Genomic DNA, 60,948 nt, shown 5'->3' on the forward strand with positions numbered 1-60,948 from the left:
TATTATTATATAATATGTTCATTTTGTCTTATTGGCGGTGATTTTTGATAAGTTAGCGTGGTATAGTTACAATTTGGTATTTTGGATTCGAATTGGATTCGGGGTCTAAAATTATTTAATTATGTAGTTATGGTAAATAATTGGGATATGTTTGAAATTATAAAATTTGGTTGTGATGTGAAATATTAGAAATACCCTTTTAGGACTCGTTTGGAATGCTGTATTAGGTCGTATTGTATTGTATTGTATTATATTAAATTGTATTTTATACAATATTTTTATGTAAAACTATATGTGGTATTAACTTTTATGGACACATAAATATATAATATTTTAGTATAAATTAAAGTTTAACATAGTATTATATAAAAATATGATATATAATCCAATGCAATACAATACAATACAATACAATACAATACGACCTAATACGACATTCCAAACGAGCCCTTATTGTATTGATTTATAGGCCCTATGGTCAAAATAGTCATTTGACCAACTTTTACATAAAACAAGTATAAGTTTATTTCTCTTTAATTAAATGAATATATATATATATATATATATATATATTTTCTGATTTTGGAACCCTTCACCTCTGACCCCCCTTCTATCCCTTTTACTCCACTTGGGTTTCTTTGATTGGTTTTATTTTGGTGAGAAAGCTAGTGTTTGGAGTTAATTCTTTAGAGAAATTGTTGGTGCTTGCTTAAAAAACACTTGAGGTAGTTTTAATTCTTTCTTCTTGCTGTTTTGATTTCAGAAAAGATTGGAATGGCTTAGATTTTTATGTTGTGCTTTTGTTGAGTGTGAGTTAGAAGTTTAGGATTAAGCTAGGTGTTTTTATGTTGAATTTTGCTTGAATTTAAAAGTTCTAACCTTGTTGTTTGTTTGGATATAATATGAATGTTAAGTCAAGTTTTATAAATGAACTTTGCTGCTAATTTTATGAGCTTGAGCAAGAAAGTTCATTTGGTTTTCCTGAGAGTATTTTTAATATATTTCCACAAATTGGGTAATTTATCAATCATAATAGCAATTTGAAATTATTCATCAATAGTCATACCTTCAGATAGAATTTCGTGAGCTATTTTCTGGAGCTTGTGAGACTGGGCTTCAACTGATTCATCATCGGTCATTTGAAACTTCAAGTAGCGGCTCATAGCATATTTCTTTGTTCCTGCCTCCTCGGTATCATATTTTTTTCCATAATGCTTTCCATATTTCCTTGGCAATTTTTTTTTTCAAAATTATAGTAATCATACAAATCATCAGACATACCATTCCAAATAAAATTCTTACACAGAAAATCATTCTCTACTCAGGAGTCTCTTTCCTTAACCTGCAATTCATACTTCTTGACTTCATCATTCTTCTCGGCAAGAGGTGAAATCTCAGACACAATTGGTTTCAAAATAGTCAACATAAATGCAACTTTTTTCATAATAAAAAAAAACAACATCTTCTTTCTTCAACGTTTAAAATACAAACCCTCAAAATGAAAAAGCTTATTGATGTCAGCAGTATAACCAGAAAAAATCATCGTTAATATTCATAACAGAGTGAATGTCTTAAAATTGTTATACAAGCTGCTACTGAAAGATAAAGCAAGAACAATATTACCGAATGAAATTTTTTGAGTTAAGTCACGGACTAGTTTGCTCTTTTTAACACATCCGCGACACTTCCCAAGAATGTGCAACCAAACATAAATTATCAGTCATCCCCAAGATAAAACAGTCCGATCAAAATACCACTGTATCGGAGCTTTTTTACACTATAGAGAATCGTCAAAACACTACACTCAAAAACTACTATTCAAAATACTTATATAATATAATCGTAAATATAAATTTAATTATTTTTTTATGTGAGAAAGATGTATTCTCCTGTTGATTTTGATGCATTATATAAGGAATGCATAGAAAGTAATAACGGGAAGAAAGACGTTGATCATGGAAACAATAAGTGGGATCATGGGAACGATGTTTAAAATAAGGAGGAGAACACGTATCTCTTTACCCATTAATTAAACACATTTAAAAACTATTTTAATTAATTGAATAAAATAATAATTTAATAAATAAATTTTTTTCAAAAAATAAAGTGTCATACCATACTAGCTCAACTTGACACGGTCGGACGGTGCATATGCGTGTAGTGGATCAAGTGTGCGTGTCCTTAGCCATTCGCACAATAAGAGAAATGCATAGAAGGTAGTAACGAGAAGAAAGACATTGATTATAAGAATTTTAAGTGGACTTTAGAGGTAGGTTTTAAGGGCTTTTAGCATCGCCTTTAGCAAAATTCTCTACTGACGCTATTCCAGGTGACACTGCAGGAGTAAAACAACCGACGACATAGGGGCCATATGGCGTCGGTTATTTCATAATAACCGACGCCATAGGGCCCCTATTGCGTCAGTTATTATAAAATAACCGATGACATAGGGATCTTATGGCGTCAGTTATTATGAAATAATCGACGCCATTTGGTCTTCAACTTTACAATTTTGTGTTTTAGCATAATTTTTTTTACATATATATTATATTATTTTATTATTAATATAATTAAATTAAGTATAAATTATATATAATAAGCATAAATAAAATTAAATTGAAAAGTTAAATAAATACACATCAACATTAGGTATTGATTTGAGATGGTGTAGATTTTAGTTCGAGTATGTGATGGAGTGCAGAAAGTGAGGTGAGTTAAGAGCACTTAGTAGCTTTCGAATGGCATAACTTTCTCACTGCTTAACTAATTTAGCAATGTGATCACTTGTTTTTAATAATTTTTCAAGACCAATAAAATGAAACAATAATTTAAGGACCAGAATAAATGAAAAAAAAAAAATCAGAAAAAGGGCTAAACTTTGCGTGAATTTTTTTTTTAAAAAAATTTGAAATTAATAACTTTTGATTCAGTTGTCCGTTTGAAGTGATTTTTTTCAACTTGGATATTTTTTCGCGTTTGACGCATCCCAAATAATTTTGTCCAAAAAAATGTTCTTTTGTAGACTAAAATCATGTTATGCACCCCTATCACCCAATTTTTTGTGTTTTATTTTACTATTTTACTTAAAATAAACTAATAGAATTCTTATGTTAAGTATTAGAATCAATGTTTATGATTTATTTGTTAATTCAACTACAATAAAATGTACAATACTAATTTTCTTTTATATTTTTTTTTTCTAATATTTAAATAAAATCATAGTAGCTAATTTATAAATAGATTATGTATTTGTATATTGGTAAAGATTTATCAATGTATTCTTTTGGTCACAAGTTCGAATTGCCAATAGACTTTTTTTTGTATTTTTTTAGCTTACTATATCTATCCTTAGCACTTAATAATGTATATCCTATGTATTATATCAATATTATTCTAAAATTACTCTAAGTATTTAAGTGTTACCTAAATATATATAAAAAAATATTCTTATAAAAGTAGATCAAAGAAAGCATACCTTATACCAAAAATTATGTACTTGACTTCTGATAAAGTCAAGTACATAATTTGAATTTAATTCAACCTGTCAGATCCTATTACGATGAGTATACTAATACTAATCTTGATTTGTATATCAAGGTGTTGAGATTATTTGAAATGCACATTTTGTTTTATATTAGTGCAAGTGGGAGTTTGTTGGGTTTTGTGTCCTAAATAAAACTCATTTCAATATAATCAGATTTACTTATTAATAAAGATCAGAAATAACATTTTATGTTGCATGGTTCACATGATTTATTTCATGATTATATATAATGTATAAATTCTATTTAAGTCCAGAACATATGAATTTGTTAATGATTATAATGTTGTCAGCACAGTGGAATATAATCTTAATTATATGTTCGAAAGTTTATACCCTGATTTGTCAGTTCACTGGATTTAGACTGGCATGATATAATCAGCGATAGGTATTCTTACACCTTGGATAAGTGTTATATCCTTTCCAGGGCATTGGCAAAATTTACCAGTATCGGATGTATGGAGTATACATCGGAAGGGACCGAACTTTGATTAGATATATTAAAATTTACCGTAATATCTATTCAATTCAATATCACCTGTTGATCCTAGATCAAATGACCTTAATCCTGATATGGTTAGGTTCGATCTCAAGAGTATTAACATGTTCTTTGATTTGTTAATTAAGCCTACTTTTGAGTCAGGGTAATACGTACATTTTGGGAACATGATAGTATAATTGAGTGGGAGCGCTAACATAAATATGGAGTCTATAACTTCTATAGGAATTTAGAAGTGAAACGATGATATACTTCGAGCTTGGCTAAACAGAGATAAATGGTGGAGATCTCATTTCACTTCGCTGAAATATCATTTATACGGAGCTAAGTGTTTTAAGGATAAAATACATTGAAGGTGTAACGATAATTTAGTTCCTATTCGATGTAGATCATCTATTAGAGGGTCATTGATCAAATTAGGATTATAACAATGGATAACTAATAGCGTATCTATATCGTGGAACATATAGAGCGTTCTATATGACTGAGAGTGCAATTCCAAGTTCTAAGTGTGGATTCAATAAGGGATTTATAAGTTAGGAAATTTACTTGGTAAATTCGGTTCGACTTATTAGAAGCTCGGTTATATAGGCCCATGATCCCCATACTAGTTGAGACCATACTACTTGTAAGACTCAGTTAACTGATTTTAATTAATCAATTATAATTCTAAAAGTTTGACCATGTCTACTTTATGAATTTTCACTAAGCAAGGGCGAAATTGTAAAGAAAAGAGATTCTAGGTTTTATTTGTTAATTAAGAGACTTTATATGTCTAATTAATAAATATATTAAATGACAATATTATTTAATAATTAATTTTTAGTTATTAAATAATTAGAATTGGCATTTAAATGGTTGAATTGGAAAATTGGTATTTTTGAGAAAATGGGATTGAGAAATGACAAAATGGCAAAATTACAAAGTGAGGCCCATTATCCTTATATGGCCGGCCACTATGATTAAATTTTATCATTTATATTTTTCATTATTTTAATGCCATACAATTCTAATCTAAACCTAGATGGCATTCTGTAAATAGAAATTGATGGCTTCAGGAAACTATGACATGCATATTATTCCTTCAGAGAAAATAGCCTAGCCGCCACTTTCCCTTCTCTTTTCTTCTTCATATTGTTCAACCTTGAGTGAATGAGTGAGTGCCCACACACATCAAGTGGTATCTCAATCATAGTGTGGAAGATTGTGTAGAATCCAACCAACAAGAAGGAGAATCAGCATCAAGGAAGGAGAGAAAGAGATCCAGGTTCAGATCTTGATTATGTTCTGCTACAGAAAGGAATCAAGGGCTAGAGATCTGAACGGAAGGAGTCATTATATTCCACTGCACCCAATAAAAGGTTTTCTAACTTTATGTGTTTATTTCATTGTTTTAGAATTCATATTAGGATGTTAATGAAACATACATGGTAGTAAATCTAGATCCTGGTAAAATATTTCCAACACCACCAACCCCCTTCGACCACCGTCCACAGTCCCCTGCCATTCAACCTAGCCCTTCGACTAGTTCCCAATCAACCCAGAGCCCTTCTTCTTCTTCGTCTTTTTTTTCTTCTTCTTCACACGAAACCCCACCCACTATCATTGTGATCCACATCTGAGCGGAAGAAAAGGAGAAAGACAGAGAGGCAAGGGCTCGAGGGTGGAAGGTCAAAGTTTGGGTCTCAATTTTTCTGGGTTCATTTTGAGCTTGGAGGACCGAGAATGGCCAGGGTCGAGCTTGGGCGTGGCTGTTCGACGAGAAGAGAGAAAGACGAGAGAGATAGAGAGAGATGGAGGGTGAGCTCGATTTTCTGGGTTCATTTAGATGATGAATGAATGTTGGTAAAAGTTAGGGTTTTTTTTAATTTTAGGTTTTTATTTTATTTTTAAAAAATTATTTTGGGTTGGTTTTTGGTGGCCGATTGACAACATCGGGGCTGGAGTGGGGTTAGGGCTGGCCGGAGTTAGCAGTCGGGATGTGGTTGTGGTTGGGGTCGTGGTGGTGCTCCTTTTGGCGTCAGTTATTTTGAAATAACTGACGGGGGCACACCCTATGTCCTTGGTTATTTCTAAATAACCGACGCCATAAGAGGCGTACAATTCCCGTCAACAGATTTCTAACTCTATGTCGTTAGTTATTTATTATTAAGCTAAAAATAAACGCCTCTAAAGACTTGTTTTGTAGTAGTGTGTCACACCACACCAACTCGACACGGTCGGACAATAACAAGAATGCATAGAAGGTAGTAACGAGAAGAAAAACATTGATCATGGAATTGTGTGTCCTCACTCATTCACACAAAATTAAATACCCTTAAGTTGAATGCTAAAATCATATTTTATATACCCTTATAAATAAGGACTCGTGTATCTCATGTGAGACTGATTCTTTAGACACACTAAAACTGTCTCATTTTGTGAAAATGTTCTAACAATAGAACAATTATTTAATGAAATTTATAACAAAAATATGATTAATAAGCACAAACCAAACTGAAAAAAAAAATAATAATAAAAATAAGAAATTTGTTATTAACACAGCATGTATTTTTTTTAAAAAAAAAATAATTAATAATATTAATCTCGTTTATTTAATTATGAACAGATCACAATAACACAGCATTTCTTATGAAAAAGAGCAAACTAGCGTAAACAAAAAATAACGCATCAAAAACCTGTACATATAATTACACACATGAGTTATTCAACTCATTCTTTGCGATAATCTTCTTCTGCTGCTCCAACCACAATTTTTGTTCAAAGACGAAATTTAGCTCATTCACTGACCCATTTCTCAAATCAGTAGTAGTGAGCTGAGGATTTGTTGATTCAAATGGATCGTTGCAAAATAAACTGAGACCCCCATTTGGATTGTGTGCACAAAAAGTTGGAGGAATCCAACTCGAAATCTCTTCTTCCCCAAACGTTGCAGCTGTTAATGTCGTTTTCTCAGGATTACGGTTAATATCGTTACTAAGGGGACTAGGAACGACAGGCACTACGTCTGTCGTTTCAACAAGAAACGGATTGTATTGTCGTTTATCGAATAAAATATCAAAACCCGTTGTCGTTTGATCAGACTCTTTCGCGGTATTCACCAGCACAAGCTCCCAACAATCTTTTTCTCTTGAATCGATTCCCAATTCTTCATCTTGATTCTCCAGTGAAGGTGTGTAATTGAAGGAGAATTCGTTCGAATCTGTGTTTGATTCCTGATTATCTTCAGCGTCGAAACAATCTTCCTCTGTTTCATCTGAATTTGTAGCACTCATCGGTTCCTGATAACGATCAATTGAAGAGCGAATAGATACAGATTCCGATTCCCCATGGGAGGACCTATCTGAAGTTGTGGAGATTGAAGTATGCTCGTTGGTTGGCGGTGGCGCTAGGAGCAATTGAGATGGGGGCGATCTACCGGTAAATGAAGCTTGATCTTTCAGAAATTCTTGCAATGTCTCAACCAACTCGCCGGAGATTTTCTGTACGCTCGGGTACTCAGAGGTTCTTCCGACGCCGATGCTCTTACAGAGGCCATAAAATTCAGAGAGCTCTTCGAATTGCTTCGAAGCCCTTACAGAAGCTTGGAAAGCGTTGACGCAGGATTGGTACTGTAAATGGAAGAAACTATCGAGAAGAAGAGCTAATCCATCAGACATATTTCTGTAAATATCAAAGCTCTCTTGAACAATTGCATGAAGCGAGCTCTGAACCAAGCGGTTCGTCTTGGCATCGCCGGTCGGTTTAGTGGCGATCACCCGGTCCAGTAATCTCTGCCAGTTCGAAATGCGGTCGATCAGAGTCGCTGGGGACATATCCCGGATGAGCTCAACCTTCGGATGCCGACCTCCACGGCTGCTTCCATCGGAGAGGTTCCGGCGGAGATGAAGCTTCCCGGAGAGAAAGCAAGCCAACCTCTCGTCAAGGTAAAGAGCGAACGTCCGTACGAAAGCAGTGTAATCCCAGGGGCTGGAATTCGAATCATCACGGAAATTAGAAAGGTTAAGGATCTTGGCGCCATTTTTCATGGCGTGAGAAACTTCCTTGGGGAAATATGGATCGCCGTGTTGGAAGATTCGAAGAACAAGCATGAGAGATTTGAGAGCGACGATCCAGTTTTTGGTCCTGCCGACTCTTTTGGCAATGGCCTGAGCACAAGCGGCGGCGTAGAGTTTATCGGTGGAGATAACTTGGAGAATATCGTTAAGGTAACGAGTTTCGTCCAAGGGTATCTCATCATGAGAAGTGGCTTTCAAGATGGGAACCTCAAGGTTGAGTGCATTGCCATTGCCATTGGCTTTGAATTTAGATTTGGATTTGGATTTGGAACCACTCGAGACCTTAGCTAGGCTAATGCTCGTTTGGTCCTTCACTGCCCCGAGTGCCTTCCTGAGCTTGCTTGGCATTTGTGCTTTTCTATTTTTTTTATAATCAAAATTTGTTTATGTCTTGTAAGCTAGAGAGATAGATCATAAATTATTAGGTGGGATTTGATTTTCCTGGAAAATTTGGGTGTAGAAGAGAAAATGGTGGAATGGGTGGTGATAGCGGAGGATTTAGGGAGGTAATATCATATTTTGGACGGTTGCGAAGAAAATGGCCGTTGGGATTCTCTAGCGGGTTTTGCGGTTGCGGAGCTATAACAAATATAACAAACTTTTTAGTGAGACGTAGTCTGTTTACCAAATTAATTATCATGCAAAATTTAGTATAACATTACATGACAACTACTGATACCCCTTGATATATTTATGTATGCATGCATGCCTTAATATTATTGCTACCTTCTAACTAAATATGTATATACATAAGTAAATCAATACGGCATTTATTATATATTACAAATTTAGTCACTTCAACTTAGTATAACTAACTACTAATCACAACTACTGATGAAAAAATATTATACTATTTTTTTTTTTGTGAAAAGGATCGTCTATTACAAAATAAGTTTTTTGGAAGACAAGAAATATGCAAGATCTCCATAAGTGACTGGCAAAGTCACACAACAAGAATAGATGCTCTATTGATTCCTACTCCATACCACATAACTGGCATATCACATCATCAACATGGAATCTCTTCATAATGATGGGCCTAAGATGAAGGGCATTAGACAGAATGTCATATCACAAGGAGGAACTCTCTGTAAAACTTGAATAAGATAGGCTGACTTGCACGAGAACCAGCTATTACGCCCTTTAGCCCAAACCCACTTATCAGAACCTTGTCAAGAAAGATTGCCCCCATTCAAGATAGCAGAAATGGTATCTTTATCAAATATGCTAGTCAGCTTCTGAATGTCCCATTTCCTATCATAAGTCAAAAGATCGACCACCTTATGTAATCCACTCACGGGACGACCATTCGACTTGGGAAAGAAGGATTACCATGAGACACCCACAAATCCTCCCAAATTCTTGTATTTCTGCCATTAATAACCACTTTACAAGCTCCTTTTTGAATGATATCATTTGCTTTCACCACATTCTTCCAGAACCAAGAATTTGAATCTTTATATTTTCAATGTATGAACTCCTTCCCTTTCAAATACTTGGCTTCCAAGATCCTGCAACAAAGAGACTGGCTACCTGTAAGTAAGTTCCATCCCCACTTAGTCAGGAAAGCAAGATTCATCTCTTTCGATTTCCTAAAGGCAAGGCCTCCTCTAGATTTGGGAAGACAGAGCTTATCCCAAGCCTTCAGGTGCAACCCATAGTTTCCTTTCTCAAAACCCCACCAAAAATCACGGACCATGCCATCAATCCTAGTGACAAAACAGTTAGAAATCTTAGTAGTTTTCATGGCATACATAGGCAAAGAAAGACCCACGAACTTAATAAGCGTCGCTCGGCCAGCTTTCGAAAGCAACTTTGCTTTCGACCCTTGCAACTTAGAGCAAAGATTTTCCAAAATAAAATTGAAATAAGCATCTTTTGTTTTGACCGAAAAAGAGGGAGTCCCAAATACTTAACATTACCTTCCGACCCACCAATTCCCAAGGCTTCCTCAATCTCATTTTTCATATCAACCGGAGTGTTATTACTAAAGAAAAAGGAACTTTTGAGTTTATTGACCTGTTGACCAGACCAATCGCAAAACTTCTCAAGGGAGTGCCAAAAACTACAAGCTTGTTTTGGAGAGGCTCTACCAACCAGAATCAAATCATCCGCAAAGAATACACGGGAAAGAGTAGGGCCTCCGCAGGAGAGACAGATTCCTTTAATGTTACCCCTCCCGAAAGCCTCTTCTGGCAGTCTTGATAAGACCTAGGCCGCCCAAATAAAAAGGTTAGGAGGAAAAGGATCCCTTTGACGAAGTTCGCACGACTGGGAGATCTGCCCAACCTCACCTCCTTGAAGATACACACTCAGGGAAGTGGTCAAAATACATAGAGAAACCCAATTCCTAAATACAACGGGCGCATCAAAGCAACAAAGCACATGATCAATGAACTGCCATCTGATCTTGTCATAAGCTTTCACCAGATCAATCTTGATAGAAAAAATCTTTTTTTTTTTCCTTTTTTCATTTTGAATGAGTGAACGATTTCTTGTACAATGACATTATTGTCATGGATATTCCTACCCGGCACAAAGGCAGACTGGGTTGGATAAATTATTCTCAGCAGAATAGGCTAAATTTTGTTGGCAATAATTTTGAAAATCACTTTGTATGACACATTACAAAGGGAAATCAGTCTATAGTGGTTGTCCCTGTTTGGATTCTGAATTTTGGTAATGAGCATTAAGTTAGTAGCATTCACCCCCTTATGCATAACTCATGAGGAAAAGAAATTTGAGACAGCCTTATAAAAGTCTACCCCAACTGCCTCCCAGTAGTGCTTAAAGAAAAGAACTGACATTTCATCCGGCCTAGAAGCTTTATTAGTACCCATGGCGAAAAGAGTTCTTCGAATTTCATCATGATCAAGGACATTTACTAAATCCTCCTGCTCGGGGAGAGTTTATCAAGTATAAGGTTAGAACAATTAAGATCCATCCCAGATCCAATATCTATGAATATTTCCTTTAAGAAACCCGTAAACTCTTTGCCAATCGCACTACGCCTATTAAGCGAAACTATTATTCAAAATACTCTCAATAGTGTTGCACCTACCTCTAATAGGGGCAGAGAGAAAGAAGAATTTGGAGCATTTATCCCCCTATTTAAGCCACGAAACCCAGGCTCTTTGTTTCCAATAGATTTCTCTCTTTCCTAAGGCCTCATTGAGGGTTTTGCGGACCTCATACTCCACTTTCCAGTCTCTAGAGCCAATAAGCAGCCTTTGCACATGATTAAGCTTACACTCCAACTCTTTAATAGTAGCATCAACTTTACCATATTGAGTATAATGCTAGTGTAACAGCGCAACCCAATGGCACCAATCTTTTTAAACATCCTAGTTGAGGCCAAATTGTGCACAACTGAATTCCAAGCATTGGTGACCACCAGTTTGCTCCTTTCATCTCGGGTCCACCCTTCTTTAAATTTAAAGCTTCTTCTAAATTTTTCTACATCTCCCCTAAAGAATAGGAACATCAACAGGGGTCTGTGATGCGAATTACAAGTTTGAGTAGAGCGCAAAATGGCCTTTGGGAATAACTTGATCCACTCACCATTCACAATCCCCTTATCTAGAGCAGATTAACATGTCCCTCACCCGAATAGTAGTTATCCCAAGTTAATTGGTCCTGTTGGATATGTAGACTGATGAGTCCCTTCGAGTTCACCAAATTCGAGATAAACTGATCTCTCCCTTTCGATCCTTTTCTTTCGAACTCCTTTAGCAGAAAGTTGGTGTCATTAACAATCAACCAAGGCCCTCCGAACCGATCCCCAATATTATACATTGTTTATATAAAAAATATTGGAATTTTCTAAAAATTGTGGTTATTTTTATATTTTTACTGTCATACTCTTTTTTTTAACTTTTTTACTATACTAAGTTTTTAAAAAATATTGTGTTTCAGTAAAATAAAAAAAAATAACTAAAAAAACAACTCTAAAACAACATGAAAATAACTATAAAACAACAAAAGATAACTACAAAGTAACGAAAAATAACAAACCAATGACCTAATTGCAATATGCCAAACAATATCAACTCAAAATGATAATTTATTATTTTAAAGTCAAATAAATAATTACATTAATAATAGAAATAATAAAATTAATTTCAAAATAGGGTATTTAATATAATGGGTAATATATAATTAATATGTCAGTATCTACTAGACATTGTGTCTATTAAAAAATATATAAAAAAAAAATCTTATCATTGGATGTTAAAAAAATGTGTTTAAAAATAAACTAAATATATGTATCTAAACTACAAAGCAACACACATACAACTAAAAAAAATTATCAGGAAGAAACTAAAAATATACACCATATTGTCAAAAAAATTATATACCATAAAAAAACACATGAATAAAAAAAAAACTAAAAAATAACTGTTGAACCAAAAAAATATTCTGAAAACTACCTAAAAATAATTAAAAAAAATAAAAAATAAATGTACATATATACAATAAAAAAAGTATGTGGAATAAACTAAAAATATACATAAACTAAACAACAACTTTTTTAAAAAAAAATATAAAAATAACAGAAAAATAACTATAAAATACTTAAACAACAATATAAAAAATAATTATAAATAATAAAAAGAGAACTATAAATCAATAGAAAAATAATAAAACATCAACCTTATTAAAATATGTTAGTTATTCATAAATCAACTCCGAATAAACTATAAAACATACAAAAAATTAATATTGTTATTAATCATGTAAAATAGAAAAAAAATATAGGAGGAGTGCTCTTAATTCTTTTCTAAGATAGAGAAAAAGTGTTAAAAAAATACGAGAAAAGTGTGAAAGTAAAATAATCACATTTTAATAAAGGTTAAAAGAAATTAATTAAGATTTTTTTAAATAAAATATGAATAATTAAAGAAAAATAGTGTAAAATAATTTGAGTGTGAATCGTAAAAAAAAATGTAAAAGGAAGAAAAATAAGTACAATAATTGTTTGTATTTTTTAAGAAAAAATAATAAAATAAAATTTTGTAAAAGAGTGAAAAAGTGTTAGAAAAAAAGATATAAAAATAAATATTTATTATATGTACTTTTATATATAGAAAGATAAAAAAAATTAGCATGGAAAAAAAAAAAAAAAAATATATATATATATAGAGAGAGAGAGAGAGAGAGAGAGAGAGAGAGAGAGAGAGAGAGAGAGAGAGAGAGAGAGAGAGAGAGAGAGAGAGAGAGAGAGAGAAGAAAAAAATAAATAATGAGATAAGAGAAAGAAAAAAAAAAGTGATGTAAATTTAGATAAAGAAAAAAATCATCCAAGAAAAAAAAAAGTTAATGAAAAAAAAAAATACAAAGACATATAAGATAGAAAAAAAAAATTATAGAAGATTTAATAAATAAAAAAAATAAAACAAAAATATAAGTAAAAAAGTATAAATGTAAAAATGTAAAAATTATGTTTAGATAAACATTAATATAAGTAAATAAAATTTTCAATTGAGGTTCATTTTCGAGCATTACATCCAGCCCAAATTCCTTTATTCTATATGGTTGGGAAACTAGGCCCGACATTTGACATTTAGTATCCCCTTTCATATTGGGGTAAATTGAAAAATACATTTTTTTATTAACCAATTAATCAAATTTACCTTTAATTTTATATTTAATTGAAACATACCTCTTTTTATATGTATTGTTCCAAAATACCCTCACATATGAGAATCACATGGAGAGTATCTTGAAGTGACAGGGACAAAATTGGTATAATATTTAAAAAAAGAGATAAAAATGATAGAATTTAAAAAAGAGGGTAAAAATAAAAGAGGATAATATAAAAAAGATATAGAGTGTAATTTCCTCTTTCTTTCTTCTTTCTCTTTTGTATTTACCTATTATTTACACATGGGCCGCTATTCGGCATGGTACAAGCCCAAGAGATGCCAGCACACCATGGTTTAAAAAATAGGATTATTTCACAAAAACATAAAAACACCAAAAAAAATTACAAAATACGGTTTTACGGAATTTTAAATATCTTTTACGATTTTTTTATTTTTACATAAAATACAGTTTTTTTATGTTGTAATCTTGTTAATTTGTTGTTGATTTTTTGTTATCTGTATGTTATTTATTGTTGTTATTTTCATATTACTTTTATGTAGTTTTCTTGTTGATTTTATGTTGTTTACGTGTTATTTATTGGAAACCGTAAAAATGTAAAAAAATATTCTTTGAACGTAAAAATATAATTATTTTACAAAAAAAAAAAAAATGGTGTCTTATGTAATTATTCCTTAAAAAATATAAATTTAAAAAGAATATAAGGAATTATTTCACAAATATACAAAAACAACAAAAAAATTATAAAAATACGGTTTTACGAAATTTTAAATACTTTTACAATTTTTTTGGTTTTATTTACAGAAGATACGGTCTTTTGATGTTGTACTCTTTTTAATTTATTGTTGATTTTTAGTTATTAGTATGTTATTTTTTGTTTTTTTTTTTATGTTATTTGGATATTATTTTCATGTTACTTTTATGTAGTTTTCTTTTTTAATTTTTTTTTTGTTTTCGTTTGTTTCTATAGAAAATCGTAAAAATGTAAAAAAAATTCTTTAAACGTAAAAATGCCATTTTTTTACAAAAAAAAATAGTGCCTTATGTAATTATCACTACAATAAATATGGACTTACGGATTATATAAAAGAATTTACTCAACATATTAATTTTTCTTTCAATTTTATGTTTATACTTTAATTTTTATTTTTACATTTATAATTTTTTTCCATTTAACAAAACTTCTTTTTTTCCATTATTATATTCCTACAATAAATATGACCAAAAGTGAAGTCAACATATATATAATTAAAAAAATATTTAGAAAAAAAAATTTAAACAAAATTCAAATTATATTATATATTATATCAATCAAATATTATATATAAAAAAATATATATTTATATTATTTAGAGATATTTACTACGTAACAACTTAAAACTTTAAAGTTTATAACCAGCAGGTACCTAATAACTTTTTTTTAGTAGTAAGATTCCAAAGTTACTAAAAAATTGTCATTTGGTCACTTATTAATACAATTTGGAGAGAGAAGATGAAACTTTATTTGAATTCATGAATACAATGGATGAGACTTTTATATAGCTAAACGTTATCACCTATTCAACTAACAGTTTCAATAACAGAAACAAATCGACTAACTAAACTAATTATAACAAATTGAACCTAACTTAATAGGTCCTCTCAAGATAGAGTATAAAATTTTTTTGACACCCATCTTATATACAATCTCGTGAGTAGGAAATAAATGTTTAGTTAGTATGTCAACTAGATTGGCTTTAGAAGAGAGATGATTTATCTTCAAACTACTATTGGTGATCTTCTCACAAAGAATGTGGCAGTTGATCTCAACATGTTTTGTTCTTTAGTGAGAAATTAGGTTCTCGAAGATATGTATAACAGCACTGTTATCACATAAGAGAATGAATGGAAGTATGATATTGATGTTGAAGTCTTGGAGAAGAGAGGTGAGCCAAGTTAATTCACATATAGCACTTTCCATGGCATAGTATTCTGCCTAGTTGATTAACGTGGCACTGTCTGCTTCTTTTTCGATATTCAGGAAGTGAGAGATTGGCCTAAAAAGACACAGTATCAAGATATTGAAGGCCAATCTGCATTTGCGAAGGCTTGAAGCTAGAGTTTAGATGGAGATGAAGCATAGAAGAATAGACCTTGACTTAGGACCCACGGATTGAGGCCCAACCCGTGGGACTGTGTTATTTAGTACAACTGAGGATCATTTGATGCCGATAGTAGGGGTGCTCATCCGATCCAATCTGCACTTTTTTGGTCAAACAACATTCAATCCGCACTAAGTGCAGATTTCATATTTTGGATCCAATCCGATCCGCATAATAATATCCAATCTGCAATAGTGCGGATTGGATCGGTTGTTTTTTTTAATAATAAATTATTTAATATTTCATAGAAAAAAAATTAAAAAAAAAACACTATTATTTTTTAATCTCCAATAATAATCTATTTCTATCTCTATTTATATATAAATCAAACCAATATTGACATATATGTACTCATCTTTAGATTTACACTAATATATATATATATATTCATTACTAAAATAAATAAGTTAGTATATATATTTAAATTTATGTGTATGTGTCTATGTGAATAAGAATAATTTTTCTGGTGTTTTTTATTATAAAACAAATAAAATACACCAATTCAATATATTACTAAAAAAGATTAAGAAATTAAAAGTTTGTGTGTCTTTTTTTTTTTAATATTACTAAAAAATTAATATAAATTATATATTATAATTTTTTTAAAATATATATAATTAAGTGTGGATTGGATTAGATCGGTTACTTTTTGAGGTCAAACAACATCCAATTCGCACAAGTGCGGGTTTTAGATTTTTCAATCCAATCTAATCCGCGCAAGTACGGATATCTGATAGGTGGCATCCATGTGTTGCCTCTGTGTACGGATTAGATTAGATCGAATACTTAGTGAACACCTCTAGCCGATAGGTGGCATCCATGTGTTGCCTGTGTACTTTAGATGTCAGATTAGTGGTCGTCGGACAAAGGGTATGTTTCCCTTAGTGGTGTGTGCGCACTCTTATGGTCTGACGCAAGGGACAAAGTCCTAATATTGTAGGATTCGGTATCAGAGGATCGCCACATCAGCTTTGGCTTTCACGACGTCTCTTGGGTGCCCTTAACTAGAAGTATCCCAATAGCTCATCCAGAGGATTTTTGTTATTCCTTCTTCTCTGTCCTGGATGTCTTCTTGGGTTCGGAGTAGTCCGAATCAGGATGTAATAATCAACTTATAGTCCGGATGGACTGCGGCCCATCTCTCCATATGGATCCAACCTGTTACCTTATCCGAGCCTATCTTCGAACTTTAGTTGGCTATCTTTAACTTGAATATACCACATGTCCTCTTTCTGAAAATACGAATAACATATATTAAGCATTAAATTTTGTATAACTTTTAGAAATGTGCGTATTGAAGTATAATACTAAAAATTAATACAAATATATCACAAAATTATTTTTATTGTGCCAAATAGAGCACACTTTCAACATCTCTCATTATAAATTTTCAACATTTTTATTAAGACACAACTATTTCTTTTCTTCTATTCTCCATAATGTTTCTTTTCTTTTCCGTTCATATTCATAACCATATTTTCATTATCCATTCTTATATTCTGCAGTGCATACTGGATTAAAAAAACGTGTTGTTTTAGATTTTTTTCTTTCGAATATAAAGATTAATAGTTTTAATAAAATAAAGAGGATAATAGAATGAATGGAAATAGGTCTCTTTCCACAAAATATTCTCTTTAGTGTGTCAACCTCACAATAAGGAGTCAATTATTTATCTTCTCATAAGCTTAAATCTGCCCACTCTATGTGGTTTTGAACTTATTGAAATGGACAATGAGAAAAACCATATTGTAACCATTGAAATGGAAGTAAGAGGCTCAATAATTCACCATGTGACTGCCACAGTAAATGCCATTAGAGGAGGCAAGGAGAATCTCTTCTGAAACATAAAGTGGTACACTCACAAATAGAGACAGACATTATGTCATACATATTGCTTCTTATTATTTATTTATTTTATTTATTGTTGTATTCTCTTACAAATCTTTTGTTGAAGAATGTCACATTCCAAGTAATTATTTATAAATTATTATTACAAAGTACTAATTACATGTTCGCAATTTGTTTCTTTCAATACAATTCAATTAGGTTAGTTGGAAAAGTCACTCGGTTTAAGAACATGGACAAATTAAGTAGGTTTACAATAAATCTTCTCATCTTTCGGTGACAATGGCACCTAATACACCTTCATTAAATTGCATTATTTCCCATAATAATATTTTTTAGCTAGTTTGCATGCCGCAGTCCCTAAAAATAAAAAAACATATGTAACATTAATTAGTTTTAATTAATTACAAGTAGTATATGTCACTTTCAAAATTACGTGTCTTGTAAAGAAAAAGATGTACTTGAGTAGGTGGTCCCGTATTCACATGGGGATCAACAGTACACAATACTGAGTAATTGAAAGAACAAAAGGAAAGGGTGTCAAAACCCACTTTCATTTGGAACCAAAAAACAAAAATTATTGGCAGCCTTTCATGTTATGCCTTAAAAAATTGTTACTATCTACCATCCTCCATGCCAATGCTTCACTTGAAAATCTGGAACAGACCAATTCCACTGTACTCTTTTCTTTTTTATCCGAAGCATTGAATAATTCTGAGGATCCAATGGAACTTTTAGGCAGCAGTTAGGCTATAAAATAATGGCTCTTTTTATTATATGCAGGACCTACCATTCATTGCCTTTTACTAATCCTCTTTTCTTTTTATTATGAATGATAATTGTGAAATTGGTTTTTGATTTGGACCTTTTGGTCTTAATAATCCTTAGAAAATATGACCTAGCTATGGGGGTTCCATTTCAGATTTGGAGATCCATTGATTGTTACATGTTACGCTGTGATATATAGTAGAGTTGTTGTATGGCGCAATTATTAGAGAAACACTTGGGACTATTTGTACACACAGATTTTTCTGTTACCTTTCCTTTTCTGTATTTTATTCTTATAAACACAAAATCTGATAGTAGAAATGAAAATTGCAATAATAAAACGATTGAACATTAGTAAGTGAAATAAATCGTCTAATTATATATAAACATAATGGGTTAAGTTAAAATCGTTAAAATAACCAACAAAATACATACAAAGCCAGCGGCCCCCAAAAATTTTAAGCATCTCATAATAACATGTCCAAACTACAAACATACATAAAAGCCTAATACTAATCGAAACCATTCATCCCTGTTTCGTCCTCCATTTTCTTTTTCTTCAGTAACCCGTGGGAAACTCGCACTTTCCATACCCTGCAAAAACAAATATACTGTTTCAGAAAAATAAAATAAAATAAAACAAAAGCAGAAAAACAGTACACACAGCAAACAAGTTGTAATGTTTGACCACCACTTTTATCAATGCAAAAACTATTACCCGATTTTCAACGTTCAATTATTCTCCTAATTACCCTTTTGGTTTTATCAATGTATATCATTCGGTATCGTCCCTATTATATTAAACCCCTCCTCACCCAATCAAAATTACTTTATAGCTAACAAAAAGTGGCACGTGACCAACATCACTGCCACTATAAAATAGGCACGTGATGACCTGGCGTAGACGATGCACAACTCCATTCCACACGTTCCGTGGACCAGCGTTAAGCTTTTAACTTACCAAGTGCATGTTAGCCGTGCAGTCTTACTGCTAACATGAACACCGTAACTTACGCATTATGCATTGAAACGGTGAAACCTAGCTACCATACGCCGCAAGTATGCTTAACGTGCGCAGCAAAAGTAAAATTATAATTAAGAGAGAGTGTTAAAATACGCACTGGGTGGTTGAGTAACGACGTAAGCCGCCCCGCCAAAATAGCAAGACCCCATCTGACGGCTCTGCTTCTGATAATAACTATTGAAGGCGAACGAGGCATGGGCCTCAATGGTATTAGGATCGTAACACGTGGAGCCTGGCTGGATCGGACGGCAATCAGCACCGCCCTCACCGCAAGCGAAATCCAGAGCTGCCTGTAACTTTTCTTTCCCCAGTTGAGCATTCGCAACACACCAAGTGCTACCGGTTAAACTCTTCGACACACCTCCACCATTGACAGGGCTAGTAACCTGTTGACCGGATGGTTCTCCTCCACTAGCCGGTGACCGGTCATCGTGGTAGCTCTTTAAACCCTCGGCAGTAAAAGGGATATCATAAACTTTCTTTTCGTCCGGGTAGAAAAGCCCATAGTTTCTTTCCGATGTGGGACCGTTCTTTTTATTTTCGTTGAAGAGAGCGAAGAGATAAACGGTGAGATCATCTTTGGGCCTTAATGGAGTCCCACCACCGGTTAAAATTCGACGGATCAGATTCCCGTTGTAGGCGGCTGCATTGTCTAAGCTTGCACCCACTTCGTTCTTATCTCCCTTTGATGGCCAACCCGTTTCAGAAACGACAAGCTTAATGTCATCGTATTTCAAAGCTGACATTGCAGCAAAAACGGCGTCGATTTGTGCGTCGAAGAGGTTGAAGTACCGTAAACCTGAACCCGCATCCAGGACACCTGGGTTCTCACGGAACAGTGCGTAGTCTAAAGATATAACATCAGAGTTTGACTCGTAAGCGAAAAATGGGTAAGCGTTTACCATGAGGAACGACCCGGTTTCGCGAATGAAATCCAACATGGGTTTGAATACGCTTTCGACGAGCTCAGGTCGGAACGAACCAGCCGATGCAGGGTATGAGTTCTGTAGGGCACTAAGAGCAATGGGAGAGGAGATTTTGATCGCAGAATCCAGCTTGTTCTTAATTAGAGCCGAGTGAATGTTTCTCATAGCTGGGATGAGAAACTTGGTGGTGTTATGCGGGTCGACGAAGACTTCGTTTCCAACAGCAAGAGCTTCAATCTCGGTAGATGGGTAATAAGCAGCGACGTTTTTCTGAACCCATGAGTTGGCAAAGGACTGTTGTTTGGCTGCCGCGTAAAGAAGCTCGTTGGGTAGATCTACGGTGACTTTGATACCAGTTCCAGCTAAGGCTTTCAAGACAGAAGGGTCGGCGTCGTAAACCTTGACTTTCTGAAGACCCTGAGATTTGAGAAGCTGTACCACTTTCACGGCAGAAGGAAGGTTATTCGCTATTCGCCCATAGTTCACTCCTATTGAACCAGCATCTGCAAAAATGTACCAACATTATATCAAAAACTAAAAGAGAGCAAAGACGAACTCCATGACAATTTCTCTAAATCGTTTGGCATTTTGAAAGCGTAAGAAGTAAAAATATTATAGTTGAAAAAAAAAAAAAAAAGACTTCACTCACCTGCGAACCCTGAGATAGAAATGAGCAAGAGAAAACAACAAATAAAAGATAAACGCTCCATACTCTGTCTCTGTTTTCTACAAAGAAACCAGAGCAAGAGAGTAATGGAAGTAGAGGAGTAAAGATGTACGGACGAGTTAAAGAGCGTGAGCGAAAGAGGGTGTGATAAGAATGTGTTAAATGGTAGAGAAGAAGGGTATTTATGGAAAGAGATGAGTGAAAATGAGTCGATCGAGGGACCTGTTGTAGTGTTCAGTAGAAGTGGGACCCGCTTTGTCAGCCAATTACCAAGAGTAAATGGCTTAAAGCCGCTGAACGGACCACGTGGCCCCACTAACCTCACGCATTACGATGCCCCCACAAACTCGACCGTTTTTTGTCACATTATCTCAACACGGTACTATTCTATAATCGGGTACACCAACTTAAATGCACCTTATGCCTCGATTTGCGCCACGTGTACCATAATTAGCTGGAAGTCAACACAGAGTCTTCATCGTGGGCTGGTGAGCGGCCCATTCATGTCGACGCTCGGGTTTTGTACTTGTGGGGTGCTTGTGAACGTTGGATACAGTAATGAGTGTCTCAGTTTGAGATGCTTAATAAAAAGGTAAAAAAAAAAAATGAGCCGAGTAATGTGATGATGTCGGGGAGGATAAATAGGTAATCAAGTGAAAAAAGAAAAACAATAATTATTTACTATATATAATTAAGATGCGATTTGTAGTCATATCTTATATGGGGTACAAAGTTCAACATCATTGTTTTTGGAGCTGATGACCGTTTATATGTTCTTAGATATACACAACACAAACTCAACACACACAGTTTCAAAAAAAAAAAAAAAAACTCAACACACACATGCAAAGCAATGCTCATAAACTAGATGTTAAACCAGAAAAGAATTGAACATAAATTTGGCAAAAACAATGCAGAAAAAAAGAGAAAAATAAAGGAAAATCTCAATGTGAGTCCAATTCCAGCTCTTCCCTAAAAAGGTTCTCCACTATGAAATGTAGTTTACAAACATCAACATTGAGTTCATCAATTAGAGCTACACACAGAGAGATATAACCTCTCAAACCTCCATGATCGAGCAATTAGAACACCATGAATGCCATGGTTCTTCACTTGTAAGAGTCTCCAACTTTTGGCTCTCTCTCTCAACTTTCTTCTCTGATTTTTCACTCTCTTATGAACTCTCTAACTCTTACAAATTACAATTCAATTGGTGTTTAAATAGGTTAGAAAATAGCTCACAAAACCGAGCCTCTAATCACTTGGACAAAGACAACTAACATAACAACTTTTAACTAACTCCTTAACTAACTTTCCAAGAGTAGTAAGTTTAAACCAAGATTGGTTTTCTATGAATTACAACCACAATCTCCACCTTAATTCATAGGAAACTAGTGAAACAAAAGATTTAGGGAAGTGAACCTGGAAACTACACAGGTCTAAGTTTGAGCAAGTCCATGAAATACCTGAACTTGCTCACTGGCAGCACCTTTAGTTTCTGCATCAGTAGGATTCTCATCTGAGGAAACTTTCTCCAATTCAATCTCTCTAGGTTCTATCTCGTCCCTGATCCAAAACATTCTAATGTCAATATGTTTGGATCTCGTAAACAGGATTTTTGCTCAAGTGAATTGCTGATTGACTATCTGAAAACACTAAGACTATTCCTTTCAACATGTTGATTTCTTGCAAAATGCCATTGATCCATGTTGCTTCCTTGAAGGCCTCTGTGATTGCCATGAACTCAGCTTCAGTAGTGGACAAAGCAACTACATGTTGTAGCTGTGATTTCCAGTTTATGCAGCATGAATTTAACTGGGAACAGTAGCTAGTAATCGATTTCCTGGTGTCTTTGTTGGATGCATAATCAGCATCAACAAAGCCTTCTAACTTCAGTGTGTTGCCCGTCTTCTCAAATTTCAAACCATAGTTTGAGGTTGTCTTTAGATACCTTAAAAGCCATTTCAAACCAGTCCAATGTTCTTCATCACCAAGATTGGATATACCTGCTCAAGGTGCTGACAGCATATGCAATGTCAGGCCTTATGCTTATCATTGCATACATGACACTCCCAATGGCTTTGGCATAAGGAATTTCTTCCATCCTTTTCTTAGATTTTTCATCTTTTGGGGATTGCTCTGTTGTGAATGCAAAATGGCCAGCTAAAGGAACTTGAGTTTCTTTTCCATCATCCATATGGAACCTCTTAATGACCTTTTCAATGTATGATTGTTGTGTCAGCAGGAGCTTCTTCTCTTTCCTATCTCTCCTTATTTCAATGCCTAGAATTTTTCTAGCAACTCCCATGTCTTTCATCTCAAAATCACTATTTAGTACATATTTCAGTTTGCTTATTTGGTTTGATCTTTTCCCATGATAGGTAAGTCATCAACATAGATCAGTAGGAAGGTTGCAGCTTGTGAATTCAGATTTGTGAAATACAAGCATGTGTCAAACTTGGATCTGATGTAACCAACTTCTGTGACCACATAGTCAATTTTCTTGTACCATTGCCTTAGAGATTGCTTCAGACCATACAATGACCTCTTCAGTAGACAAACTAGCTCCCCTTCTTTGGATTCCACCTTGAAACCTTCAAGCTGCTCCATGTATATAGTTTTTTTTTTCAAGTTTTCTATTTAAAAATGATATTTTTACATCCATTTGTTGTATATCCTAGTCAAGTTGAACAGCAATGGCATACATCATTCTTATTGTCTTTATTTTAACAACTAGTGAGAAGATTTCTAGGTAATCTACCCCTTCAACTTGTGTGAATCCTTCTGCAACTAATCTAGCCTTGTAAATCTTTGGTTCATCTTTAGTTAGACCATCTTTGACTCTAAAAATCCATTTGTATCCAATTACTTTCTGTCCATCTGGTTTCAATACAACTATCCAGGTTCTATTCTTCTTTAGAGAAGTGATCTCTCCATCCATTTCTTGGAGTGTTTGTTGTTGATTGCTTCTTGGTAGTTTCTAGGTACATTTATCTCCTTGTTCTATCTCTAGCCCGCTGGTAATTTTCAAGATCTTCAGATTAGTTTTCTTCCTCAATGTCTTGATCAGTGCCATCTTGAATTTGTAGGTCTGCACTTGTATGCTGCAGTGGCTCCACCTCAATTTGCACCTTCGATTGAGAATTGTCACTTGAAACATTGGGTAAAATACATTACTGATTTATTTTAAAAGAAAAATCATTCTCATTGAAAATAACATCTCTACTGCTCAAAATTTTATTATTTTTAATTGATAACAATCTATAGCCTTTGACACCAATCTGGTAGCCAAGGAAAATACATTTAATAGGTCTTTTTCCTAGTTTATCCTCTACTGTGTGTGCATATGCATCACAGCCAAACGATCTTAAGTGCAATAGAGAAGGAGGCTTACCATTCCACAATTCTTCAAGGGTTTTGAGATCGATTGCTCTACTAGGACTTTTATATATTAAGTAACATGAAGTGTACAAAGCTTCTCCCCAATATTTCTTGGGCAAACCAGAGTCAAGTAGAACACATCTTACCTTGTTCAGAAGTGTTCTATTCATCCTTTCAACAACCCCATTCTGTTGTGGGTTTTTGACAACAATTCTATGTCTTCTAATGCCTGTTTCTACACATAGCTCATCAAACTCATTATTAATAAACTCAAGACCATTGTCAGTTCTTAAAGATTTGACCATTTTATCAGTTTGGTTTTCAACAAAAATTTTCCAATTTCTAAACTTGTTAAGATAATCATTTTATGTTTCAATAAGAAAACCCATACCTTTATGCTATAATCATCTATAACAAATAAGAAGTATTAGTGTCCTCCAGGTGTTTTGTGTTGGGTTTTGTGCCCTAAATAAAACTCATTATAATATAATCAGATTTACTAATTAATAAGGATCAGAAATCACCTTTTTGTTGTATGGTTCACATGATTTATTTCATGATTATATTTAATGTATAAATTCTATTAAGTCCAGAACATATGCATTTGTTCATGATTATAGTATCGTCAGCACAGTGGAATATAATCATGATTATATGTTCAAAAGTTTAATTCCTTGATTTGTAAGTTCACTGGATTTAGACTGACATGATAATCAGTGATAGATATACTTACACCTTGGATAAGTGTTATGTCATTTCCAAGGCATTGGCAAAGTTTATCAGTATCGGATGTATGGAGTATACATTGGAAGGGAACGATATTGATCTTAGATAAGATATCATAAACTTACCGTTATATCTTTCTAAGTCAATATCAATGGTTGATCTTAAGTCTATGGATCTTAATCCTGACATGATTAAGTTTGATCCGAAGAGTGTTATTTGTGTTCTTTGATTTGTTAGTTAAGCCTACCTTTTGGTCTGGGTGATACGTACATTTTGGGAACATGATAGTACAATTGAGTGGGAGCGCTAATCATAGATATGGAATCTATAACTTCTATCTTGAAATAGAAGTGAAACGATGATCTCCTTCGAGCTTGGCTGAATAGAGATAATTGATTGAGATCTCATTTCAGTAATTATAATAGTTTACTAAAATATCATTTATAGGTAGCTAAGTGTTTTAAGGATAAAATACATTGAAGGGTAAAATGGTAAATTTATCCTTATTCAATGTAGATCATCTATAGAGGATCCTTGACTATTAGGATTGTAACAATGCATAATCATAACGTATCTATATCGTGGTACATATAGAGCGTTCTATATAACTGAGAGTGTATTCAATTCCAAGTTCTATAATGATTCAATGAGGAATTAATTGTTGGGTTTTGTGCCCTAAATAAAACTCATTTCAATATAATCAGATTTGCTAGTTAATAAAGATCAGAAATCTTTTTTATGTTGCATGGTTCACATGATTTATTTCATGTTTATAAATTCTATTAAGTCCAGAACATATGTATTTGTTTATGATTATAGTGTTGTCAGCACAGTGGAATATAATCATGTTTATATGTTCGAAAGTTTAATTCCCTGATTTCTCAGTTCACTGGATTTAGACTGACATGATAATCAGCGATAGGTATATGCTTACACCTTGGATAAGTGTTACGTCCTTTCCAGGGCATTGACAAAGTTTACCAGTATTGGATGTATGGAGTATACATTGGAAGGGACCGATATTGAACTTTGATTAGATATGATAAATTTACCGTAATATCTATTCAATTCAATATCACCTAGTTGATCCTAGATCAAATGATCTTAATCCTGATATGGCTAGGTTCGATCTCAAGAGTATTATACATGTTCTTTGATTTGTTAGTTAAGCCTACTTTTTGGTCAGGGTGATACGTACATTTTGGGAACATGATAGTACAATTGAGTGGGACCGCTAATCATAAATATGGAATCTATAGCTTCTATATGTATTTAGAAGTGAAATAATGATTCCCTTCGAGCTTGGCTAAATAGAGATAAATGATTGAGATCTCATTTTAGTGATTATATTATTTCACTAAAATATCATTTATAGGTGACCAAGTGTTTTAAGGATAAAATACATTGAAATGGTGTAACGGTACTTTTATCCCTATGCAATGTAGATCATCTATAGAGGATCATTGATTATTGGGATTATAACAATGGATAATTAATAGCGTATCTATATCGTGGAACATATAGAACGTTCTATATAACTGAAATTATAATTGAATAATTTTCTAGATATTTATTGAAAAAATTATTACTAATAAAGCAATGTTTAAAAAAATTATGCACAAATCTTTCACATTTTACACTCAGCAAAACATGAACCATAAATTATAATTCATACCACAACAACCTTGCAAATTTGACAATTGAAGAAAAAAAAAGGAGCCATGTCGCAAAATCCCAATAAAAAAAAAACTCTAAATAAAATGTTTAATAATAAATAAAAAAATAAAGATAAATTACAAATTTACAATGCACAATTACGTTAATAGATATATCTTACAGCTTGCACTGCGATAATTTATCTTCTCGCTGAAACTTGTATCTGACTAGGAGAATTAATAATAAAATTGTGTTCCTTCCAAACCCAATTATTAATCATCTAATGAAAGAGAACACTTTTTAACTTCATCAATGGAAGTCACCAAACAAACAAAGTCTATCATCAAGTCTTTTTATTATTATTTTTTTTTTATGAAAATTTTGACACCAAAATCTCCCAAAAAGGATATTTATAATACTTCTTCTTATTGGACTATTTTTTTTTTTTTTTTTGCATTTATTAGTATTTTTTTTAATTCTTTTCAGAGTTAGGAATTAGAGGCCGGTGTATTATATATGTAATTACTAACTTTCATTTTTTTTTTTTAAAAAAAACAAGTAACTTCCCTTATATTGATATCACGAAATTATTAAAAAAAATTGTTGCCCTTAATTTTGCCTAAAATACGTGTTACTGTAAAAAGACGACACGTGGAGCTGAGAGGATCGGCTCTTAAAGAAATCAACCAAGTCTTAGGCAACAGAGGAGTGTCTCTGGGAAGATGACTCCCGGGGAAGATATGAGAAGGACCTTTATGCTCCCGGAGGCCGGGGCCATACTAAGGCAGCTCCGGGAGGTACCGAACTCTATTGAGCAATCACCTTGCATTTAATGCCGCATGGGAGAAAACGTATTGGAACTACCATAAACGATATGACTGACGGCGTAACCCCTCTTTTGCAGCTATTACGGTGTGATTAATAAGACTAGTGACGACTACTTTATGATGAATCACATCAATCAAGAGGGGGTAAAAGATTATATCCACCTAACCCCTAAGATACCTACGGTATAGATCATGTATTTCTTATTTTGTATCTGCTAGGAGTATGTGCCCCTATTAAACCTACATAGAAAGACAAGTGATTCAGTTTTAGGGATCACCCAAAAAAAAATACTATAAATACCCCACAAACGCATTGAGACAAGGGTCGAGAATTATGGGTTCATATGAATGAAAGAGAGAAAATAGGAGAGATATTTACCAAGAACATTCTCTGTAATAAATACTCTCATAAATAACAAAGACTCCTGGACTAAGACTCGTTAATGCCCCAACCACATAAAAATTCCATGCATTAAACTTCCTACAATTTTCTTATATATATTAATTAATTGGTTGCCGAAAACCTCGGTCAACAAAAATAATATAAAAAAATTAATTAAGTATTAGTATTAAATATGAGAGTGGCATATAATGAAATAAAAATGTCTGGATGTACAGATGTTAGGCTATTTTTAGCCTAAGTTTCGGGTCACATTTTATAGTTATTTTTCTTCTTTATTATTATTTTTGGAATAGAATTACGCTTGTTTTCTTTGATTTTAGGTTTCTACACTTGGAATGTATAAATTGGACAAATTTCGGAAAACAATGATCTATAAAATAGAGGAAATTTTGAAAGAGAAAAAAAGCTAAAACTTCAAGCCTAAATTCGACTATATTCTAATCAAATTTTGGATAAAGTCAAAACATAAAAGTTTTAGATCTCTTTTTTTCCTTTCCAACGCATCTTGAATCAGCTCATTTGGAGTTTGTATGAGAAAGTTATGCTAATTTTACTGAAAGAGGTCAAAGTAGAAAAAATTAGGTCCAGTGGTCGCGGCGAGACCACTTTTGGCCGCGGCGGGGGAATACAGAAAGCCCGTTTTTTCACTTTTCTACAGCCGCCGCGGCGAGGAAATTGCCCTCCGCGGCGCCGACTTCGTACAGGTCAAGGATAACTTCGTCTTTTCTCGTTTTTGGGCTGAAAAACTCTATTTAAAGGAAAGAGGGTCGCAAATTAAAGAGGGAGACCATATGGAACCCTATAAACACAAGAAGAAGGCTCTTGGAGCGAGCATGGACGATCTGCAACAATCCTCCATCTAGTTTCTTTCTCTTCTCTTGATTTTTTTTATGTTTTTATTTGTGTTTAGTTTAATTATGGATTCGATTATGAGCTAAACTCTCTATTTAGGGATTTGATGGATATTGACTGAGATTATTCTATGGATTAATGTTATTTGATTGTTCTTTCTTCCTATATTATTGTGATTTATTCATATTTGTGCTTATTTCATGTTTAAGCTTGATCACCTTTTGCATGTTCTATGATCTTAATACAAAATCTGTATTCACATAGCTTATGTGACTTTTAGATTATTGCTTAATGCAAATTGTATGTTATTCTATCTCAGAGATGCAATAGTTGGCATACAATTTAGGACCTTTATGATCTGAAAAGAGTTTAGGTTAATTTATAATCTGTCATCACATAGGAGGAAGAAGAATGGTTAATTAGTGTTAATAATTGGGTAATCAAAGCAATTGAAATCATATCCCTAATTTCACATCCATTGTTAAACCTTTTATTTGTTTATTTTATTTAATTTTGCTTAGTTTATTTTGTTCAAAGTTTATTTATTCGATTGCCAAATAGAAACAAGAATTTAATTGATTGGTACTTAACTGCAGTCCTCGTGAGAACGATCTCACTTACCTGAGTATTACTTGTTAAAACGATACGTATACTTGCGTGTTGGATTTATCACAACAACAGACGTTTTTTGTGATTCTACCTAAGCATTATCAAATAATTATTTAATTAATAAAGTGTATACATATAAGTTTTAGAGGTAACCAAAATACATCTCAAATTATATAATATAAAAAGTAATATTTTGTTATGATAAAGTTAGTTATTAGTTTCTTATCAATATCATAATTAAATAATTAAAATGTTACTTTTGAAATACAAAAAAAATTAAAAAATAGGAATTTTGAGATTAGTTTGACTCTAAGCATATCAGTTTAGAATTAAGGTATTTTTTAATGAGATGACAAGATATTATTATAATTGAGATTTGTTAAGTTATTGTTATAATAATTTTATATTTTACGTATATTTTTAAAAAAATCCCAAGAAATTAAGAATCTTGTTTAAAAAGGAATAAGTTGAAAAATATCTTTTTTTTTTTGTTTTATATCTATAATAAAAAAAAATACTCTTGTATTATATTTTATTAAAATATACCTACTTTTATGAGTGGGTTGTTTAATATACACACACTCTTTATTTAAGTCTAACATATAATTTATATTAATTTAATGTATCTAATATTGACATCATCTATAAAAATAAGTATATCTTAAAAGATATAAACATAGAAATAAAAATTAAAACAAGTAGAATAAACTGAATATACCATCTAGTTTCCTCGTTTAAAAAGGAAAACTTACAAAAATACTGGAATTTGAGTTAATTTTTACAAAAATACTGTCAAACGAAAATCTTTTCAAAAATACTTTGTTTTTATAAAACACCAGTAAAACACAAAGCAAAACAACTCAAAACAACAGTAGAACACCAATAAAACACTAGTAGAACACCAGTGAAAACTTAACACAGTATACTGCAGTATGAAACTTATAAAAAAACATAGTAAAAAAGTAAAAAATACCGCCTGACAGTATTTTTGTAAAAAAATGACAAAAGTTAGTATACCATGTAAATTTCCTTTAAAAACCCTAAAAAAAAATAGAAAACTACAACCGTCTTGTTTATAAGAGAACAAAGGAAAGCCCAATGCAGAGAGTTTAGAGTAGCTTTGAATTCGAAACTGGGCCGAGGCCCGAGACCCATGCTGTTCACGAAAAGTACGCGTGCAACTTCTTTTCAATACGTGTCGGTACATGATTGGTTAAACAGTCAAAAGACTGACCTATCCTTAATTTCTTAACCAATTATCCACTTCCACGTGTGTAAACTCACGTAATTACGCTACAACAAAAGCCGTCGGTGGAACCAAGAAAAATCACCAAAAGGGTTTATTTTTATTATTTTATATTTTCAGAAGAGAAAGTATATTAATTTAAGAAACTGACTTAGATAGAAAACCAGAGGCCTTTTTGGTTTTAGAGAGAGAGAGAAAGAGCCCTAGTTTCCACACTCAGTTAGATTAAGTAGACGAAGACGACGATGTCAGGGACAACTGCCCAGCCGCAGCAAGAGGAGGACAAGAAGCCTAACGATCAGTCTGCCCATATCAATCTTAAAGTGAAGGGCCAGGTATTATCTCTTTGTTAGGGTTCGCAAGTTTGAATTTTGTGTATTAACAACAAATCCACGAATTCATCTTAGACGGGGGTTTTATTTGATTATCGAATTGTGGGTTTGTTTTACTTTTTACCGCTTTTGTTTGTTTCCTGGAAAAATTTAGGCCATGCCTTTTGATGTCTGGGGTGTTCTGATTTTTTTTTTTGGTGTATTTATAAATTCTCTGACCCTTTGTATTTTTGCTTTTGGCATTATTATTTTGTTTATCCTTCTTGTATTTGGTCTTCGAACGCTGAGGCTAACACTTAACTTGAAAACATAATGTAAAGTTGGTTTTATGGTTTTGTAAGGGAGTGCTAAACTGTATATCAAGACATTATCGTTAATCTTAATCCATTTTAATGAGGAAAAGGGAAGCAGTTTATACACTTGCGTGTGACATACGTTTTGTGGTAGTGTGGTAGTGTTTTGGCTACTCGTGTCTATTTTGATTTTCTACTTTCTTGTCGGACTGATGATGTGTTCATTTGGAAATTAAAAGGGTCTAAAATTTGTTTTATCCAGATGAGTACCCCTTAGAGGGGTTCAAAGACGATGGTAAAGTTCTAATTTTTATATTGGGTTTAACTTTGAGTTTTTGGTTAGAAGCCTTATATTGTTTGTGGTTTGTTTAGTGGGTGGGAGTAACATTTGAAAAGCGAAGCAGTGGATTAAATTGGAGGTGGTATGTAGTTTAACTGTGCTAGTTTAACAGTTAGCTTGCAATGTTAATTGTAGAAGTATCCTTGTTTTATTTCTTGTTATTGGGTACTTTCTCTATTGGTCTTGTTATTCAGAAAAAAGTAAAGATTTCTTTTGATGAAATAATGTAGAGGTATTTATTCACAGGTCAACTCTTTTGTCTGCTTAGTAATTTTATACAAGTCCTCTGTATCTAATAGTAGTTTAGTGATCAAGATCTTAATGAGCGTATTCGCTAGCTTCTATTTTATTTTTTTTTGCTATCCGGTGTTCTTATATATGTCTTGAAAATGTAGGATGGCAATGAAGTATTTTTCAGGATCAAAAGAAGTACCCAACTGAAAAAGCTTATGAATGCATATTGTGATCGACAATCTGTGGAGTTCAACTCTATAGCATTTTTATTTGATGGTCGTCGCCTTCGAGCTGAGCAGACTCCCGACGAGGTCTTTCTCTCATTCTCTTAACATAAACCTTAGTGTTTTTTTCATGAATGAATTACTGATGCAGTTTTTTATATGTGCGTATAATTGCAGCTGGAAATGGAGGATGGTGATGAGATTGATGCTATGCTTCACCAAACTGGAGGTGCTTCTTTTATGTAATCATAAAATATGGCGACTCTAGTAGTACTATATAGTGAACTACTTTATGTGGATTTGGTTATGAAGGATTAGGTGTTTAGTATCTTTTTTATTTTCTTTTTTAAGACTTGTTCTAGTATTCTAGTTATCGGCCTAGGGCGAATCGAATCTATTTTTGTTATACTTCTTTTATTGGTCTATGGAGTATGAAGGTATCGGTTTATGCTTAAGATGAATGTGTGTTTGGCCTATGACTTGCACTATTGTTAGGCATTAGCTTGTGATTTTCACCGCAATAAAGAATTTGAACAGTTAAAGCACTGCAAATTGTGGTATTTTTTTTGTTATACCAAAGTGGTATACATTAACAAAAATCACTATTCATACTATTTCTTAAAATACTAATATATCTGAATAGAAGAATTTTTCTTTAAAATATTATTATAGCTATATAAATACACAAGCAAGTCTTTACATACTATTTACATGGATAGACAATTGAGTACAACTAAATCCCTTGGGACTTAGAGCGCAGGAAGAAAAATAACATTGTGAATGACTTTAAGGAGATAAAGACAAAAAGAATGGAAAGAATGAAGCTTTTTGTCCAGTACATTCAGTAATATATATATATATATATATTGATGTATCAGTGAAAGACTTGAATACCCTCTCCAATTTTGTTGGAGAGACTTTTGCTCTTGGGCTGTTAATTTGTCATAATATAACACAGGCAGGCACTACCAAAAGAGAAGTGCCTAGTCGATTCGTTAGCTTTGGGAGGATAGTTGTACAAGTCTAGTTTACATGAAGTTTCCTCCTTACTTCTTGCTGCAGGCCAAAAAGAAAAAGTGAAAGAATGTTGCATGAGAACATGTGTATAGACTGATTCAAAAACCAATAAAATCTACAGAACAAGCACATATGTTGGGAGTGATATTATTGAAGAGCCTAATGAAAGTACAATCCCAGTGTGAGAACAACAATAAAAGGGGGATTAGCAACACATTTATTCATGGGGAGCATTGAGGCGCACATGACAGACGCACATGACAGACAATACACTCTTTTAAAATCTACTGCATTCCCTTGAGTCCAATATTAAGTGATGATAAAAGGACTTAATTTCCCTCTCGCTTTAATATTTTATTTTCTCTGTGCAAAATATTGGAATGTATTTATTGTTAAATGAATCAATGTGATCCTAACTTTCCTTCCTCCAATGGATGCATCATTAAATGTGCAAGTAGTTCCTTTGGTCCCTTGAAACAAAGTTTATTCTCTACCTTATGTTAGTGGCGTGCCCAAACTGTATTTTTTGAACTATTAGCCGCGATGGAAAAGAAACTATTGCCATGACTCAGTAGGAAACCTTATCAAGCAAAGAGAGCTAGACCTTACAATTAATTGCCAGTGAACTACCTTTCAGATAATGTTTTTCACTTGAAGATATAGATTAATTTATGGGAGAGGTGTGTGTGTCCCATGCCTAATGTTACTCTTTCTGAAATCTGGTGCATATAACTCAAAATGCACAAGTTCAAACATATAAAGTACTAACCATATTCTGATTCTCCTTTTTAGGTCTACTTGATCTAGAGCCTTCCTGCCTTGATGTCTGGGTTCGACCAAATAATCTTTGAATGAACTCCAGTAAGTGATTATAAATGCTGTATGCCATAACATCAAACATCATCAGTGAGATTGGTCAATCAATATTATCAAAATAATCTCAGATCGTTAACAATTTAAGATCACAGTGGCTATGCTGCAAGGAAGTGAAAATATCAATATGAGTGTCCACAAACAAATTCAAGTTAAAGCACGCTGCAAGGAAGTGAAAATATCAATAGGAGTGTCCACAAACAAATTCAAGTTAAAGCACGCATAAGTGAGGATAATTAAAGAATTGTCTTTGTAGATTCATACTTCTTAATTAAAGATATATTCTTAATCAATTTTATTAAAAGCCAAATCCACAAGAAAAAGATCAGTGTATAACATACACCACATTAGCTAGAAAGCAAAATAGGGGCATATACAACAACTTCATTGAATCAAAAACAGCTTTTCAACAATACAATAAGCTTACCTCAGGCGATGCCTGTTGCAGGCTGTGAAAAAGGCAACAAAACCATTTAATATACTCCTGACAGCACGAAAAATCTGCAACAGAGGAGAAATATCATGGTTATGAATAAAAACATAAAATAATCATATCCTACATCAAAGAGAGAAGTAATCAGTATTTCCTAACCTGGGAAAATAGGTCATTCCAAAGTGATCGCCACATAGAAACTTCATACGTACTCACTGTTGCCTCAGAAGCAGATGCAAGCTGAATTATGCTACTAATAAACTCCCATACATCCCCAAGCATCTCATATATAGAGGTACAAACAAAAACTATGAGAGTGGTAAATGCCAGAACAATGCGAACTGGAGCATAGAGTAATTCCCAAAAAACCCAAAATATGGGGAATAATATTGATATTGCTGCAAATCATAAAGCAACAGAAACTGTGTAAGAGCCCCAAAAAAATTGATGTACCATGCAGCTATTTTGGCAATATTATAATAGTCTACAACAAACAGAAACATGAAAATGAAAAGAAGCCACTGACTTACTGGCACTCCAGATAAAAGAGACAAGAAACCATATGGGGGACAGGAACATCTCTACCACGTTCTCCACAAGACTGCAAGAAGACCCGATCAGAATCCAAATAACTGAGAAAAATTTTTCTACGACTTCAATCATCACGTTCGACACTGGTAGGAGAAACTCCAAAATTTCTAGAAGTGGCTCTGCTAGTGGTTGAGTGAGAACTGACAGGAAGGATCTGGTGGTGCTCCTAATCGTAAGAAACCAATTAACAGCCTTTTGGAAGTTATGCAGAAATAGCATTGTTCCCAAGTATTTAATCCGTGTTATCATCTCCCAAGTTTCAATCCAGTCAAAAAGAGGCCCAAACAATCGAGACGCAGTAGCCTTCAGAACTGGGACATTCTTGTACAAATCATAAAATCCTATAAGAACGGTTACAACAGAGATAAGTACATATAAAGCTCTTGCCAACGGGCACATCCATGGTCGATAGAGATGGCAAAACACTGGATATGACTGTAGGAAAAGAACCCAAGATGGAAGCCCGGCCTCTAATAAAGTAAGTAACCGCAAGTCAGACATTATTACTTTTCTTAGAGTAAATGGAAGGTCATGGTCATTGAACCGGAACAAAATTAAAACATCCATGTACTGGGTAGCTTCCACATCATTTTCATCCCAAATCTCTGAGTTCCTGATTCCCTCAGTACACATGCCAGCTTCTTCACTTGTAATGCTGGAGTTTGTTACTTTCCTTCTTTTCCACGGTCCACAGAGAGGAGGTGGAGTGTGGTGAACATCATTTTCATCAACATCAGATACAGATGATACACCAAACTTGCTACCCAAGCTCAGGAGAGAATCATCCTCAATAGACAAACTATCATTGCAGATATTTTCGGCATCATCATCAGATATAGAATCCAAAAAATCTTCCTTCGTATCATAGAAGACATCTCCTGAAAATTTTGACTAATTGTCACTGACTGCTCATTCCAATTGCACTCCAAGCAAAAACAGAAATTCCAACTGCTACTACGTGGTGTAAAATGTCTAATCAAACACTTGTTGACTTAGATTAAGAAAGATTACTGGAAAACGATAATTTTCAATGAACTAACAGACTAACTTATACATGATATGAACGCTTGATGTCAGAAGCAGCTCACTATTTTCAGCTAGAAGTGTTTAATTATCTTGCATTACAAGCTTGTCAGAAAACTTGTAAATGTGCACACCTATAATAAGGGATGTTTAAAAAGTTGGCTATAAATAGATTATGTATATGAATATACATAATTTTTGGTTGTATTTTGGTGTTATAGCAAGGTTGTCAATATGCAAGATATGTGATTTGAAATGAATTCATTTTTAACGACAAGCAATGAGCGTTCTAAGTTAACTCCACATGAGCATACATAGTCACAGAATAATAAAAAGTAAAAGCCAATAACAGATTTCCCAAGAATATTGAATCGATCTTCCCTCTAACATTGCAATTTCAAAGCAGAAACTCCTAGATGTCTCCAAAAGAAAACAGAGTTTAATTATCTTTGCAAACAAACAAGGAATCATGAGAAAAATACCTACTACAGAATCAAGATACTCTTTTAACAACAGCTTTTCAGAGGTTGTTCCTGAAAACCATGATGACATACAGTTTGCTGCTTGAGCAATACTGTCAAATTCCCATCTTTGCATGAATTTAGCCTCTATGGCCAGAGTGGTATCAGTCTGCAAAAGAAAATAAAATAATAAAATACTACATCCATAAATGATTACAACAAACAGAAGAAGGAAAACATGTTGAGGTCGTAGTACCTGAAGCTCATTCAAATAGTTGATACCACGAACATTGCTCCATGCAACTTCAAATACTATGAAGCCATACAAGGTCCTATGCAGCTCTCTGCTTAAAAGTGACGATTGATGCAGTTTCTTCACAGGTAGCAAAACCCTCTTCCGAGACAACGTAATCGCATCAATTAGTCGAAACCATTTATCAAGTGTCTTTGGCTTTATATCACTGGAATTGGAACAAGCCTCTTTGTCCTCCTTTTTCTCCCTCCGTGCTTTGGTGTTGGCAAAAGGAGATAACCTTGACTGAAATGAACCCAATGTGATTACATTTTTCTATCAAACAGAATGGGACTGAAAAAAAGTACAGTGCTATCAAAATGCTTATAGAAACCTTGGTAACCATCAACTGCCACAAGTGTGCCGGACGAGAACCTCTGTCTCTCAGCCATGGTCGGTTGTCTACCAATATATAAAATTTGTTACTTTTAAGGGCCAGGAAGAGGCTAAGATCAGAAAGGTAAGACTGCAAATCTCTGCAATACAATCATGTGAAGAACAATATGCCTCAGACGAGGAAAAAAAATGCTTACAATTTCGTCGACAAACAGAAACTAAAAATGTAGAATGAACGGGAATTAAATTTAACTTAACCACATTACCAGAAAGAAAAGAAAAGAAAAAGTCAAGTTATTTTACAATATTGATGGTGCAATATTAGATTTTATCATACGTTTTTATGTGTGTGCAATTCAACAAGGTTGTAACCTTTTCATAAATTTATAATCGAGAAATGAATTTAAGGGAAATATATATGTATTATACATAGATATCAATCAACAGAATGACATGATTCCAAGAAAGTTCAACCCAATCTATAGAAGGCAAATATCCAATTCAATCACGTTAAATGGAAATATTCCAATTCAATTCTCTTAAATTTAAACATTATTCCAATTCGAAAGGAATTGTCCCAGAAAAATCTTCAAAGAAACATGCGCCACAATTAGAAATGACAATCGAAAGAACAATTTTAAAAAAGGAAAAAGCCTAAAATGGAATCATAGATACCCAATTTGCAAACTTGTGAGAGGGAATATGCAGCGCCCGTTATCACCATTCCCCATCAAAGTCTCGCTTTAAGGCCAGATTACCAGCAATCACTGCTTCATCAATCCCAATTCACCATTATTAACTACAAAATTAAACATGCATACATACATAATTATGTACAGAGAGAGAAAGAGATATAGAACCTTCTAGGAGGGAGGAGTTCCATGAAAGAAGAGGGAACCAGGATAGAATGGAGGAGAAGAGGAAGAAGCAATAACCAATGAGCTTCATAACATTAAAGAAAACCACACCGAGAGAGGAGTAGGAAGAAGATCAAATCAACGGCGGAGAATGGAGAACCGCCGGGGAATCAAAGGGAGGAGAATAAACGACACACACATCGAGAAACCCAAAAGAAGAAAGAAGGGTAAACTCAAATACACACAAATACATACATAGACGAGGCACGACTACTGCTACATGTCGGAGCCCAGGCCATTAATGGAACTTTATTTATTATTATCATTATAATTTAACCTCTTCTTTTTTTATTTTTCATTTAATTTATTTTAAATAAATAAATATTTTTCTAATAATTGAATGTGAAAAGGAAAAAATTATTAAATGGTGTTGGATTGGATTTGCTTGGGTTGAAAGGCTTGAGAAGAGGAGAGAGGAATAACAATAGATAGGTTTGGGTATTCATTTCTGGATTTGCAAAGGGTCAGGTCAGAGACGGCGTCAATTGGTTTATGAAAAGGGTAAAATTGTAAAAACAAATGGGCATGGAGATCTGATATACCTATACATACTTACTTCCCGCGCAGGACAGTGCTATACAGAAAATGAGTTGAAAAGACTAAAATGACCATCAGAGTCTCGTACTCATAGCGAAGAAGGGTAATATCGGGAACATAAAATAACCGCCACATCCATCCTAATCTTTTCATCGTTCGTAATTTGGGATTGAATGAAAGAGCAATGAGCTGAGCTGTCATGAAATTTTTGCTATTATAGACACAACATTAATGCGGTTAAGTAAGCTGTTCTTTTTAGGGGAAAAAAAGAAGAAAAAAAAATATAAGTAAGTTTTTGATAACTTGACATGCCTATATTTGGTTAATGATAATTAATTGGGTAGAGCATTTGTATTCTTTATCATCAATGTTTAAATTTAAATATAACAATAGGAATACTCTAAATGGCAATTAGGATAATAATTAGTTTTTTTATTTACAAATTACATAAATAAATTGTAGTGATTAGGTGAAATGTAGGTACATAGATCTAGATTGAGATGGAGACTAATAAATACTTTATTATAAATATATATATATTAATTATAGGGCTCATATGAAGGTCACTACACAAAATTAGTAAAAAATAATTTGAAATTTGAAATGTGAATTAATAGAAAATTTACATAGGTACATAGTGTACTCCGACCCTAAGACATAGATTGTACCTTGCGTGCTCCAATTAGTCTTAATTGATCCCTACATGTGGAGAGAAGGGATATTATGAGTTAATTCTTCTTTCTTTACTAAACACAATTAAAGTTATACTAAATACCCTTAAGCATATTCTTACTGATAAACAAATACCCTCAATAGTTGCACCATTATAAAAAGAAAATGAAATAAATTCAACACGGTGAATCAAAACGTGTCATACTCTTGGTAAGAGAATTAGTGAAACAAATCATTACATAATGAACTATATACACATCATATACCCCTAAATCATACCCATATTTCGTTCTTTTCTTACTTGATTCTCCATTTTGAACATTTTTATTCTTAGCAAACTACGCGTCAAGTCCACCTCAACTTATTACACAAAACATGCCCAAGTTTTTTTCCACTTGGTTTAAGGATAAAATGAAATATGTCTTTGTTTTTTTCTTTTGGCCAACTATAGTGAAATATGCCATTGATAAATGATTTTTCGGAAGAGCATCCACTTTAACTACAATATTAATGGTGAATTTCATTGTTCCATGATTCAGAACTGTGGGGCCCACCAATAAGGATTACAATGATAAACTATGGGACCCACAACCTCTTTTGTCTGCATCTGAGCCGAACAATCTGATGAAATCATGGTAGGCCCCAGAAGCCGTTCACAGAACAGAAACTTTTGTGGATTTGTAGGTTTGTTTTGTGTCGTAACATGTCTAAGAGGGGAAATAATACTATTAAAAAATAACTCAATACGACAGATTTAAATGTGCGTTTCATGTGTGAGAGAGTGGCCTATATATAATCTGAGTTGGCACTTATTAGCTAAATGGAGATGAGCCACTCTGTCAATGGATATTATGATAATGACAAAAAGGCCATGCATGATAATTGATATGCATTTCCCATTACGAATGTTCAATAATTCATAATAATCTAAACATAAGTAAAATAATATTCCTGAAATTTCTACACTTATTTATAGGGATCAATTGCTTATTGAGAGACATTTTGTTTTGTTACTCTGTTATTAGAATGTGGTCATTTTTAGTTTATAAGTAGTTTTATAGGCCTCTTTCGAAAAAAGTAGTTTTATAGGCAAATCAAATCCATGTTCGTTTTTTTTTTAGTTGTCAAAAAATGGTCTATATTCTATAATGCTTAATCTATTAATGTAGATACATGATTGAACCATATCTAATAATTCACTTCGGAAAATTTTATGTCTTTCTATTTCTTTTTTCTTTTTTCGTTTTGACATTTATTTTTGCAATGACAATTATACCCTCGTCTAAGTTCAAAAGATTGGACTTTTTGATTGAGATGTTTTGGGACTCTCCTATTACATTAATTTAGGGAATCTAGTGGTTGATTTCTTAGTTTCTAAGGCAAAATTTGTTGGTAGAGTTGAATATGAACCGAGTTCTAATTTCATTGACCAATAATTTAGAAAAATGGGATAATACGTTGCAAAATTTATTTCTATCATGACATTTTTACTATTATTTTAAGTGAGTATTGTTACATAATTAATTAATAATTATTAGACTAAAATATATGTAACTTCATATCAAACTACACTTAATATATTATACTCGACACCATTACTAGTACTTTCTAACAATTTTTTTAGGGAAAATTTTTATCCAAAATATTTATAATTGATTTTTTTTATATATATTTCTATGTATATTATATTTTTTTTTATTTCTTTTAATACATTTATATGAAACATGATGAACGTAATATAAAATTAACATGTAAACAATACAGTACAAATATAAAAATACAAAAATAATGTATAAATAACATATTATAATATTATTGTAAAAATAATGTGAAAAATAATAGCCTGTATCTTTTAAAAAGAAAAGAAAAAGTTGTTGAATCTTATTGTGCCTTGGCTATCTCTCTTTTGTCTAGTACTGATTTCTAGACCTTGAGGGTGTCATTTTGGGACATAAAAAAAAGTTTTTTCTCTTAAAATTTATTGGTTTTCCTTTATTTTCAAAAGGTAAATTTGTTACTAATCTTTTAGCTAAATACTTGTTACTCATCATTTAGCTAAATACTCTGTTGCTAAAAAAATTAGTGCTTTTTTAAAATAGGGACTTTTCTTATGTTGCTTGTTCTGGTTTTACTGCAAACATAACATCTTCTCTATTCTTGGTAATGAATTCTGTTTAAAACAAAAAAATCTAAATCTATATTTTTATAATATATAATTTTTGTACAAAAATACTCCTTTTACTTTTTGTAATGTAATGTAATGATATGTACATATAATTTACACACAAATTTAATACATATTTATATAATAGATAATTTTTAAATATTTTTATTTAAAATATGTCTCACTTGTCACTTATTAAAAATAATTTATTATATAAATATGTATTATATGTTTGTGTATATTGCTAGTATATACTGAGTTATGTTCATTTATTTTTATTGATTTTGTATATTTTTCATTCTACTAAATTTTTTAATTTTAAATTAATTTATTGTATAATTTTAAAAAAAGAAAAATAATAATTTATTGTATTAAAATTTGATTGTACTTTAACGTAATTTAATTCGATGTCATAAGCAAAATAAAGTATACAATCAGAAGTTCTATTTATACACCTTATTATATCTTGGATAATGTAAGTTTGTCCCTATTCCACCATTTACATAACAATTTCTTGAGTTGAAAAAATAGCTTGTAATACTAATAAGTAATAACAATGGTTAAGCTTTTGACAGTTTGATAGTGTACCTTTTAAGGGGAGTAATTGTGAAAGCTCATAGAGATGGATGAATTTTAATTTTCAAACAGAAGTTGACACTAACCATCTCTAGAAGATGCCACATGGAGCCAATATTAAACTTATAATTTAATATTTTATTTTATTGAATATTACAGGTGCTTCACTAAAAGGTTTTATTAGCCTGCAATACACATAATTACTTAAGCCAAAAATAAATAGGAAAGTATTGTTAAAAAAAAAAAAAAAATAGGAAAGTAGACACTTAGAAAGTCCAAAGTTGAAGTTATCACTATATAATATTAATAATTAGTATTTTATATTTATTAGCTAAATTTTTTATACTATTAAATTATGTCTTTATAATATAAAATTAGTTAATAATATTTATGGAGATATAATACAATAACCTAACTCTTTTATCATATTTTAATTTTATCATAAAATAAATAATAAAGTATATAGTAATTAATAAATCAATACAAATTAAATAATTTTTACTATTTTTACTTTTTAATGAATAAAAAACTAAAAATATAAATCCTATAAATTATTATAAAAAAAGAAAAAATATTATATTACTCATTAATGTAAAAATAATTAAAAGTATTAATTTGCATCTATTTATTAATTATCATTCACCACTTTACTTATTTTACGCTAAAATTGAATAAAATGTAATTGAAAAATTATGCTACTATAAAATGTATATTTCAAAAAAGTACTATTAAGAACATCTCAAATGGTAGTATTCTTTAAGGGTGTTATAAAGAAAAATTTTGATTTTTTATACAAACATTATGCCAAAATTAATACACTAAACATAAGTGTATCATAGAAGTTAGGGATGACTTTTAACGACATGTAGCGATGTAATTACCGACAATTAAAAATATTTACTTTCCACTTGCGATTTTTGCGATGTCTATCGGCATTGTCTATGATATGCGTGATAGTTTTAGTAATAGTGTTCAGGAGCCATCTGTAAAATTTAAGACAAAATAAAGGAACATATTAAAGCACTTAAAAATGTGTCGCTAAACGTTGCAAAAATAAATCACAACATATCGCGAACAAAGTCACCACATATCGATAGTAATCACTAAAACATAAACATAATCTGTGAGAAAAAATTCCCAAGGCATATGTCGTGACATGTCGACAAACATGTTGCCACATGTCGCTAACTACAGCAAGGCAAAGTAAACAATCAAAACAACATCAAAATCGCAAATGATGTTAACAACATATCACTACATGTCGCTAAGGGTTTCAACTTCTAATTCAATCATAGCTAATATCGTGAGATGTAAGAACTATATCGACTAATATCGCTAACTATAACAATTTCATAGTCTAAAGTTGATGGTATTGATAAAAGTCGCTAATATGTCGAGAAACATTGATAAATTGTAGAAAATTCAAAAAAACTCAGAAATCAAATCCAAACACACAATTTTAAAATAAATTAAAAAAAAAATCTCTTAAACTTTTGATTGAGCTTTTGGATTCTTGGGGTTTTCAATGTACATTGATTCCCTCGCTAACATACCAAGACCTTTTAAAATTTTGGGGTGCTGGGTTTCAGTAGTGAGTAGGATTCGAGGCGGTTCGTGAGTTTCAATTGAAGAAAATAGAAAGAGGGAGAAACAAGTGTAGTTCGATTGTGTTGGATGTTGTGAATAGTAGTGGATGCAGTGGTTGATGGTGGTGGATGCTGCTATGGTGAGTGAGAGGGAGCGAGAAAGATTCAGAGGGACAGAGTGTGAGAGTTAGGTGAATTTGAATGGAAGGGGTATTTTGGGGGTTAAGTAAAATTGAGATGTATTTAAAGAATGTTTTGTAAAGTAAAATATTAAGAGTACCTAAACCCACTTTAAGAATGAATTGTCAAATTTCCCTTTTTTTAATAAAATAATAATGAGAAAGGTATTCTAAACAATATATTTAGGTAGCTTACTCGAATATATAAATAGCTTCATCATAAAATAGGAAAGTGAAAACCATGTTAACAAACCAGAATTATACTGACAGAGAAATGTGTTCTTCACTAATCTAAATTAAAAGCTCAAAAGTATATATCTTTTTCACGTGGCACTTGGATATTATATGTCATGTGTCCACTAAACACCTCCATCTAATGTGAATTTTTAAACCCAAACTTTCGAAAAGAATAACTAACCCCACCAAATGGGATGAAATTAATGGAATGTATTATTTATCGTATTCGTAAAGTTTAATTTTAATTTGACCCCAAAAGGATATCAGGTTAAAAATCGTCATCACACCCACCAAACATTTCAAGAATCAAATAATCAGAATCGTATAACTGCACAAATATGGTTTAGTCAAAAGTATTCCATTAAAATGACTATTTCACACATAATACAAACTAAAAGAAAAGTATATTAATGTCTTGATTAAGTACCATTCTTTTTAACTGAAGGAGGCCAAGACAATCTCCTGTGGTCAGTCTGATTCAAGTCCCCTGGTATATTGTTTCCATCTTCTACTTTTTGTTGCTCAACTTCATGCCTCCTAGAACTTCTTATGGCTAAGTCATCAAAACTTGGTTCGGTTCTCCATGGAGGTGGAGTCACACAGTCAGTATTCCCAGAAACTCTTTGTGAAGGATCCTTGGCAGGTGTCACAGGCACAGATGAAGCTGAATGACCCACCCTCAGATTCTGAAGTGTTGAAAACGATTCTCTCATTGCAGACATTGCTTCAAAGAACCGAGTGCACGATGCTAATGCAACAGGAATTGGACGAAGCATTTCCTACAATGATTAAACAAAATGAGGCCAAATGACATCGCATACAAATTCTTATTGCTTACTTTGATAGATTTATAACAATGAATTTGACTCAGTACACTGTGCCATGAAGTCTACACAACATGAGCATTATATATAGATTACAATGTAACACAAATTGCGTGTACTTTTCAGAGATCAGATGTAATATTTAACAAAGGCAAACTAACGTTTATGTACCAGAGATGCTAGTCTATGAACTATAGATTTTTAGAAAGAAAGAAATTCTTCTATAAGCATACCCCCCATACTGAAGGTGGCTCCTTAAAAGTTTGACTCCATTGAAAATCTGCTACTGATGCAGTCAAGGCCCCATAATCACTTGCAGCCTTCATCAATAATTCGGAAAATTGTTTCTGCACAACCCAAACAAAATATGTCACAAGATTATAGTTTTATTGAACTTGAATGCCACTCTCATACTACTAGAGCAAATGAAACCAAAACAATTAGCATCTCTGAGTAAATTAAAAACAATCTGCACTCCAACTTTTAAATTTAAATTATACTTTCATGAGAATATGAATGACCAACCTGATACTCAGCCTCTACTGGGATGCAATCTAGTGAATATGGTTGTTGAAGACGAGCAATGATGCGATCCTGCCAACATAACATGATAAATTAGGTCTCATAAATTAGAGGGCATAGCTCAAAATTGTAAGACAGGATCAAGCATGTCCTTCCTCTATCAGCAAAAGAAAGGAAAAGGGACAATTTCCAGAAAGATGGAGCAGCCACTGATTCTGGTGTAGATGTAGAACTAAAAACAATTATACTTATTTGAGATCAGCATAGATGCAATCAAACCATTGGATCTTAAAAAAATGCAATCTCCAATTTTACAATGATAAACATCACAATTACAGTTAGATCACAAAAGTATGTTGGTAAATCTGTGGAAAACATAAACAATCAAAACCACCGGAAGTTTCTAAAGAGATAAGAGCTCAAACAAAAAGCTCAAATTTTCATCATATTTTTGTCCAAAAAAACGATATTGACAAGGAACCAGGTGAGCTACCTTATTCTGAATAACATCCTTCAAAATAGTAGTAATCCTTCCCAATGTTTCACACTTCTTTTCCATTTCGCTTACATGAGTCAAATATGCCACGTTTTTGTCATCCTAAAATAATAAATTTTGAACTCAATTAAACAGGATTCAGTATAAAATAGAAAGTAGATCAGAGTGTGATCTTACAGTACCATTGATAATTCATGGAAAAACTACTGCCTGCAAACTGAAGAAGAGGCAACTCAAACTGTTAAACCTTACCTTTCTCCCCTGAAGTTCCACTTGCAGATCTGCTATTTTCCTTTGTACAGCGGTAAGTTCTCTTAAAACTCTGATCAAGTCATCACCTTTTTCCCCAGTGGTAGTAGATAAATTCTGAAGTTCTTCCTGCGAAACCACAAGTACATACATTGAGTTTTTCACAACTACCATTATTACCCTAAAATGATTAATGCTCCCTGCATGGTAACTTATTTAAGGCAATCAAGTAGCAAGACACTTTTTTTATAAAAAAAAAAAGAAAAAGTACAAAATGATTTAGTTGGCTTTCCCTTTAGATGCAAATAAGGTTCAAATGCAGAAACAACAGAAAGTTCCCAATGCTAAAGAGTGAAAAAAAAAAAAAAACGCCTTTATATAACATCAACACAAGTTCCATTCACCAACTCAAGGGAGAGACCATTTTGTTATAACTGGACGAGCACCAAAGTAACATTTTTCTCAAACTTCTTGGGGATAAATTCCATGAAAATTTACTTAGTCGATTGCCAAGGCTGGTCTGTCCTGGACTGAGGACGTGTCCTTTGGAATGGTAGATAACTAGATATACTCATCACCTTCTCTAGAGAATATTTCCTTGTGCTCAATCCCGTATCCTTTCGGTTTTAACATCAGAAACTCATCTCAAGTTCTTGGTGGGACTTGAGAAGAGTTGGAGTGATTCTTCTCTGCATATTTCACCCACCCGTGTCACTGTCATCCAATATTGTGGATTTTTGTTTGCATCAGCTTCCCATCGAGAAGGGCTTTCAAGTAGGTTTCTTTTGTGAGCTCCATCAAGAAGTTGTTGGTGCTTCTCTCCTTGATCGAGCTGAATACGCTCTTCACCAACGATGCCAATTCTTTCTCTCTCTCCCCCAGACGATTTACTTGATTTTTGCCGTTCTAATCATGATTCTAACCAGATTTTTTTTTTTTATTATTTCCAAATAAAGCTCCTAAACAATTTCCATAAAACTCAATTCCACAACCTATACAAATATGATTCTCAGAAGTAATTGGGCAACCGAAATGTGAAGTCGTACATGGAAACATTAAGCACACACTCACTCAAATCAAGTAAAATGTACAAAGAGATAGATCATAATTTGAATTTATCATCAGCCAAAAAAGAAAAGAAAATCAGAAATATTAGATTTACAAAGATCATAATCTGACCTGTGTAGGAGGTGGGGAGACTGAAAAACCAAGATCAGAGGCGATAGAGAGAGCATCAGACATTCCCCCAATTCGACGCAAAGGCTTCCGTCCAACCCAAGTAGGGTCACTCCCCGTCGACATTTTTGGGCACTCAAACTCAAATTTCCAGTCAATCAAACTCAAGGAACAACTTCAACGCCAATTCAAAATTTCAAAATTCTAAAACTGTTTTACTGGAAATCTCGATGTATGTATAGTTTGAGCCGAATTTTGAATAAAGATAATTGCTTTGGGCCGAACTTTTCGTAAAAGCCCATGTTTGTTGAGCTGTCAAGTTCATCGTACCCCATTTTTGCAAATGAAATGAAAACAAAGATTGATTGAATACACAAATAAAACACTTTTATGTAAGGCTGAGCATTGTTCGGTTTGCTCGGTTTTTAATCCATAACTTATTTTAAAACCGACCGTTTTGAATCTCAGTTGGTCGGTTTAAACCGTCCAAACCAATTTTTTTTTTAAAAAAAATGGTCTAATTTATTCTATAAATACATTATTTTGCATTTTACAACTACAAACATACAAATTAATTGTTCAAAAAAAATTATCTTATTCTATTAACTTTAATATTAATAAAAAAAATAATATATTATTTTTATATATTATTAGTAACTATAATACATACAAAAAAAACTTAATAAATTAATATATATATATATATATGTATAGCGGTCGGTTTCAATTTTTTCGGTCGGTTTATTACCACAAAAAAAATCGACCATTCAATGGCAGTTTTAACCATTAGCGATTTTTTCAGTTTTCGGTTTTGTCGGTTTCGGTTCCAACGGAGTTCAATAAGTCGGTTTGAACAGTTTTTTCGGTTCTCTGAATTTTATGCTCACCCCTACTTTTATGAGGATTAAATATTAATTAATATGTAAAAATAACATTTCTAATACAATATATATATTTTAAAAAAATTATATACACAATTAATATTTTAATAAAAAAAAATAACTTTAAAATCTAATTATATGATAAAAATATATTTTAAAATTTATTAGATCAAATAAATATTCTATTCAAAAAATATAATCTAAAATAAAATTAAATATTTCTTAATACATACAATTTTTTTTTCTTCTTCATTTGAATGTGTTAATTTTTCTTTTTTGTTTTATTTGTTTCAATTTATTGTTGGAGACATAAAATAATTTATTATTTTATTGTTAGTTATGTGAAAAAAAATATTTTTAATAAATATTTAATAATTTAATATTAAAAAGTAGCTAATTTAAAATAATTCATCCAATCCGTACGGATTGGATTTAAGTTACTATATAGATTGATTTGGATCTAAATATGAAGTCCGCACTTAATGCAGATCAGATGCAGTATGAGCAAAATAGTGTGGATTGGATTGGATGAGCACCCAACCCCAAATTGTTTGTTTGTTTTTATTTTTGTTTTGTCCCAATTTATTGTAACAAACTTAGAGTGCGGTTGGTAATACTTCTTTAATCAGTTTTTTGTTTTTTAAATTAGAAAAGTAAAAATATTTTTTCAAAATCATATTTTATAAAAATGTTTTACTTTTAAATTTTTTAATTGAGAATCAAAATTTTAAAAACTTTGAAAAAAATCACTTTCAAAATTTTATTAAAAAGTTTTTTTTTCTTAATCAATATTTTAGACTCTAACGCTAACCTTGGCCTTGGGACCCGAACCCAGTACTCGGACCCAGACCTCGGACTCAAACTCGGACCCTGGACCCCGACTTCGACCTCAACCCAAACTCTGGACCCTAGACCCCAACCTTGACCCTGACCTGGAACCCGACCGCGGACCTGGACCCAAGCTCCGAACTCCGGCTTCGGACTCGACTTGAATAAAACAACAAATAAAAATAAAAATAAAATTTACAAAACACACTTTTATTTTCTATTTTTAAAATTAAAAATTAAAAGAAGTCATAGAATATATTTTTATTTTTCAAGAAGAAAACTTTACTTTTATTTTTGTATTTAAAAAATTTAAAAACAAAAATGTTACCAAACAACACGTTAATAATTTGAGTAGTTATGTTACAAATTTTCCTTATTTAATACCAAACAAAAAATTAAAATTTGCTTTCCAGTTACTAGAAGAATTAGCATCAATCGTTGTGGATGATATATGGAAGGTCCAGAATAATAAGCTACACAACAACAATTTATTTAACATTCATTATTACATTAATTCAATTTCTCGTTGTTATACAAATTACCATCACTCTATTCTGTCACCTTCCTCTACTTTTTGTATTGGTGGTTGGTTCTCTTTGCTTGTGAATTAGATCAAGGTCAACTGTTGATGTGATTATTGGAAGAACTTCTATGTGTGGTGTGGCAGTGGCTAAGGACCACCAAGGTCGTACTGTGTGGGCGTCTTCGCGTAGGTTTCTTTTCTCTAAATCTCTCTTGGCTCTAGAGTCAACAGTTGCTAAGGGGTTCAATTTTATCATTGTGGAAAGCCATTCGTATATTGATAACTACATATTAAATTGTATCTTGTTATCTAATTCTATTTTAACTTGTAATTTTGCTAAGATTTCGAGAAATTTAATTATGTTGCCCATAATGTGGCTAAATAGACTCTTGCCCATAATATTGTAGATGGTAATCATGTTATTGTTAAGTTTCCGTCATACGTGAAAACATTATTTGTACAACTCTTGAGGTCTAAGCAAATCTATGTATTCTTTGTAGAGTATGTGAAAAGAGAGAGAGAGAGAGAGAGAGAGAGAGAGAGAGAGAGAGAGAGAGAGAGAGAGAGAGAGAGAGAGAGAGAGAGAGAGAGAGAGAGAGAATATAAGCAAAGAAATTTTGTTATTACTCAACTGGCTTTTGCATTTGGTACATGGCCTTAATATAGGCTGAGGAAGGAGACGAGAGTTAGTTAGGAAAACTAACTAACTATCTAACAACCTAATCTAACTTAACCAAAGGTGAATAAACTAACTAAAGCTAATCCTAACAGCCCCCTCAAGATGGAGTGTAAATGTTAATTAACCCCATCTTTGATACAATATTAGAGAAATGGGTAGGCGTAAAGCTTTAGGAAAAATGTTAGCTAAGTTTTGTTGGAATGAGACATAAATAAACTTGAGGAAACCTTGTTCGACTTTCTCTCAAATGAAATGGTAGTCAATCTCGATGTGTTTTATCCATTCGTGGTAGACGAGATTTTCACTGATGTGTATTGTAGCAGTGTTGTCATAATATAGCATGGTTGGACTTGAGTGAGAGATGCCAAAGTCTTTGAGGAGAGCAATGATCCAAGTTAGCTCAGAAGTTGCATTTGACATAGCACGGTATTCGTCTTCAGTAGAGGAACGAGAAACAATTTGCTACTTTTTGGATTTCCATGAGACAAGAAAGTTGCCAAGGAATAAACAATAGCAAAAAATGGATCGACATGTGTCCAAACAACTTCCCCAATCTGCATCTGAAAAAAAAAAAAAGACTTGAACATTCGAGGGTGAAAGACTTGTTTTTAATGTTGGAGATGTGTTTGAGGGAAAAAACAAGCCCTGTCCAAGTGTGCTTTTGAGATACTACAAGATTCTATTGGTAGCATGTAGATGTGGGACTTGGGGACAAGTTAAGAATTGGCTTAAGTGATTTACAACATAGGATACGCCAGGTCTCGTAATGGCTAAATAGAATAATTTGCCAATGAGGCTGCAAAAAATAGTAGGATCAGGGGGAGGATTCCCTTTGTCTTTACTTAGTTTCAGGTTTGTTTCCATGGGATTGGAAGCAGCTTTAGCTCCTATGTACCATGTATCAACCAGTAGCTAAAGAGTGAAAGGCCTTTGGGAGATAGAGATCCCTTGTTTGGTGTGGCCAATCTTGAGGCCAAGGAAAAATTAAAGAGAGTCAATATCTTTCAGCTTAAATTTTCCATCTAAGTATGTTTTGAAGAAGGAAATGGCAGAATCATTATTGCTGGCAATAATAATGTCATCTACATATACCAAAATCGTTAAGAGAATTTTATTGGTGGTTTTGATGAAGAGTGAGTTATCAGAGAGGGATTGATGAAATCCACCTGATAATAATGTTTGGCTGAGCTTACCATACCATTATCGTGAGATTTGTTTGAGGCCATAGATACTTTTGTTAGCTTGCATACAAAGTTTGGTGGAGCTTTGTAGCCTAGGGGTATTTTCATGTAGACTTCGTTATGGGGATCCCCATGTAGGAAGGCAATATTGATGTCCAATTGATGAATATTCCAGTTCTACATGGCAGCTAGTGCAAGAAAAACCTTTATGGTATTAAACTTGGCTACTGGTGCATATGTTTGAGAATAATCAATGCCTTGCCTTTGGTTATAGCCTTTGGCTACAAAGGCGAGCTTTGAACCGTTCGATGGCTCTATTTTGGTTGTATTTGACTTTATATACCCACTTGCAATCAATAGCTTTGTGCCCTGGTGGTAATTTTGTAATGATTCAGGTTTTGCTTCTTTTTTTTTTTTTTTGAGAGCTTGAGTCTCACGATCCATAGCTAGAAGTCAATGTTTGAATTAAGCTGCTTCAGCATAATTTTGAGACTGTCTCAGAGTGTGCTGCTAAAATAGCAGCTCTAAATTAAGGATGGAGTTTAATATAGGAGAAAAATGGCTCAATGGGGTGAGCTATTGATGATGTATGGCAAATGTAATCTTTGAGATGTTGACGTTTCGTCCAAATGTGACCAGTTCTAGTAGTAGGTAAGTCAGATGCAACTGGTTTGAACTTGTCGGTTATTGAATCAATAAGTAAAGTTTCATGTGGAAAGGTATTGTCCACTGGTTGTTGGACTAGTTTGTCTTGTTTTACTGGTTTGACAGTGGGAAGGATAGCTTGAGAAAATAGGGTATTTATCTCTGAAGGAGAAGTTGAAAAAAAGGGAAAAATATTTTTATAAAAAACAACATCCCTAGAAATGTAAACTTGTTTGGTTTCAATATCAAGAAGAATGTAAGCTTTCATTTCTTGAGGATAACTAATGAAAATAGATGCTTGACTCTGAGGAGAGAATTTGTGTCTCTTGGAATTTAATGTTGAGCCATAGGCGAAACATCCAAAACATCTTAAATGTTCATAAGTGGGAATTTACTATGAATAATTTCATACGAAGTGGTCCCTTTGAACATTTGAGAGGGTGTTTTATTTAGAAGGTGGGTAGCAGTTTGGACTAGGTGTGACCAATAAACCAATGGAAGGTTGGATTGGAAGCATAGAGTCCGAGCTACATTTAATATGTGTTGATGTTTTCTTTCAAAAACTGAATTTTGGTGTGGTCGTTCCACACAAGAGTGATAGTTTGTTATGCCTTTAGAGGCAAAAAAGATTATAGGTTCAATTCTTTAGCATTTTCCGATCAGATTGCTTTTATAAAATTTGAAAATGGAGTACAAATCATGTTATAAAAGGTAGGTATAACAGTTTTTACTTTAAATTTGTGCTTAAGCATATATGTTCAAGTGAATCTAGATTTGTCATCCACTATGGTGAGAAAATATTTGTCATCTTCCACAATTATGATGTGGAATGGTCCTCATATATCCATATGTACTAAATCAAATATGTTTAAAGTAAAATTATGATTAGAGATAAATGGAAAATAATTCTATTTTGCTAATTGGCATATATGACAATGCTGATTAGAAATAACAGAAAATGAATTGTCAATATTTTTATTGAAGTAATTGGAAATGTATGTAGATGGATGACCAAAATAATTATGCCATTGGTATACATCGTTTTTGACAAAATGAAGAGAAGATTGACTAGCTGCTGTAGAAAAGTAATCCTGACGAAGCAAGTATAATTTGCCATGCCTTTTAGTTGTCCCAATCACCATATTCAGAGTTTGATCCTGAATAACACATGAGTTATGGCTGAAAAACAGAGTTAGATGTGTTATGAACATATTCATAGTAGGTTTATCCTAAAACTGGAAACATATAGGAAATTGTGAAGGGTTAGTTTAAGATTAATTTGAACTGTACCAATATTATGGACAAATATTTTATGGCCATTTGGTAAAATGACATGTTTAGGAGAGTTTCTATTAGAAAAAGAAGTAAAGCATGCTATATTGGAACACATGTGGTGTGTAGCACCACAATCAATGTTCCAAGTAATGGATGAGGAATTAGTGTCATTACTAGCTAGATTTGATGCAGCAGGTGTCATGGCAGCAGAGTCAGTTCGAGGAACATTTTGATTGAGTTGCTGGCTGAGGAGGAAAATTAGTTGTTGACATTGAGTTGAGAGATCAATTGAGACCGAGATTCCATCTGCATCATCTTTGGAAGTACCTATGGATTTGTGATTTGCCTTAGCTTTACCTTTATCTTGTCTCTTTTTATCCCCATAACTCGGAGGAAAGCCATAAAGGAAAAAAATATTTGTCAACTAAGTGGCCTGGTTTGCCACAGTTGGAACAAGAAGGACAAGATTTCTTTACTCTTGGAGGATTGATAGATGAAGGATTAACAGAGGCAACCAGAGGAGGTGAATTTAAAGATCTAAGTGCTCTTTGACTTTCTTCTTGAACTATCATAGCAAAAACTCTTGACAAATTTGGAATTGGTTCATTGAGCAAGATTTGAGCTGGAACCAAAGCATTGGATTTATTTATACCAGTCGAGAACAGAAGAACTTGATTCTGGTTGTAGTAATCGAGAAAGAATTTCATTTCACCACAAGTGCAAGTAATATTTGGTTGAAATTCTTTCAACTCATCCTAAAGGGATTTCAACTTTGTGAAATAAGAAGAAACAGAGGGATCACCCCGTTGTAATGGGGTGAGCTGTGTTTGTGATTGGAAAATTCTAGGGCCATTGCCTTCATTAAATCTCTTAGCAAGATCATGTCACATATCAGTAGTAAGATCAAAGTACATTATGCTATGAGCAATCTTAAGAGAAACAAAATTCACTAACCAAGACATAACCATATTGTTGCAGCGAAGCCAAGAATTTAGAAAGAAATTACCAGCTTCTGGATGAGGTAAAGATCCATCAATGAAATTAATCATGTTCTTGGCAGTCAAGGCTATGGTGGTGTCGCGTTTCCAAGATTGGTAGTTAGTGCCATTGAGGACAGTGGACACAAGAACGAGCCCAGGGTGATCGCCAGCACTGAGGAAAAAAAGACTGGAAAGATCGTTGTTAACATGTCGATCAATTGTAAATTGAGATCATGTTGGCAGATGAACGGTGGTGTTGTCATCGTCTGCAATGGCAGATTGATCCTGAGAATGAACGAAATCTAGAGTTGTGGAGTGATTCTAAGATTGAGGCCTGAGATTGGAGGTCTTGTGAGGAACAACTGAGGAAAAAAGATTTGGAGGAAAAAGAACTTCGAGATTGATTTCTGCTGCATGATGCTCAATTGTGGATGGAGGACTACCATCTTGAGAGCGTGTGGAAAGTCTTGCCATGAAAGCTGCGGGCAAGATGTCTTCTATTATTACTAAATGACTTTTATATTTAGTACATGAGGCCTTAATATAGCTAAGGAAGGAGACGAGAGTTAGTTAGAAAAACTAACTAATTATCTAACAACTTAACCTAACTTAATTAAAGGTGAATGAACTAACTAACGCTAATGGAGAGAGCATTCAAAAAATAATAAATAAATAAATAAATTAGAGAGAAGATGGAATGATTTTATATTTTCAAAAATAATCATTTTATTGCATTGTTTTTCTTTTCTTTTTCTAATGATATTAGCAATAAATTAATGCGATGAGCAATTGTGTCGTCAAGTTTTATTATTATTATTATTATTATGAACTATGAAGTTTTATTGTGCAATATCTGGTGTGACAGTTCAGACAAAAATGTATCTTAAATTTCAGAATTTCTTTTGTCAAATTTTTTTAACCAAATCAAAAGAAATATATAATTCAGGTGTGCTCGTCATTTCTAAATGACTGGTCAGTAAGAAAGAAAAAGAGAATTAAATTCTCAAGTTTTATTAATTATTTGCATCTACAAAAACATTGGAATGGATAAAATGCTCTCTCTACAATCCTAATTTTGGACCAATTAGACTATAATGAGGTCCACCAAAAAAATAAGCTAGACAAAGGATGAATATTGGCAATTTTTCTTTTCTTTCTTTCCAAAGATGTTAGAAGAAGGAGGTTTCTCTTTCTTGAGTCTTGAGTCTTCAGTCTTGAGTCTTGAGCTTGGCTAAGTGGGTGGAAAAAATCTGTTGAGATTAAATGGAAGAGTGTAAAACTCTTCATTTCTATTGTCTCCTCTGAATGTTCTGAACTTGACCCACCATGGCATTCCTCTATCTTTCTTGGACTTCTCCACTTCTAATGTGTTATCAAGGAACACTGCTACCATTAGACCAACAGTTGGGGGAGATGAGAATATGGTATTCAAGAATGCATTGAACTGCCAAACACCACAAACAAATCAATATGTAAACGACATGTCTGGTTCGATCACAACATAATATGAGTTTATGAATTCTTACCCATCCAGCATTTGTATGAACCAGACCATGATGTGAGGCAGTCCAGTATTCATTGAAGAATTGTGGGATAGATATGCCGAGGAACAGTGAAAGCCCGGTGATGATGAGGTTTCTCATAGAGTTCATGTTTGTGAATTGAAGAAATGATAATCCAACTGAAGCTGAAAAGCCCGGCAAGAAAATGTTACGAAATGAATGAATACATTTTAAGTTTATGATATAATATTATACTTCTTTTGTTCAACTTCACCACATACCAACTAGGCCAAAGAGGATACAATACAGAGCAGAGTATATAGGGAAGGGTATGGATGCAAAGACAGCTCCAAATTTACCTGCAAAAACATAACAAAAAACAAAGAAAATCTCTAAGCTGATTCAAATTTCTCTCTATACCATAACAAGTTTATTTCAGAACTCTAGCTGCTTCTCTAGTTCAATACTTGAATTTACTTTAAAATCTCAAAGGTTACCGTTACTTACCTAAAGTAGAAAAGAAGATCATGAAGCCAGCAGAAATTTGAACAACTCTGCGGCTCCCAACTCGGGTTAGTCCAAGAAGTCCTACGTTTTCCCTGTAATACATGATCAAAATCTTGTGTTAATTATAATGCTGCAAATCAAGCATTGTGAAGCCACAGCTCTCTGTCTTACACAGATACAGTAGAACCGGAGCATGTTCCAAAAAGACCATCGAGCAGGACACCAATTCCCTGCAAAAGATACATATTATGGAAATAAATGAAAGGACTGCTCAACTCTTCAAATTATGAGAAAAATAAAACTAAAAGATTGAGATAAGACTTGTCGTGTTAACATCAAAGGAATATGCATATATTTTGGTTTTGCTAGAATAAACCACTAGTGTTGTGGTAGCTCACCTGCCAGCCAATACCCCGACTCAAAACGTAAGCTGGAGGAGGAGTTGCAATGGCCAGCCTAGATGCTGCCTTGTATGCACCCGTTGACTGAAGCATGAAAAAGATGGTGATATAAAAAACTGATACTTTTAAGTTTTAGCCAAAACGTATTGCACCTAAGAAACCAGTAGTGACATGCATACCTCAACCATGGAAACAAGAACTGCTGACATCATTGCAAATGAATGACCTGCTGAAAATGTAGGAGGGCCCCACTGCAGAGGATATGGGAACTTAAACCTGGAATAGCATATTACATTGTAGGCTTTTAGAGCCAGGTAAAGCATAGAATAGAACATTGACATAAGTTTATGTATCCTTGAAATTACCATGGGGCGGTAGATATGAGATTTGCCCTGTCAGTTCTACAGCTGACTTGAGTTCTATTGGACTTTCCTCTGTAGGCCCCACTAGCAGTCAATATAAGGGCATATATCCAGACAATTGTAATACAGATCAATACCGGAAATCGTTCGAAGACTGGGACATCTCTAAATGGTCTCACATGCTTTAAATACTGCATTTTAATTAGCACATTCACATTGGTCTGAGATGAAAATCATTTAGACAATAGAAGGTAATTACAAGACAAATCACTTACTTGTGATAATCCAATGACCAACAGCAGCATAGGAAGTCCAATTTCCACACAGTTTCCTAACTGAAACAAGAGAGATTGACACTTTTACAATCATAGAAATTGGTTTTACAAAAATGGGCAAATATAGTTGTGTTATCAATTTTAAGTATTGTGTTGGATCCTTTAGGCAAACATTGCGCTAATGAAGAACCAAGGGAACATAGCTACAGTTTCATTGTATTAATTTACTTTATATTTCTAGTCAGAAGCTAAGGATATGAATCTTAAATTTCAAACAGTTACAAAGCTAAATTAACAGTCAACTTGTAAGAATGATGGCCTTCAAAATATGATGTCTCGGACTTAGTAGAATAACAAGGGAGCTGACATATATTGTTCCTTGAAAAACAAAGAATGCTTACAGCAGGAAATCCACGTTGAAACAATCCCAAACCGACCAATCCAACTACAGGTGCCATACCAAGAGGACTGAAAAATCTGAAAAAATAAAACAAATAGGAAGTAGGAAGTACTCCACAGTGAATTATTAAATTACTAACTGGTAGTTTATGATTAGAAGCTGTTTCTGGATTGATGCATACCGTGAAAAGAGGCCCCAAACTTGACTGTAGCCCATGATAATTTGAATACTTGAAGCTACAATTAGAGCTCCTTGAATAGCTCGCATTGTTTGAATAAATCTCTGCAAACCAATGACATGGGAAGATCTCTTTCAATACCCTACCAAATAAGAGAGTTTCTTAAGTACATTGACTGAAATGGAAGTAGAGACAGATATCTAGGGGGATTTAGTTACCAATGACATGAATTATGACAAAGGCAACCTTAGATGCAATCTTCCATAATATTTATTTTTAAAAATATTGTAAAATTCCTCAGACAGTTTTTCTACTTGTTCTTATTAAGCTGTTACTATAATGAAATTTGGGAAAAACTTTACAAACATTGCTCTATGTGGTTACCAAAAAAAAAATGTAAATGTTTAAAAAATGAAAAAGAGAGAGAGAGGGAGAGAGAGAGACTAGTGAAAATAAAAACTGAGAACAGAGGTAACTACAAGCCAGACTAAGAAAACAGCTTACTTCTTGTGGATCATCAATTCGTTGCAACGAGGAGTCGCCTACAATGTAAGCTATTGGAATGACATAGGCGAAGGAACCTCCAACAACTGCTGGCAATCTGGTTCCAAAAAGCGCTTGGAGAAGTGTGTTAAGCCCAGCCACAAAGAGGAGAGTCTGTATTACACGTGCCTTGTCACCCTATTCATCAATCATAAAAATGTTAAGAAAGAACTCTTAGTAACTAAAATAGAAGATTGATTGACACCATGACAAATAAGCATTCAAATATACATCCCACCAGGAAAAAATACAAGTGACGGGCCAAGGGAACTACAAACATTGTTAAGAAAAAAGTATGTTCTGGATGAAATTGCATGTGCCCAGTAAAACCAAAAGAAAGGTTCAGAGGTTTAAGAGAAAAGATAATTTACTGGAGAATGAGCTTACATCGCTTCCACCCATTGCAGGCACCAACATTGATGGAATCATAACACTTGTGCCCAACATCATGATGTAGTTTTGAAATGCCAAAAGGATGGTTTCAGCTGCAACAAAAATGGAAAATTCAAGCAAACAAACAATAATAAGTTGATCAGAGACAACATATCATCCTATAATATAAAGCTTTTTGCCTAGGCGGCTTAGACATATTGGATTTTTCAGCAGCATACAATGACATGTAATAACAAAACACTGCTTTCCAGGACGATGCACTGATTACAACACAAACTAGGCAATTTTAATCAAACTGTAGAAGGAAATAAACTGATTTCCCAACATTGTTTAGTAATTTGAGTTAGATAAACTCTTCCATTACAAAGGCACGATGTGTTCTATATATTAAATTTTTTTTCTTTCTTTCTTTCTAATAATAATATATTTTCCCTTCGCGAAGACTAAACCCTCCACATGCAAAGGGATTTGAGGTGGCCATGACAAAAAGCACGAGTGATGTGCAATTGTGCATGGCATGATCATACATCCAAGTTGAGTTCCATTTCGATTTCCTGGTCAAAGCAAATGACACCAGTCAATGCAGTCATTTGTGGTCAAAGCATACCACCCCATGAATTGTACAAACCAGTATGGAACAGAAGCAGTTCCACAAGAAAAAGAAGAAAAAAATCAATTTCCTTGATAAATAAAATATATATCACAGAGCACGCACCACAGCAAATGTGGCAGAAAACAGACCCGTGATGGCCATTAAACCTTTATTTTAGGGACATGAAAAAAAGAAAATGACTTTAAAAGCATGAAGATGGACCCAGTACATCAAAACTTACAAAAGCTTACTATAAGCTCACAAAGCCTCTCTCTCTCTCTCTCTCTCTCTCTCTCTCTCTCTCTCTGGAAAAAAGGGTAAAATCTTGGGCTGGAGGGTTTTAGTAAAGGTGTAGTAATATCACATTTTCCCAGTCATTGATTCTCCATGCCAGGGAACCAGTAAAGAAACTAAAATAACATATTTTCTCCAAACAAAGAAACAATGTATATAGTTTTCTTCGTCTCGTGTTAATAACTTGATAGTGAGTAGTAATGACACAAAGCACAGTTACCAACCATGAAACTTATCAACCACTCCAAAACCCTGAGCTTGTTTTCCTTCCTTCTACGGTGTACTCGAATATAGACAACATTAACATGAACCCATAAAAAAACTGTACACAAAAGCTTCTAAAAATCTATATTAACACACCCTCAAGCCCATTTCTTATTCAAGCTTTAAGATGATAAAAAAGTAATAAAAATAACATTTTGAGAGAAACTGAACATTACCCCAAGGAGGGTTGGAGTCTATGCAGTACTCAAGGTCTTGAAGCTGTTCCATGGGAGGGTGGCTTATGTCTGCCATTGTTGAAGTGTCTGAGAGAGTGAGAAACTTCAGAACAAACCCAGATAGGCAAAGAAGAAAGAACTGAGAACAAAGTAAAGTAATAGAAATATAATAAAGTGGAACAATAAAAAGCAAGTGAGAATTTATTTATTTTAATTTTTACTTTTTTTTTTCTACAAAATAAAAATAAAAAGAAAGAAGGAAAGAAGGAACAACAATATGCAAAGCGGAAACCTCTCTGTGACGCTCTCTCACTGCTGTCGTCGATTAGCCTGTTCTTGAATCAGTGTGAAATTACTTGATTACCCCCCAACTTATTCTCTCAACTGCAAATACCCATTTTCCATAGTGTAAAGGGTACAATATTTTGGTTTTATTGTGGTACGGCCAAAATATTTCAAATTGGGTCAAGAGATACCTATTACTCCACCATGACATCATCACAATCTCTTGTTACATTGTAAAATATAACATAGTAAAAAAATGATACCAAATGAGTAAAAATTGAAGATATCACCATAAATAATTTTCTTACCATATTAGGATGGATTGGGTTGGGTAACAAACGCTATTCAATTTTCAATTTCACGACCTTATACATATTTTTGAGCCATTATTATTGCATATCCAATTAAAAGAACTTTTGTTAGAAGG

The 60,948-nt window shown here is 33.2% G+C and overlaps 6 protein-coding genes across 7 annotated transcripts; 1 reads left to right on the forward strand and 5 right to left on the reverse strand.

Moving 5' to 3' along the window:
- Positions 1–6,665: 6,665 nt before the first annotated feature.
- On the reverse strand, positions 6,666–8,920 carry LOC115698993 (clathrin coat assembly protein AP180). The gene has a single exon (XM_030626204.2). The coding sequence runs from the start codon at positions 8,444–8,446 to the stop codon at positions 6,731–6,733; it is 1,716 nt and encodes a 571-aa protein (XP_030482064.2). The 5' UTR covers positions 8,447–8,920; the 3' UTR covers positions 6,666–6,730.
- A 9,895-nt stretch (positions 8,921–18,815) lies between these two features.
- On the reverse strand, positions 18,816–21,320 carry LOC115698667 (glucan endo-1,3-beta-glucosidase 12). The gene is made up of 3 exons (XM_030625800.2): positions 21,056–21,320; positions 19,578–20,909; positions 18,816–19,050 (listed from the first exon to the last, which is right to left on the reverse strand). The coding sequence occupies exons 1-3, from the start codon at positions 21,114–21,116 to the stop codon at positions 19,016–19,018; spliced, it is 1,428 nt and encodes a 475-aa protein (XP_030481660.2). The 5' UTR covers positions 21,117–21,320; the 3' UTR covers positions 18,816–19,015.
- Positions 21,321–30,966: 9,646 nt separating this feature from the next.
- LOC115698572 (small ubiquitin-related modifier 1) lies at positions 30,967–32,748 on the forward strand. The gene is made up of 3 exons (XM_030625669.2): positions 30,967–31,108; positions 32,134–32,283; positions 32,374–32,748. Exons 1-3 carry the CDS (start codon positions 31,019–31,021, stop codon positions 32,440–32,442), a joined length of 309 nt encoding a protein of 102 aa, XP_030481529.1. The 5' UTR covers positions 30,967–31,018; the 3' UTR covers positions 32,443–32,748.
- LOC115698571 (uncharacterized) lies at positions 32,164–38,670 on the reverse strand. Its single transcript, XM_030625668.2, has 10 exons — positions 38,083–38,670; positions 37,898–37,989; positions 37,221–37,362; positions 36,851–37,132; positions 36,616–36,763; positions 35,050–35,988; positions 34,679–34,917; positions 34,514–34,587; positions 33,983–34,091; positions 32,164–33,252 (listed from the first exon to the last, which is right to left on the reverse strand). Exons 2-10 carry the CDS (start codon positions 37,951–37,953, stop codon positions 33,220–33,222), a joined length of 2,022 nt encoding a protein of 673 aa, XP_030481528.2. The 5' UTR covers positions 37,954–37,989; positions 38,083–38,670; the 3' UTR covers positions 32,164–33,219.
- Positions 38,671–44,387: 5,717 nt separating this feature from the next.
- On the reverse strand, positions 44,388–47,741 carry LOC115700985 (AUGMIN subunit 2). Its single transcript, XM_030628667.2, has 6 exons — positions 47,361–47,741; positions 46,185–46,310; positions 45,930–46,034; positions 45,440–45,508; positions 45,148–45,261; positions 44,388–44,869 (listed from the first exon to the last, which is right to left on the reverse strand). Exons 1-6 carry the CDS (start codon positions 47,481–47,483, stop codon positions 44,510–44,512), a joined length of 897 nt encoding a protein of 298 aa, XP_030484527.1. The 5' UTR covers positions 47,484–47,741; the 3' UTR covers positions 44,388–44,509.
- Positions 47,742–55,332: 7,591 nt separating this feature from the next.
- On the reverse strand, positions 55,333–60,534 carry LOC115701530 (nucleobase-ascorbate transporter 1). Of its 2 annotated transcripts, none has more exons than XM_030629345.2 (14): positions 60,237–60,534; positions 58,905–59,002; positions 58,479–58,655; positions 57,978–58,078; positions 57,798–57,873; positions 57,397–57,456; positions 57,125–57,312; positions 56,939–57,035; positions 56,757–56,843; positions 56,530–56,588; positions 56,359–56,450; positions 56,133–56,210; positions 55,876–56,036; positions 55,333–55,793 (listed from the first exon to the last, which is right to left on the reverse strand). In XM_030629345.2, exons 1-14 carry the CDS (start codon positions 60,310–60,312, stop codon positions 55,581–55,583), a joined length of 1,563 nt encoding a protein of 520 aa, XP_030485205.1. In that variant the 5' UTR covers positions 60,313–60,534; the 3' UTR covers positions 55,333–55,580. The 2 variants fall into 2 exon arrangements, with proteins under 2 accessions (XP_030485205.1, XP_060958913.1); XM_061102930.1 differs by having other exon boundaries at positions 58,905–59,464; positions 60,237–60,513.
- Between the last annotated feature and the right edge of the window lie 414 nt (positions 60,535–60,948).

The sequence above is a fragment of the Cannabis sativa genome, chromosome 8 (assembly GCF_029168945.1).
Source record: "Cannabis sativa cultivar Pink pepper isolate KNU-18-1 chromosome 8, ASM2916894v1, whole genome shotgun sequence".
Lineage (NCBI taxonomy): Eukaryota > Viridiplantae > Streptophyta > Magnoliopsida > Rosales > Cannabaceae > Cannabis > Cannabis sativa.

Bases quoted from the DNA above. Each gene is read 5' to 3' on its own strand.
- LOC115698572 (XM_030625669.2), top strand. From the start codon at position 31,019: ATGTCAGGGACAACTGCCCAGCCGCAGCAAGAGGAGGACAAGAAGCCT. The intron at 31,109-32,133 runs GTATTATCTCTT...TTGAAAATGTAG, and splicing joins ATCTTAAAGTGAAGGGCCAG to GATGGCAATGAAGTATTTTT. The intron at 32,284-32,373 runs GTCTTTCTCTCA...GTATAATTGCAG, and splicing joins CTGAGCAGACTCCCGACGAG to CTGGAAATGGAGGATGGTGA.
- LOC115698993 (XM_030626204.2), bottom strand. From the start codon at position 8,446: ATGCCAAGCAAGCTCAGGAAGGCACTCGGGGCAGTGAAGGACCAAACG.
- LOC115698571 (XM_030625668.2), bottom strand. From the start codon at position 37,953: ATGGGGAATGGTGATAACGGGCGCTGCATATTCCCTCTCACAAGTTTG. The intron at 37,133-37,220 runs GTTTCTATAAGC...GGTTCATTTCAG, and splicing joins GGCAGTTGATGGTTACCAAG to TCAAGGTTATCTCCTTTTGC. The intron at 34,588-34,678 runs GTTAGGAAATAC...CCTCTGTTGCAG, and splicing joins GGAATGACCTATTTTCCCAG to ATTTTTCGTGCTGTCAGGAG.
- LOC115698667 (XM_030625800.2), bottom strand. From the start codon at position 21,116: ATGGAGCGTTTATCTTTTATTTGTTGTTTTCTCTTGCTCATTTCTATC. The intron at 20,910-21,055 runs GTGAGTGAAGTC...ACATTTTTGCAG, and splicing joins TTCTATCTCAGGGTTCGCAG to ATGCTGGTTCAATAGGAGTG. The intron at 19,051-19,577 runs GTGCGTATTTTA...TTGTTTTTGCAG, and splicing joins CGTCGTTACTCAACCACCCA to GGTATGGAAAGTGCGAGTTT.
- LOC115701530 (XM_030629345.2), bottom strand. From the start codon at position 60,312: ATGGCAGACATAAGCCACCCTCCCATGGAACAGCTTCAAGACCTTGAG. The intron at 57,313-57,396 runs GTAAGTGATTTG...ATTAAAATGCAG, and splicing joins TGGTCATTGGATTATCACAA to TATTTAAAGCATGTGAGACC. The intron at 56,037-56,132 runs GTATGTGGTGAA...CGGGCTTTTCAG, and splicing joins TATCCTCTTTGGCCTAGTTG to CTTCAGTTGGATTATCATTT.
- LOC115700985 (XM_030628667.2), bottom strand. From the start codon at position 47,483: ATGTCGACGGGGAGTGACCCTACTTGGGTTGGACGGAAGCCTTTGCGT. The intron at 46,311-47,360 runs GTCAGATTATGA...GTGGTTTCGCAG, and splicing joins TCTCCCCACCTCCTACACAG to GAAGAACTTCAGAATTTATC. The intron at 45,262-45,439 runs GTTGGTCATTCA...TGGGTTGTGCAG, and splicing joins CAGTAGAGGCTGAGTATCAG to AAACAATTTTCCGAATTATT.